The 72,089-nt window shown below is 32.3% G+C and overlaps 5 protein-coding genes and 1 non-coding gene across 10 annotated transcripts; 2 read left to right on the top strand and 4 right to left on the bottom strand.

The window, feature by feature from the left end:
• Window positions 1-1,548: 1,548 nt before the first annotated feature.
• LOC120087719 (serine/threonine-protein kinase BSK5) lies at window positions 1,549-5,960 on the bottom strand. 2 transcript variants are annotated; one of them, XM_039044593.1, is made up of 10 exons: window positions 5,471-5,960; window positions 5,156-5,361; window positions 4,877-5,012; window positions 4,334-4,467; window positions 4,127-4,232; window positions 3,797-3,882; window positions 3,333-3,521; window positions 2,972-3,133; window positions 2,474-2,587; window positions 1,549-2,071 (listed from the first exon to the last, which is right to left on the bottom strand). In XM_039044593.1, exons 1-10 carry the CDS (start codon window positions 5,550-5,552, stop codon window positions 1,829-1,831), a joined length of 1,458 nt encoding a protein of 485 aa, XP_038900521.1. In that variant the 5' UTR covers window positions 5,553-5,960; the 3' UTR covers window positions 1,549-1,828. The 2 variants fall into 2 exon arrangements, with proteins under 2 accessions (XP_038900521.1, XP_038900522.1); XM_039044594.1 differs by having other exon boundaries at window positions 5,596-5,959.
• Window positions 5,961-12,011: 6,051 nt separating this feature from the next.
• On the bottom strand, window positions 12,012-17,776 carry LOC120088364. 4 transcript variants are annotated; one of them, XM_039045594.1, is made up of 5 exons: window positions 17,189-17,776; window positions 16,999-17,086; window positions 16,745-16,803; window positions 12,889-15,384; window positions 12,012-12,801 (listed from the first exon to the last, which is right to left on the bottom strand). In XM_039045594.1, exons 4-5 carry the CDS (start codon window positions 15,247-15,249, stop codon window positions 12,505-12,507), a joined length of 2,658 nt encoding a protein of 885 aa, XP_038901522.1. In that variant the 5' UTR covers window positions 15,250-15,384; window positions 16,745-16,803; window positions 16,999-17,086; window positions 17,189-17,776; the 3' UTR covers window positions 12,012-12,504. The 4 variants fall into 4 exon arrangements, with proteins under 4 accessions (XP_038901522.1, XP_038901523.1, XP_038901519.1 ...); XM_039045591.1 differs by lacking the exon at window positions 16,745-16,803 and having other exon boundaries at window positions 12,013-12,801; XM_039045595.1 differs by lacking the exons at window positions 16,745-16,803; window positions 16,999-17,086; window positions 17,189-17,776 and adding an exon at window positions 16,126-16,737.
• Window positions 17,777-52,246: 34,470 nt separating this feature from the next.
• LOC120088237 (ras-related protein Rab11C) lies at window positions 52,247-54,664 on the top strand. Its single transcript, XM_039045390.1, has 3 exons — window positions 52,247-52,493; window positions 52,630-52,825; window positions 53,865-54,664. The coding sequence occupies exons 2-3, from the start codon at window positions 52,661-52,663 to the stop codon at window positions 54,351-54,353; spliced, it is 654 nt and encodes a 217-aa protein (XP_038901318.1). The 5' UTR covers window positions 52,247-52,493; window positions 52,630-52,660; the 3' UTR covers window positions 54,354-54,664.
• Window positions 54,665-57,657: 2,993 nt separating this feature from the next.
• TRNAV-CAC lies at window positions 57,658-57,731 on the bottom strand. Its single transcript has one exon. It is a non-coding gene; the product is annotated as a tRNA-Val (tRNA).
• A 47-nt stretch (window positions 57,732-57,778) lies between these two features.
• LOC120088236 (tropomyosin, muscle) lies at window positions 57,779-61,787 on the top strand. The gene is made up of 15 exons (XM_039045389.1): window positions 57,779-57,884; window positions 57,985-58,072; window positions 58,149-58,195; window positions 58,511-58,600; window positions 58,702-58,755; window positions 59,166-59,243; window positions 59,338-59,406; window positions 59,474-59,629; window positions 59,721-59,847; window positions 59,979-60,016; window positions 60,175-60,264; window positions 60,357-60,461; window positions 60,805-60,954; window positions 61,217-61,326; window positions 61,414-61,787. Exons 1-15 carry the CDS (start codon window positions 57,849-57,851, stop codon window positions 61,487-61,489), a joined length of 1,314 nt encoding a protein of 437 aa, XP_038901317.1. The 5' UTR covers window positions 57,779-57,848; the 3' UTR covers window positions 61,490-61,787.
• A 1,881-nt stretch (window positions 61,788-63,668) lies between these two features.
• Window positions 63,669-67,251, bottom strand: LOC120088235 (protein PLASTID TRANSCRIPTIONALLY ACTIVE 16, chloroplastic). The gene is made up of 5 exons (XM_039045388.1): window positions 66,662-67,251; window positions 65,874-66,326; window positions 65,682-65,750; window positions 65,488-65,546; window positions 63,669-64,588 (listed from the first exon to the last, which is right to left on the bottom strand). The coding sequence occupies exons 1-5, from the start codon at window positions 67,109-67,111 to the stop codon at window positions 63,892-63,894; spliced, it is 1,728 nt and encodes a 575-aa protein (XP_038901316.1). The 5' UTR covers window positions 67,112-67,251; the 3' UTR covers window positions 63,669-63,891.
• Between the last annotated feature and the right edge of the window lie 4,838 nt (window positions 67,252-72,089).

Below are 72,089 nucleotides of genomic sequence, written 5' to 3'. Positions count from 1 at the left end.
TATAATTCTAGTCAATCTCACGTGAAATAACTTAACTAGCATAAAATATGTATATCCGACTAATAAGTTGGAGGTTTTAATTTCTCATTATGCATGTTGTTGAATTAAAAACAAGACATGTTTTTTAGTTTAATTACTGTGGTATGGAAGATCGAACCATCAACTTTTAGAATGGTAGTTGGTTATTTATCCGAACTTAATTGACAAAAATTCAAATAATATTAAAAAAATGTATCAATGTTAATTAACTGATGAGATAATATAATTTAGGTTGAAACTACTTGAGAATTATATATATTCCCTCTTAAAAAACCCTTCATTTTCTTAATTAATTGAATTATGCTTAGATTGACATTTTCTTTAAAACTTTTAGGCTAATTTTTATATACATAATATTAAACTTGAGCAACAAATTAAAGCATAGTGATGTCACATCGTTAAACCTTTCAACTTTTGGAGTGAATGGGTCAAATATATGAGTTGTGTAGTCTTTCTTTTTTGTCCGAGTTCGACAATAGACTATTGATCTCGAGATTTGAGGTTCGATTCTCCCACCCCACACTTTAATTATAATATAAATAAAAAAAATAAGATTGTGAAGTCATGGACATTGTTTTGTATAGGACTCCATCTCAAAACCAATTGACAATGAGATGAGTAACTCATCTATCCTATAAAGAGTATGAATCCCTTTGGTTTTTCCAATGTAGGATTCTCAACGATCTTTTTTTTCAAAACTAGCATATATTTGTCATTTCTTCTTAAAAATACATTATTCTTGAAGTTACCCCACCATGCTCTCATTTATCAATTTTCACACGAAAAAGATTTGAGTACATCAACCATTTTTATGGGGGCCATCTAAGTGTCCAATCACAGGTTGTCATGTGGCACAGACAAACTTTTTTTTTTCAAAAATTATATATATTTTTTGGGTAATGCAATGAATAGCACTTTTAAGCTAAAAATTAGGTGTATAACAATATTTTAAAAAAAATTGTAAATATAACAAAATCTATCAATGATAGACTCTATCATCGATAGTCTCCATAAGTGACAAACTGTATCACTAATAGAAGTCTATTGGTGATATACTCTATTGTTGATAGATTTCTATTAGCGATATAGTCTATCATCGATACAAATTGTTTTGGACTGTGTTATATCTACTAATACTTTAGACTTGATTACTATATTTGCAACTACCCCTATTGTTTTTATAGTTTTTTCTCCTTTGTGATTGGAGGGAATGCATGGTGGATAATATGGTATCAAGGTAGGTTGGTTCAGGAGGTCATGTGTTCAAACTCATACAATGTTATTTCCTCCCCAATCAAATATTAATTTCCACTTGTTTGGTTCTACATATTTCAGGCTTACAAGTGAAGGGAGAGTGTTAGATGATATAACTAAATTTACATTCACCCATTAGCTTAAGTTTTTTATCTAATCAATGGTTTAATATGATATCAGAGGCTATAAAACCCAAACAAATATTTGGTTTAATAAAAAGAAATGGTGACCAACAGTATTTTTTTAAGACTAGAATGGTGGCAAAATAAGTTTTCCTTTGCAGCCAATCTCAGACTAATTTTATCATTCAACTCGTAGCAAAGAATACAAGAGATTTGACATCTAGAGCAGAACAGAATCAACAAGATAGCTTTGTTGGGCAAGGAAAATATAAATTTGCACCAACACAAACTCACAAGAAGTTCAGTAATCAAGCCCTTTCGTTGTTGCAGAAACTTAACAGAAAAGGGCTCAAGGCAGAGACAAATAAATATATAAGAATAATGTTAATTAAAAGAGAAGTACCTATACAGATTCAAGTTCTTTCTTTTTTGAATTCCAGGGATGTTCCATCTCTCAGAGTTTCTTGTGCATCATTTTCCATTCCAAGGATGAAAAGAGCCGCAGCTTGAAGATACAAGGCAGTTGGCCAATCTGGTGATACCACTTGGGCTTGCATAGCATCTCCTAGAGCTTCCTGAGGCATATCACTCATCAAGTAACACAAGCTACGTCTAGCAAATACTGTTGGTGATACCATGGTTCCTCCATCTATGAACTGCGAACCCGAAAAAAAAAGAAAAAAGAAAAAAAAAGATTGTTTCAACTGACGTCAATACCGAAATCCAAGCATCAAGACATGCCGGTTCGCCTATTTTATGATATCAGAATCAATTTTCTCCACTGCAGACTGAAAGGGCCAGTAAAAATCAGAGACATCCAAATAATTGTTAACCAAACTGCATCTTGAAGGTATTCTTCAGTTGCTATTTGATTTAGAATTATGAGCAATGTATCCATTGATATGCCGCCTTTTACTGGCCTTCTGCTTGTTCTTATGAGGCCATTATGTCATGATTGAATTTTACGTCGTAATATAAGCTTTTACTGGCATTTATGTGAAGATTTTGGAGGATAAAAATTGGATTGAAGTATTTCGTCTTTATAGTTAATGACATACTTGTGTGTAGCAATCGATGGCAGTTACAAAGTCTTTAGCTCGAAATGCCGAGTCCCCACGCTTCTTAGAATTGAGCGTCTCCTGTATTTGGCTTGTCCACATTTGGAAAGAAAGCTGCAAGACAAACCAAATTCTCTACTTGATGAGCAACGAAGCAGACCAACTTTTAAATTGTATTTTCAGTTAGATAAACTAAGGGGACTTGTGCCACTAAAAATGTAATGTATCTAGTTAATAAGCAGATGGTGCACCCAGTTAACAACATAACATCAAAATCTTCATCTTTAGGATGTAAAACAACGAGTTACAATTTTTGTCGAATGAGATACATGAACAAATAGCTAGTTGCATTTTACTGGCATGGAAAAATAAATTGGTAAAGAGGTTCACTCTAATTTGACGTCCCTTAAAATGAACAAAGAGTTTCTAATGGGAACAGAGAGTAGCCTCCATAATCTCTGATCTTAGAAAATTAAATTTATAGATGAATTTGCCAACCTCATTTGCAACTCCCTCATCGTCCTTGTATCCAGCCTTCTCCAGAATTTCATGTATCGCAGTAAGATCTGTTCTTGAGCAAGCGTCCCCAAAAGGTGATAATGACATTTGCTTGGAGGAAGCATTCCCATGAGAAATTCCCATAAGAACGTAAGAAGGAACCTGACATAGACCAGTAGGTAGAACTGTATGAATTTGACGATTCTCTTTTTTCTGCATTATTGCCAACCGGCTTTATAGAATAATAATGGGCTATGTCCTTAGCTGGCAACCATATCAAACATAGCATCTTTTACAGACTATACTAACGAGCCCAACTATTATGGATAGTTAATACCAGGACATTATGGTTGTACTGTACCTCGGTTTCTTTCTGAAGAGCAGTGAGAGCAATAACAAGAGACTTCACATTTGGCCTCTCACGAAGTTCATATTGTAAACATCTTGAAGCCAACCTCACTAGTTCGGTTCCATCATCATTAGAGAAATGACCTTCTAAACATGAGTCCATCAGCATCAGGAAATTTTTTCCACGTATCAGATCCAGTGCCTGAGAGAAGTGAACTTGGTTAAAAGTCAACAAGAAGTTTCCAAATCTCCGAATGCAAAAGCTGTTATGATAACCAAGGAAAGCCCAGTGCAATGTTCTTTAAAATGCTGATAATTGATCAAGCCAGAGCCAATTACTGAAGCTAGACTTCTAGAGAAACACAAGTTTTTTGCATGACAAAATTTTCTGGAGTAAATTGTTCCGGTTGTATTTTGGGATAAAGTCGAATCAAACTTCCACATGTAGAGAAACTTCTAAAGGAGGAAACAGTTTACATGGCTTGGGGGAATATGTTTGCCACTGAGAAGATCAAGCAATAGAGTGCCAAAGCTGTACACAACACTTTCTGGCGATATTCTCCCTGTCAAATGTAAAATCTACAGTTAGCATACTGCATAATTGACGGATGTTGTAACGCTACCTATATATATAAACTTGTGTATAATTTTAACAAAGCCGTTGCATGTCATTTTTCTGGACCAGTCGTTTTTACCATATCTAGAGTCAACAGGTAATGTCACAGAAACCAATAATCTTCAGAATTTCACCAATGAATCTCTACTATGACTTAAACACGCCACATCTAATCTGCAGATGTTCAATACCTGTCCTCATATATTCTGGAGGGGTGAAAGCCAGGTTAGTACTATAGCTCTTTCCATCTCTGCTATTCTTCATGAGGCCAAAACAGGAGAGCCTGGGATTACCATCCTGTTGAGTAGGGCTATTTATTAAGAGTACATGAAATATATCCAAACATCGAAAAGAGAAAAATATAGAACTATGGAAGCATGGTGGATACGATTTCGTACCTGATCGAAGAGAACTCTATAAGCATTAAGGTCATGGTATAATGCCCTTCCCTTACTACTGCAGTACTCCAAAGCTTGTGCTAGATATAATGCCACTCGAAGCCTCATTGCCCACTTCATAGGCTGCGTTTCCCCTACACAAAAAACAACCCTATAAGTATTCAAATTAAATGGCTAGGCACGTGAACTTAGTACTAATGGAGCTTAAAATGTACTCCCCCTCATTTTCGACAATGAGGACCCCGGAACCAAATTGATTATCATATATACAAAATGTTTGTAATCAAAATGTAAATTTAATTTCATCTCTTAGATTCTAGAAGAAAGGGAGGGGGAGATTTAATTTCTAAAAGGTCACTATATAGAAAATTAACTAAAAGCGTAGTCTTGCATGCTTGCTTTCCAACCACCATTAAATATACTATTAATTATATATTCTACTTCGAGATATATAAAGTATAAGAGACCAACCAAAAAGAAAAAGCGAAATCCATGTAAAGAAATTTCAGCATCATAAACACTAATATTAGCTAGAAAATTTACAATGAAAAAGGTGCCTGGAAAGGGTTTCATTGGGCATGAACTCAGCCACTAGCAATCTCTCGTTGCCCTCGCAGCAGCATCCGATCAAATTCGCCAACCTCTGATTCCTTAGCTGCCCCACGGCTCTAGCTTCATCCTGAAAATGCCAAAACACAACTAACAATCACCTTAAACGTTCCTGCTTACACATTAAATCAACATACTCACACATCTCATTAACATTGAGGCAATGCATAACAAAAGTAAGCACAAAACTCAAATTAGAGGAAGATCACAGACTAGGAATTGGCGAGAATCGGGCCAGGCCGACTTGTTGAAGCGCTTCACAGCAATTACTCGATCATCTTCAAGTTTTCCCCTATAAACAACATTAGGCGCTTTCTCTCCATGCTCAGAAACAATATTCTCCGAAGAAAATCCCGACGTAGCAGCTCTTAACTGATCAAAGCTGTACTCGCAGAATCCAGGCAATGCATCCTCGTTCTCTGCATTCACAACACAACCAACAGCAACGCTCAAATTCCAACCGAAAATTATATATATTAAAAAAAAAAAAAAAAAAAAAAAACCACAAAACCACAAATTAGCACTCACCGGCACAGGACAAGTCATTGAGATTGGACTCGATCTGAGAAGGCCAAAAACAGAGTCCAAATCTGGAGCAACGAGCTCCCATTGCCAAAAAAAAAAAAAAAAAAAATCAGATACAAGAGAACAACCTGAAGATGAATCTTCTTCCACCACCAAAACCACAACAGAACTTCCTCTGGCAATCAATCAAATGCAGTCTGCTGAAAAGGAAGTGATGGAGAAAAGGGGAAGAAGTAGAAGTAGAGTTGCTTAGGGAATGGAGAAAGTAGAGAGTAAGAAGAAGAAGGAAGAGGGATTGTTTGAAGCTTTTGATTCTCCGATCCAAAGGCTCTGTTTGTTAGCTTGTTTCTTCAATTTCTTAGAACCTCATCATCATTTTTGCTTGCTTTTTTTTTCTCTCTCTCAATCTTCAGCTTGAAATTCTCTCTCTTGTTTGTTCTTCAGTGTTTTCGGTAAGTGGAAACAGCGAGAGTTGAGTCGCGTAAAACGCACCTCAAAGCGCGAAATTATAATAATACGAAATGAAGAGTGGAGAAACCGTCACAATCTTCATGTCCGCGCGTGGGGTAATGTTTTTTGTTTTTTAACATAATTCTTTTTTCTTTTTCTTTTTTTTCTTTTCATTTTGAATGTGGTATGGTATTATTATTAATGAGTTTTTTTTCCCACTAAAAAGAGAGGTTTTTTTTTCCCTTATGGATGACTTAATTTTGGAGAGTTAACCTTGTTTCTCCCAATTTTTAAAATAATGAAAGATAACTCTCTACCATTATCAAATGCATTAAGTATTTGTTCATCATCAATAATTTCTCGTACTATTATAAAGAGTTAGTGATAAGTATGAGTGAGAGAGTAAGGAGAAACACGAATGAGAGTCAAGAGAGAAAAAACCTTAGCGTATGAGAGGACTATATATTCAACTAGTTGCGTGCAAATACAAAGGAGAAAAGAGGAGTGTGAGGTAGGGAGTAAGAGCCCTAGCATGTATGACTTTAATTTCACACGTTCACTAAAATCATGAGGGGTAGTATGAATAGTTAACATGCTTTTAGTATGTTGCAAGAATGACAGACGATTATCTTTCATTATTTTAAAAAGGGTAATTGTAATGGCTATCATTTTTTGTGATGATAATTAAGTGTATAGTAACATTTTAAAAAAATTACAAATATACCAAAGCTTATCAATCATACGGTCTATCACTGATAGACTCCTACCAGTGCTATAGTCTATTACTTATAGACTATTTAAATTTTGTTGTATCTTTTCCTTTGTATTGTACTATACCTACTAATATTTTAGACTTAATTATTATATTTGGAACTTTTTCTTTAAAAAATTAGAGTAAATGACATTAAGGCCACGAAATTAAGATCATCAGTCAAAAAAAAAAACTCCCTTAAATAATGGGTTAAATTATACAAAATATCATAAAGTTTGAGGTGAGATTCTATCAATACCTAAGATTTTAAATTTCCATCCACATTTGTAAACCAAATATTAATAATGAGAAACATCAACTTATTTTAAAAGGAGAATGCTTATTTATTCAATTAAATATAGTTTTTATAATTTTGAAGGATATCAATATTTGCATAAAATTGAGACCGTGAAAACATCGACATTTCAAACTTTAATCATATCTCTATATTTTGAAAGTTTTATTTTTATATTTAAACGTTGAATTTTCTTTTTTTTTTCTTCAATAATTTATTTTTTTTAAATAAAAAACTGAAATTTAAGTTGTTCCAAAAAATCTACATTATTTTCGTTAAAATAATGGTAGAAATTAGAATGACCGTTGTTGTAAAAAATTTTTTAAAGATGTGTGATATTATTTAGAACCATATAATAGATCAAGACAGTTCTCTATTGTTTCAAATAAAAAAAAAAAAATCGTTAATATTATTTATGTAATCAATTTTCCACATCAAAGGTTCCCTTGATTTATATGAATGATATTATAAATAATATTACACATATCTTTCCATTTATACACACCAATCAAATTTTTATCTTATTTTAACTAATAAAACTTTCCAAGAAAATCTTCTGAAACAAACCTCAAAATTTAAAATTGTAACTTTTCAAAGTCTAAGTACATAATTAAAACTCATTAGTGCGATCATAACTCAACGATAATTGACATGTACTTTACAATAGAAAGTCCAAATTTTCATACTCCATATTTATTAAGAAAACAAAATGCATAATTAAACTTACTCCAAATTTTAGAATTATTTTTGGAATTATTTTTAAATATACCAAAATGAACCAAAATATTTACAAATATAGCAAAACATCACTATTCATCAGTGATAGACATTAATGGGCTACTGTCATTAATCTCTAATAGACATTGATAGATGTTATATATCACTGATAGACAATGTTATGATATTTTGTTATATTTAAAAATATTTCCAACAATTTTACCGTTTAAAACATTTTTTTCTTATTTTTGTATAATCTTATTTTAAATTAAATACTAATTATTGCTTATATTTAGGAAGGTTTTCAAAAATAGAAAAATAAGGAAAATTATTTATACAAAATAGCAAAATCTAACATTCTTTGATAGATGTTATAAAAGTTTATCAACATCTATCAGTGATAGATGTCTGTGACAGACGCGGATAGAAGTCTATTAGTATCAATTACTCTTCTTTCTTACTATTTTTGTGAATAGTTAAAACTTTTTTTAAAAAACAAAAAAAAAAAATTATTATATTTATTGTTGGATTGTGCGGTCTGTCTATTCGAAAAAAGTGGAAATATTTACAAATTGTCATTGTAATTTGTTATGTGTTATAAGAGACCCATGTGGTGATTTATGTCGAGGAATCCTCTCCCATCACTCACCATTCCCCACCAATTTATTTTAATGGAAAAATGTTAGTCAAAACTCAAAAGTTGAATTTTGGTAAATTATTTTGTCACGAAATTTGATGCTTATTTTATTTCATTTGGGTCCTTTTTTTTCCCATTTTCAAAAAGTTTATTTTCTATTTAATAAACTTTGCGTAAAGGGAGCTGGTTTTTTTCTCATATTTGACTTATTATATATAGCTTTAAAGTTAAAACGTCTTAACTTATATGAAAAAAAAATATATCTATTTTAAGATTATGTTAAGTATTTTATATATAGATTTACAATGATTAAAGTATCTTTTCTATAAAGTTCATACATTAAAATAGTCTTAAAAGTCTATAGTGAAAAATATAACATCCTTGTTTTTCTTTTTTCATTCAATAAAATTCAATGATCTTGAATTAAAAACAAAGCTAATATTTTCACTGATATTTTCAAAAACAATGGTCCATTTAGTAATCATTTAATTTTTAAAAATTATGTTTGTTTTTTCACAATTTCTTACGTATAATTTTCATATTTTCTAGGTAAATATTTGAATTCTTAGCCAATTTCTAAAAACAAAAACAAGTTTTGTAAGACTACTTTTTTTGTAGTTTTCAAATTTTAAGTTTGATTTTGAAAATTCCTAAAATGCAAACAATAAAACATATAAATCAATAGATAGAAGTAGTATTTAGGGGCTTAATTTTCGAAAATAATTTATTACCAAATGGGGCCAAAAAAAACAAATTTTAAAATCCTGTTTTTCTTTTTGAAAGAATTCACATGTTTTTAAAAGAATTCGTAAAAACCAAACCAAGAAAATTTAGAGAATAAACATAAATTTTAAAAATTAAATTAGGATCAAAATCGCTAACAAAGGAGACCATATATATTTTAAACAAACCAACAGCACCATGATATTGGCAAACATACCTCCACCTCATTACAAAAATAAAAGATTCAATTTGTTTAGAGAATCAAGCCAGATTCAGTTCTGATCCAAAGCCAACAGTAATCTTTCCATCTGTATAAAATTGAAAAAATAAAAAAGGAAAAAAACCATTGAATCCCTACAAAAGAAAGAACATCTGTAAATTAATCATTATCCCAAAGAAAAAGACCCATAATATTTGACTGATTTTATTGAAGGCTCATGCACTAGCATTTGGCCTCTTTCTCTTTGCTATCATTGAGTGCAACACACACAAGCAGAAAGGGGAAAAATGATGAAACTCACATGGGAAAATAGGTAAAAAGAAAGGCAAAGGCAAGCTACAACTTTACAAGGCAAAACCATTAAATTAAAACATTACTCTGCAAAGCTCACAGCAGAAGATGAGAAAATGGGGATACTCTGTTTGCCCACTTACCAACATTATACACAGCCAAAAAGGTTTCTGAATTCCTCAACTGGGGAACACTGAGAGCTAATATTAGCTACTTACTTGTTTTTCACCATCAATGTACCACGTTTTCTGTCTCCTTTTTTGCAATGCAAAGCTGCAAAAAAATTATCTGCAAAGGGAACAGCCTATCAAAAGTGTTAAAGAAATCGACAATCATGGTTCACTAGGGAGAGGAGAGAGGCGGTTTATTATTGGAGATAAAATATCAGATTATAGATTTAGAGGGATGTCTCTAAAGTGGGAGAGTTTATATAGTGCACTGCTCTAAATCTTAGGATTAAAATTGTAAATAATGTTAATAACATAAACATGAATACAACTTAGGTTTTGACGAGACCTCGTGCTTTGTCATTCGAAATGTCGGATAATAGATTTAATGCATTCCAACAAAAAGTACTATAAATTCACAAATTACAGAGCAGATGAATACTTATGTGCCCTTTTTCCTTTCTTTTCCTCTCTTTTTCTTGCTCATGATGCATTTTAGAGAAACCAACCAGGCTTTTAGGCTTTCTGCGAGTACCAAACAACAAGGGAAAAAAAATTTGCAGGAGTAAACATTTAAGAGAAGAGAGGGAGACAATTTTGATGTGAGTTCGAGATATTTGCCTTGTTTGGTGGAGAAATTATTTGATGAGACTACTACAGTGTTTTGTCAGTTTTTTTTACCGTTGGAGGTATGAGAGAAGGAAGGTCATTCTAAATGGTCGTCAGAGATAAAACAAAATTTTAGACCCACATTCAATAGTTACTATGAGGGAATAGTTTTTTTTGTTTGTGAAGTTTGTTTGACCTAAGCTTTTAAAACTAAACTGAATCATGGGCTACATGAAGCTATAAATTATCAAACTCACAAACTAAATACATGTTACGACTCACTCACGAGGAAGAACCTCAAAGTTATACCAAGCATGGCTGTCAAATTTTTACCATTAGATGTATTGGAGGGCCTCAAAGTTATACCAAATGGTTGATAGAGAGAGAGCAAAATTTTGAATCCACATCCAACGGTTACTGTGAGACCACCACATGATGGCAGCCTCATTGAATAGTTTTTTTTTTTTTTTTTTTTGCGCGACTGAGTTTGTATAACCAAAGCTTTTAAACCAAAATACATGTTATTGTAAACCAACTAAACAAATTCAGCATCTTCAATTCGACATTACACAAATACAGATATATGAAAACTGTAAGTCAAACTATGTCCTGAACCCTTAAGAGCATGACAGAAGAAAGATATGAAGGTAGTACTAGAAGGAAACCCAATAATAGTAATGTGATGGAACTGATGAGTTAATACAAAATTTCACCTACAAAATGCAATGAAAAAGGAATATGCCTAAAAAAGAAGCTAAAAGGCAGGATGATCAGAGGGTAAAACTGAAGTGGGGGCAATCTCAGACCAGAAAGGCCATTAAACAGAGCATCGTGGGCCTATGCCAGACCTAGTAGGCTAAAGGAGGCAACATGACACATGCAGCCTCCTTCATTTGCTATTTAAAATACAAGGAAAAAAATTGACGACTCCATTCAAAGATTAGGGACGAAAAAGATAAATATCAAAAGTTCTGTTGTTCTCTATTTGATAACATAATACATATATCACACTCTCAGTCTCATCCACATATTTTCATTTGATTTTGTTTGAGATAAGGATGGAACGTGGTGTGTGGTAATGATGAACATGATGAAGAGAACATTGGGTGGTGATAGTAACATATTTTGAAAGGAAGCTTGTTATAACTTGAAAAAGAAATGAGCATAAAATAATTGAGAACTTGTCATGTATAAAGATAGCTAAATGGTAAGATCTTCCATCATCCAATGAAACTTGGGTTCAAGTTATCAAACCCTAGAGTCATTGTCATCGTCGAATTAAGTCAGCTGGCTTAAAGAAATTCGACTGGCTTAAAGGACATTTTGGAAAGGTTTGTCCAACAAAACAGTTGAGAACAAGTTTGTCATGTAAAACATGGAATGACATTTAGCCAAAATGTTATCCTACATGAAAATGTGTTGCACCAACGACATATTGGGCAAAATAACATTCAATAATCTTGGTTACAACTTTATATCTCTCTCTATATATATATATAAATAACTTCCATATCAAAGAGAATAATACAAAAGGAGGGGGAGATGAACTATCCCCACACAACAAATTACAAAAAAAAGAAACCCAACTAGTATAAATTTAGGTTAGAGATTATAATTACAAAAGAATTAAGAAATGGACCAAGTCGAAGCCAAAAGAGTAACCAAAGCTCCGAAAAAAAGTCGCTAATAGTTTCATGATCACAAAGAACAATAATTTTGGTTTCTTTAATCATTATATGCCCCGAAAGATAGATTATTATGAACCATACTTGACATTTGAGTATCCACCTCATAAGAAAAACCTGTCTGAAACTACCTATAGGCGAGGCAGTAGAGGTACAGTTATTGATGTGAGATGGATCTAGAAAAAGAGGGTCGAAGAAATTTACAGTCTACTCATGAATATACACACTTAGATGGATATTGATTGCTTCCCTCAAAAGTACATACTATATTTTCTCTCTATTGTTATAAAAAATATATTAAAAGCTACAAAGACCTTCGGCTCTGTGTATAGACTGACCACTAATGAACAGAGCGTTCTAAAAACAAAAGGTCCTTTCAGGTTCTGGATCTATCTGTGAAAAGTCCCGATCAACAAGAGTAAAATGTGATTGCCGGGCCTGGAAATATATACCTGAAATCATTTACACATCTAACGAAGTCCAGGTTTCCAGCTAGACCCTTCCAAAAGGAGAAAGTGGCGGACAAGCTACGTGTTCTGCAGGATCCTCTCTTTCAGCAAGATTAGGAGTCCACAATCTATCATTATGCATTAACTTTGATTCTCCAGGAGTCTTTGCTTCAAATAAGATACTTGATTCTGAAAGTTCGCATGAGTTCTTACCGTCTATCATTGCCAGACAAATGGAGAACGCTTGCAGAAGTGACAAAGAAGAATCGAACTCAATTGAGTATATCATATCTTTGAAAGCAGCCAGGCTCAGGATGCAATCGTTTTCTGGTACTCCTTCCTGAGAGTGAGCAAAGGATCAAAAAGATTGAACCAAATAAAATGCAATGACCAAAATAACTAGCTTGAAGAAATCAAACATTCATACCTGAGGGAAAAGCTTAAACTGATTTGTTATTGGAAAAGATTGAGATGAACTTGATTTCTCGATTTTTTGGTTCTGATTGGCAAAAACCCTGAGTTTACAACCTAAATCCCAGCCCCCACAGTCGCATGATCCACCAGAAGTCCAACGCTCTATTAGTGATGACGGTCCACCTTTACTGGGGAGGCTATGGATACCACTTGGGAGTAAAACTGTTGTACTAATAAAGGACTCACCACCACCAGGACGCTGAACCTGCTCACTACCCTTGGAAAGAGGAGAACATTCTCTAGATCCTTGCTTGATTTTTGGGGGAATTTTGACAATTATAGCAGCTAGCTCTTCGTTTGGTAGGAAATCTGAGGTCTGCCGATCTGCCTGTTTCAAATCCACAGAAAATAAGACAAATTCTCTGGTAGTAGAAGGCTCATATGGTCTGATCACCTGGGAAATCTCTGAATCAGAAACATTCATTTGTGCAATGACATTGGAGACGTAATCACAACCTTTCCCCTTGCTACCTTGATTTATCCAACTTCCAGTCTTTCTTTTAACCTCCTGAACAATGAAGAAGGTATAGATATGGCTAACTGCCCCTTTTCTGGAGCTGGTTAACTTCACTGTAGCTGCAAGAATGTTGGAGACATTGTCGACTGCAAAAGTGAACAAAGGCAAACCATTCTTAAATGCAACTTGCAGAAGGGCATGAACTACAGAAGATCCTTGCTTCTTGTCAAGAGCTGTATCACTGACACTGATTTTCCTGCATCTGCTCATGTCTAGCATAAGCTTCCTTGATTGTAAGGTTGATGAATTTGACTGTCGATCATATATTTTATCAGGCGTGTCATGTAAGTCTTTCTCTATAGGCTCTACGGCATGATGATATACCACAGCCTTTGGCTTTAGTAGAGGATCCAGCAACCTTCTAAGAGGGCTGGAACTAGCTCTGCTTGTATTGTTGGGTCTATCATTTCTCAACTCATTCACACAAGCTGAAGGCATAGCATTCTCGGATCCAGATTGGACAGGTATGTGTGTTGAACCTTGAACACTTGCACATGAATTCCCCATGGAACTGGAACTTTTACGTCTCCTACCCATGCTAATGCTTAATCGACTAAAGGGCGAAGGGCTTCTTGCTTTGTCAACAGAAACTGTGCTTGCTTTCAGATTCAATCCAATAGATGCCTCCTTGACCCTTGAATTTAAAGGTGCAACAACTGATGTTTCTGCTTCAGATATTCTAGCTTTGCATGGACTATATCCTGCTCTAGCTAACCTGGATACAGAGCGAGAATTACTGGATGCATTTGTGGAGCAATTGTGCTTCAACGGAAACTGATTTCCATTGACTTCACAAGGTGTTTTGCTTGAGTTTGGGATGTTGCAGTTGAGCTCTGGAGAGAAACTCGCTGCAGACCTCTTCATTGAGCTCTGCTGACCTGCTTCATTGGACCATAGATTTAATAAGAGTGTAGAATCCGAACGCTCAGGGACTTGTGTATCATTCATTGTCACTAAGCTGCTGGGCAAAAGGACAATTGCTTCAGGCTTTTCCAACACATCATGCTCATCTGCAAAATCTTTTTGTGCACGAGACTTATCTACTCCAAGAAGCTCCCCACGTCGAGAAGATGCAACCTCATAATTTAGCACATCTGGCAAAGTTTTACATTCTCGGAGAACTTCCGTCTCTAGACCTGTTCTCTCTGTCTGTTTTATCTTTACTTCTCGATCAGTTTTACATGACTGCTGGTTGCTTTTTATGGACTTGCCTTGGCCTTTTAAGGTGTTACTATGGACAAATTTAAGATCTTGGCATTTTTCACTTTCTCCGAAGGATTTAACGAACTGAGAGTGAGGAGAAGCTAACAGGTGAGAATAGAGTGAAGGACGATGTAATCTTTGACGAGAGATGTGATCTTTGCCAAAATGGGGAGACAAGCTATCAGATGAAGAGGATGAAGATCCATTACTTCTGACTGTTGGATTCCAGCTACTTCTGCTTGATAATTGTTTGTGGCCATGCTGCCATTTTTCTAGTCGCCCCCAGTCGAGCACCCCCACACTAAGAACTTTCTCCTGGAGGTGTTCACCACGTTCTAGATAGCAAGGTAAATTTGACATGTATCTCACAATTTCATCCTTCTTGGTTATCTTTCCTGAAATTTCATCCTTCTGATGATTTCTTGAAGTCCTATAAGGGCTATCATGGACCTCACCATATGTAAAGCTATGCCTTTCTTTTTTGAACTTCTCGTGCAGCTTTAAATTTTGGTTAGTATGGCACAATGAAACTCGCCCGGAGGTACCCAAGGATTGTTGATAATCTGAATATCCTTCAATTTCAAACTGTTCCATGTAACCATATAGGTTCAGTAAGGTCCAGCTGTTTTTGCAGTGTTCCTACTTGCTTTGGCTATAGCTCATTTCAAGGAAAGATTTCAAGCCTTCAGTATTAGATGAAAATAGAAGATCAGCAACAGGGCTGGCCGTCTGTAATAAGAATGGTGCATATAATTATTTATAATTCATAATTCTATAAACAAATAAAAAATTAGAAGTAGTTTTTGAATGGAACTTGTATAGATACACCCAATGTGTTATAGAAAATCACAATCTACCTTCACTTTTTGAATGACATAGTGTTAGCTTCCATTAAACAGACAATAAACTCTAAGATGATCGTGGAAGAAATTCCTCTCCGAATTTGTATCATGGATTAAATCGACGAGGAAGTTTATAATTTTACATCTAAGATATTTTAACTAAAAAAGATGCAGTACAAAGGAACTTCAACAATGCAGCACTACAAGAATGCTACAGTATGATCATTCTGAGCCTATAGTGTGAGAAGACACAGCAACCTATAATCTAAATGGGAGAAGTGTGCGAATAATGTTCTCCAACACAGTTGACCAACTTCAGTTGCTACTGTTTTTCAAAATCTTACATGAGCTATTAGGAAGGAGGAAAAAGTGCAGAGCAAGAGTTGACAATGCATTGTAGCAAGAATCAATGAATGCAAAGTGACTTCAAGGCCGATATAATCAACTGCAGACTTATGGAAAAATCAAAATTATCAGATCACAGTTTGGCATAAACTATTTCCAACAACTAGCTTGGATTGACTATAGAATATTCATATGAAAATCCAACCACGTCAGTTTGTCCACTTAGTCTTGAATCTCCCAAGTCATTCATCACAGTAGATAATACAACTTCAAAGAAAAATACCTCCTTGAAATAAATAATGTGATCGTTGGCATATATTTTCTCAATATACTCTTCCTCAATGACTCTATCAATAGCATCATTATGCATATAAACCAATAGAGACTGCTTTTAAATCTAACAAGTCCACATGGACTGCAAGAGAACTTGGGCAAAATGACAGAGGACAGCTTTGAATCTCAAATCGTCCAAATTACGGGGAAAAGAACGAATCATAATTCACGAACAGACCTTTTTTCTTTTTTCTTTTGTTACAGAAGGAATTGATAGGATCTGAAATTGACTTGTCACTTGTGTAAACAATATCCTCAAGCAATATAAGGGATAGTGGTCACATTGTTTCTTGCCCTTTTCTTTTTGTTATGTCTTTGAGATTCCAATTCGAAATTTGCTTTATGTTTTATCCAAGAAGCCAATTTCCTAAAACCAAGGTATGGTCTGGACTAGAGTAAAACCTAAAGAAACTTCCTATCCTTCCAGAGCGCAAAAACGAAATTCGAACGCAAGAGAACAACTGACAGTACATGGACAAAGACAGACTAGTAAACCAAAATTAAAGCGAACAATTCTGTGGTCCATTCAAACACATTTTTAGACGCTAAAGATAAGAAGATAAGCTGACCAGTCTCAATCGCGTACGACGACGTTGCCATAACTAACAGAAGGGACAAAGTTACTCAGCTACCAAAAAAGGCAGAGCAGATACTCAGTTGATCAATACCTCCCCGCATGAATGATTGGAAAGAAAAAGAAAATTTTCTGAAAATAACAAATTTCAAGCATATTTTTCCCTTTTTCTTTTCCCTCATCTTCCTCAAGCTCCAAAAACTATACAGAATGTAAACCATTTCAAACATTACAAATCAAACTCCAAACCTCTCTCTAAATGCAATTAGAACAAATAGCAAATCCAAGAGGTATTTCTCCCTTTTTCGTTTGCTCCACCTTCCTCGAGCTCCAAAAACTATGCAGAATGTAAATCATTTCAAACATTTCAAATCAAACTCCAAACCTGTTTCTAAATGCAATTAAAACAAATAGCAAATGCAAAAGGTAAAAGCCAAACCTTCAACTCGCAGCAGAATAAAGGAAAAAAAATCTCTCCAAGCTGAAACGAAACAACTTCATGCAGCAGAACTACACACCAAAATCAAATCCAAAAACCTCAAAACGGCATTAGAGAAACAAAAACCAAGTCGTAAGCAAAGTAAAAGCGTGTCGGTGATGAAAGCCAAAAGCAGTAGTAGCTCTGAGAATCTGCTGAGGATCCCAATGAATGCCTTTGGTTTTGGTTTTCAGGAAGAAATGTGAGGAAAGAGCAGAGAGAATAATGGCGGAAAAGATTCTGAAGGCGCAAGAATCCAGAAAGCAGAAGATTGAATTGACGGATAGAAGGTATTTATTTGGGTTTTGGAGTTCTGTGGAAAATGGTGAAGGAGGGGTAGTGAGGTAATTATGAATAGAGGGTGCGTGTGTGTGTGTGTGTGTGTGTGTGAGTGAGAGCGAAATGAAAGAAGAGGTTGCATCGCTTTCATCTGACGGTTGCAAAGAAAATTAGATCATTTTGCGGTCACATCTCTAAGGCTAAAGCTATACGGCTAAGACCTGCTGCATACTCCAGAGGGTTATGGTTATGGGTCCTACTTTCTTCAGTTTTTTTCATTTCCTCTCTTTCCCATAAATTCTCTTCTGTTTTGTAGCTCGACAATTGCAATGGGAATATATACAAGAGGGCTTTAGATTTAAATCTCTCCAGATAATCATTTCCGGAACAAGAGTTGTTATTATAGTGTTTATAATAATTTGTATTTATTTTAATTTAGGTTCTAATAATATATATTTGAGATTTAAACTATTTTAATTTGAGAATAAAATAATAAACATGGTAGCAAAGAATAAAAAAATTGATGAATATAAAATAGTAAATATGGTAGCAATTAGTACATACTGTAACACATTAGAGTTAAGAGATGGTTATTATAGTTTCAGGATAGTCGTTATCCCAAACGCCCTACCACTTTTTAAAATACAAGTTATAGATATTATTCTTGTTTTGTTGTTGTTATTATTATTATTATTATTACAAATCGGATAATTTGAACCTCTAATTTCGAGGTTAATAAGACAAATACTATGTCAATTGAGCTATGCTCATTTTGCCTCTATCGATTTCTTTGTTTTGTTATAATGTTTTAAAAAATCTAGTCAAATTTTGAAAACAAAAAGAAATAATTTTAAAAAACTTGTTTCTCTTTTTAATATTTGGATAATAATTCAAGTGTTTAGTAAGAAATATGAAATTCAGGATAAACAATTTATAATAAAACCAAGTTCATTTTCCAATAACAAAATTCAAATGATTATCAAATAGAGCCTTAATATTTAAAATTAATATATATAATTTTTTTTGTTGTAGTAGGAACAAAATTAAAAATTTTGACCTTTTTTTAGTACAGCAACCGTAGAGATGATGATTGAACTTTCAACCTCTAGAAATGACAATTATATCAATTAATGTTGAGTTAAACTCGTTTTGGGGAAGGTTTTAAATTTTGGTAGATGTAAAATTTGAATTCATATTTAATAGATCAAATAACATTTTAATTTTTTTTAATTTATTAAGAGATTATTAATTATACCTTTTAAAAATTTAGAGATGAAATAGATACAAACTTCACACGTTAAATTTACAATTCAATCTTGTAACACTCAAATATTTTATAGTTGTAAGTTTAAAAGTGATTTTTTAAATATAAAAAATTATTTAAATATATTTATATTTTATAGTAAAAAGTTCAAAAAATACAAATACTTTTGAACCTTTTTATTATAAAGTTTAAATATTTTAAATTTTTTTCTATTTATAAGAATTTCCCAATTTAAATAAAATGTTCCTCAATGTTTCAAGTTTAAGAATTATCTATATTAAAAATAACTATAAGCATTATTCTTCTTAATTCTCTCTAAAAAGAAAAACCATTGAACCTGACTTGAAAATTAAAAATATCTAACAATTAAACTACATACTCCTCTCTCTCTCTCTTTCTCGGGAAGGAAAAAAAATCATACTCATTGTTGGTGGATTATTTCCTATATAACGTAGTTAAAAAAAGGAAATTACAGTTTAAGCTATATTTATCAAGTTTAAAGTTTTTTTTTTTCTGTTTAAATTAATACTAACATTAATTAAGAAAGTTCTTTCACCCCAGGGTAGGAATTCGAGTTATATAACTCTTTGTATACTTACTCTGGCCAAAAAATAAAAAATAAAAAATGTTGTTGCACCATATTTACTATTTTTTTTTATTTATATATATTTACGTTTTTTCGTCCACTCTCATCTTTCTATATAAATAAAATATAACAAGATGCACTTTTTATGATTTTGTTAAAACTCAAATCTCCCTATCCCAGTAAAAAATTAGAGAAATTATTTCAAATAACAAAATTATTGAAAATATTTATAAAATATAGTAAAATTTTAGAATTTATCCATGATAAACATCGATAGAAAATATATATTACAAAATATCCATCAATGTCTATCATTGATAGATGGTTATATTTCGTAAATATTTTGATTCATTTTTCTATATTTGAAAATAGTTAAAAAGAATATTATCTAAAAAAAAAATTGTTTTTAAAAAAATATATATGTATAATCTAAACCTGGGTTGGCAAAAAGCAAAGCAATATATAGATCCAACTTCAAGAAAACATGGAAGTCCCTTTTTCTTTTGCTTTATTCTTTTCCTTTTCCTTTATCTTTTTTGGCAAAAATGAAAACATTACAATTCCACATTATTATTATTATTATAACATAAGAATGGAAATTTTAATGAGTGTCACACTAAAGAAAATCATTAATAAATGACGATCGAATTTGATGTATTGACTATAATCATTCATCTAACTTTACAACTGCTTTTAATTCGTTGGGGCCCACCGGAAGGGGGCAGTTTCTCTCTGCAGTCATGTGTTTCGTCTGCTTCTTAGTAAACCGTTTTGTGATCCTCTAATTTCGTGACAAGTAAGCTTGATTATGACGTGGCATCCATCAGGAGGCTGACGTGGGTTATCTTTAACGGATACTATTTTGAGGAGTTACACACCTTATAATTTTCCCTTTCTGGAACATGCCGTTTTAATATATATATAAACAAAGTCACTTTCAAATTCTTTTAAAAAGATATAATGTCACCGTGTATTATTATTTTTCAAAAGTCACCGTTGTAATTTGAAAAGGCAGATTAAAATCGCATTTTTTTCAATCTCTTTTTCCGTTCTTTTTTTTCTTTATATAGTTAACCGTTACCAAATTTGCTAACATGAATACAAGTGAATTGATATAAAATATTTAATTTTAATTAAGTTGACAAAAATTATAATCATTCTTAAAAATAATAAACATACCTTTTAACTGACATATATTAAAGAAGAAGAAATAAACTATCACGAAAATTGACCGACCTAAATATAGTTACAACATTATAATCTTGACAAAAGAAATGAAAAGTTCATATCCATCCATACATATTATAAAACTAAAAATATTATAAATAAGATAAATCGAAGTATCAGATATTAATTAATATTGTTTCTATCAAATTATATTTAATTTATCAAATTTTTATAATCTTGAATGTTATGAACGTATTGCGAGCAGTGAAATCATATATTTTAAAAAATATTAGAGGTTGAAGATTCCCATTAAAATACAGATAGTATTTTTAAAAAGTTAAATTTAAAATCTCGATTATGTGTTCGAATTATGATATTTTAATAGAAGACTAAGTGACAAGAAAATGAAAACAGGAAAATCATAGCACCGTTATTTGCTGAAATTTAATTAAACATGTTATTTATAGTAATTTTGAATAAAGAAAAAAGGGGCATCATCTTTTTATTGTGTCAGTGTTTGAAAAGTAGTTTTGTTTTCATTTGTTTTTGCACATGACTCGTATTTTGAAATAATTAAAGTTTTTTTTTAATGTTTTAAATTGTTATGATTATTATTCTTTTTTTTTTTTTTTTTTTTAGCTACTTGTTATGATGAACTATTCCATTTGTATCACAGTTTTGTATTATATACATGCAAAGCCAATAACTCAAAAATAATTTTGGTAACATAAACAAGAAAATTAATTCTTGTATGATGAATATGTTCAAGGAAGGAAGTAGGGACCAGCCACCCATTGAGTTGTCTAATATATCTTTAAAAATTATATATGTGACGGTATTTTTTTCTTCAAATATAGAAAAATTAACAAAAACATTTATAAATATAACGAAGTGATAATGACATTTTACTATATTTTAAAATATTTTAAGCAGATTCTCATTTAAAATAATTTCTCAAAAAACTTTTAAAAAATAGAATAAAACAAATTAACCAATTAAGGAACAAAAGAAAAATAAGATTTTTTTAATACAATTGAGAATCGGGAATTCAAATTACAGAGTACAGATATTGCGGTTTCTAACACACTCGTATATCAGTTGATGTTCGATTTTAGGAGAAAGATGACATTAAATTTTTATTAATTATAGTATGAACATCATGTCAGTTGAGCTACACTCTTGTTGGCTCTATAATATTTTTTTTATAAAACCTAATAAATAGTCTTTATAGTAGAAATTATTTATGAAAATTTTATCAAATTATAATAGTCCTACGATAGAAACTAAATTATAACTAGCAAAATTTATAATATAACCAAAAAAATCTGAGAGTTCTTATCAATTAATCAAAAAAAAAAAAAAAAAAAAAAGGAAGGAATATACACCTTTTTGAGACTAAACTTTTGGATCAAAGTTGCAACTTTTTTTAGCTCTTGAATAAAAAGTGATGGGTCTAAATTAAAGTGGATTGTTTTGTAGCACATCATTTTCTTTTACTTTTACTTTTATTTCCCAATTAACTTAGGTTATTCTTTAACCCAAAAAGAAAAGTTTAATTAAATCAATGCAAGAATATTCTTACTCTTCTCTAAGTTTTCTCTCTTTAATCTTTCATAATATTGGTAACTCACAAACACTAGTCATTTCCACACACTTCTTTTTAAAAGAAGTCTCATAGTCCAACCTTCCTTCTTTTAAGAGATAAAAAAAATGTTAATTTGTTGCAAATTAATTAATGTAGCATTTAGAAGCATTAAACACTACAAGTTTATAAGTAAAAACAATATTTTAAATAATAGTGAGAAGTTTGAATACAACCTATAGTCTAGGCTGAGGAATTCAAGGCAAACAACCCCTTTATGTTGACCACTAATATATCTCAATATGGTCCTAATATTATTTAAGAATTAATGTTGGGTGGACTCGCATTATTTAATAATTTGACACCATTATTTTTTTTATATAAGATTTTGCTCATATTATTGTTATACTTTAAGCATTGAGAACTCTTGTAATAAAACACCATCTTCAACAGGGAAAAGAGAAATCTTTTGCAAAAAGTTGTAAAAGTTTGCTTTTTTAAAGATCAAAAGTAATATGGTATAGTAAATATGTAACAAATTGTAAAAGTAAGTATAACTAACTTATTTATAAGATGTATGGATGACAATGAGATATATGATTTGAATCCTCATATTCTTTATTATATTAAAAAATGTAACAAATTTATGAATAAAAACAATATTACGTTGAATCATATAAATGTCTGAACCTAAAGTATTCTATGTATAAGTTGAAAAATTCAAACAACAATTAATTATTCTTCATTTTGTATTGACCACTAGCATAGCTTAGGCCTCATGAATCTAGCTAATCTATTAAAACTTTTAATTACTCATTCATTTGAGAAACCATGTTCACATATTTCTCCCAAAAAAAAAAAAAAAACTTAAATAATAAGTGAAAGGAAGCCAGCTTTGCAATCAAATGGACTTTTGATCAAACACACACTCCATTACAATTGTTTGAAGTCCTTCCTATTCTTCATTCTATAAAGGACTCTAAATGCCCAAAATTTAGAACCTAGATTCTCAATGCTAAAAAGTGGAGTTTGTCAATATGGATATAATTGAATGACCATTAGTATGTACTCTAAAATTCGTTCTCTCGAGGTTCAACCTTTAATCTCCATATTTCATATTAGTTGTGTTTGCTAATATGACTTGTTAAAATGTCTTGAATATATCATCTAATGTTTTGAACGATCAAGCACGAGAGACATGCCCTGGTGAGGTCTCAAGGGCAACACCCCCAAAACTTAATTTATATTCATATTTATGTTATTTACAATTTTGATCACATATTTTAGATGAATGCACTATATAAACTCTCTAATTCTACAACCGTTTTTTAAATCTGTAATCTAATATTTTTTTCTCTAATAATAAATTACCCTCTCCTTCGGATTGTGGACATAATTGATGTACTGTTAGTGAACCATGTCAATTTTTCTACCTTTTACGTTCACTATGTTTCTTTCATTGTCAATTTCTTAACCCTAATTGATATGTATTTTTTATTTTGAAATTGAACGTTTAAACCCTCATACTCCATATTTGTTGTACTAAACAATATTTGAGTTTGACTGACCGCCAAAAATATATTTTGAAAATTTTGAATGTTTTCAATAATACTTTTTTAAGTAATAGTTATAAATTTAATGAATATTTTCTATCATAATTGAGTTCATATTTAATCTTAATATCATTTATTTTAAAAATAAAATATTTGAACCACCATTATATCTATTAACTATAAAAAGTGTTTAACCAAAAATTATATTTTAAAGGTAATCTAAAATAGTTACAAATAATAGAAAAGAAAAAAGGGAAAATAGGTGTGAGTTGGAATAAAGCTGAAACAGCATGATAACCTTGTAGATCCCAGGCGCCAAGCAATCCCATAATTGCCATATCTTTTATTTTCCTAGATTTCATTATTATTATATAATATGAAATGATTTCCAATAACCTCCCTTTTCTTTTTCTTTTTCTTAATTATATTTTGTCATTTATCAACTCCAAAAAGTTTTTCGAAAAAATTATATATATATATATATTAATCCTTAAATTTTGAGTCCATTTAATTTTACCTTTCAAAATATTATACTTTTTATTCCATTAGTTCCAAGTTTAAAATGTTATAATTTTATTTTTGATATTTAAGTTTTGCTTCAATTGAGTCCCTAAAATTCAAGAGTTACATTTTTAATCTCTAATTTTCAGTAAATCTTACATTTCATTTCTAGTGTCAATGTCTATCAATTAATTTAAAATTTTTATAATTAATTAATTGTCACTATTTTTCTTCATTATTAAAATTTCCTCTTCATAATTATTTCAAGTTAATTAATAAACATTAATGTCAAATATTGAAAGTGAGTAGTGAATAATCAATGTTAAAAGTGTAAAATTTGAAGCTTAGGGACCGAATTGAAATAAAACTCAAATATTTGAAGGCAAAATTGTAAAGTTTGGAAATATATAGACAAAATTAAAATTAAACTCAAAACTTAAGAATTAACCATGTAACATTTTGAAACAAATTGACCAAATGAAAACTAAATTCAAAACTTAACGACTAAAAAGTTATTTTTTTTAAAAAAAAAAAAAAAAAAAAACAAAGAACTACAAAATGTTTTTATCACAATATTGGGTTTTATCTAGGGCTCACATTATTAACATAATCAACAAAATAAAATCTAATATATTACGGAAATACATCAAATAATACTTGGATGGGACAGTGAACTTCTTTGGACGAATTACAGTTTATGATGAAATTACTTATCACAAATTGTAATTTATATGCCAATTCAAGTATTAGAGTCGAGTAGTTCCATGACCATTTGTATCAATTATAAATTTTAAATCTAATTATATATATCAGTTAAGCCCCTTGACTTGAAAAAAAAAATATTTAAAAAAAAATCATTTTTATCTAAATATTTGTGATAAAAATTTATTAAAATATACCTGAAAAACTATTTTGGGTGGTTGTTAAATATTTCAATTTCTTTTAAAATAATTTATTTTTTAAATTCAATACTAACTACTCCAAACACACCCTAAGTCTAAAACTTGATTCCTATCATTTTGAAAATTTTAAGAATTAGGTCATGTTTGATAGAATTTTTTTTTTTTTTTAATTGTTGTTTTTTTCTCTCTCTCTTTTACCAAACACAACTTAAATTAGTGAATAAGAGATTTTTACACAAAAAGATTATCTTTAGACCATATTCATAAATGTCTTTAAATTTGAGAAAACCCTTAGTGTTAATTTTGGACAATTTTATCCCTTTTCTATTTTTTATATCCGTTTTTTTTTATATATATTTTCTATATTTATGAAACTCCCCTAATGTTTGATTAGAGAAGACTCATTTATTATGAAGAGATGGTGAATTTAATATGATTTTTTCTCATTTTCAATTGGAAAGAGAAATGTGTTTAATATGATTTTCCCATTTTTTATTAGAGAAAGAAAATGCATTTAATATGATTTTTTCTCTTTTTTGATTGAAGAAAGAAATTAGGATTGATATGATTTTTATTTTTCATTTTGTTTTTCATGTTTGATTTTTTATAATATGTGATATTTCATTGTTTATTTTGAGTATTATTTGTTTTCATGTAGCATATTCTATTGTTTATTTGGTGTATATATCCTAAGTATTTTGATATATATGCACTTCTAATTAGGTATCACTTATGCCTGTAATATATTACTCATATGTTATGATATGTATGTCAATATGTTCCATTGTTTGTTTGGTGTATATATCCCAAAGTATTCAAATATGTATGCATTTCTAACTAGGTATTGTTTGTGCTTGTAATATATTTCGTTGTTTATTTGGTATATATATCCAATGTATTCTGATACGTATGCATTTCTATATACCCTAAGTGAAAAGACATCTATTTCGCAATGATGCCCCAGCGAAGCAGGACAAAAGTCATCGGTGGGGTGATCAAATGCCCCTGCACTAGGATGAGACATTCTCAACCATTAGGCAGAAACAACTCTTGTAACTGACACTAACAGTCATCATTTTTCGGTCAAGAATTTTTAACCTTTAACAATTCTGCGTAAGTGCAATCCCTCATTTTCGGCCCTAGATTCCCACCCTAATGCGCCCACCATAGGGAAAAAGTATATTAGGACAAGAGACTAAAGCAACCTTTTTCTATACAGGAGATCATATAAAGAGTCGTGCAAAACTACCATCCTTTAGGGGGACACTCCCAGGGTGCCTTGAGGCGATGCACATAAACGTTATCCAACCTAATGAGAGAGGTCGTGGGATATGTCGTCACACGTCCCGGCCCCACTTACTATGAACATTCTCTCCATACACCTTGGTATTGACCTACCCAAACACCATCATTTAGGGGGACACTCCTAGGGTGCCTCGAGGCCATAGATAGATCTCACGATATGAACATAAAGGGAGAAACGTGAAGAGGTTTAAGTGAAGTATCATATACTCCAAGTACCTCCCACTGAATGTTCTAACTAGGGGTTCATTAACTTAGATCATCCGACTACTGATTTTATCTAAGTGTGTTTAATTTGCTAAAAAACAACTCTTGTCTTTAATATTAAACAAGTTCAAGTCAAGTCCCATTAAATTCTTTAACGAACTATCCTCAAATTTGCATGCATGCATAAAATCTATATAATTCACCTTTCTAGGTAGGGGTGTTCCATTTCCGTCAGCTTAAGTACCCTAGCCTAGACAGAACCTGCCTTAGACAAACGGTCCTTTATAGATAGATTTACTACATATTTAATCTTTTATTAGTCAATTTAATCCTATTAAACTGATTAAAAGATTAAACCTTAGGTTTCTAATCTCATTAGAATCGTGATCTTAGGTCTACTCCATCAAGTTTTTAAATTCTTTTAAAAAACATGATTCAAGCCTAAGTTTGCATGTATGTCTTTCTTATTGATTTTAGTTCTAATTTCCCTTATAACTCTTATAAAAGAAACAACCAAAACCGTTCACATTGCTATGCATAACTAGGTATTTATAACTCTTATAAATTTAACCTATGTGTCATGCTTCATGCAATGTCCAATCATTACTATATATAACTCTTATATACTTGGTAATGAACTAAGCATACATGCTTCCATACACCCTTATACTATAACACTTATAATATAAAGATGATGCATAAATATGCTTCCATACATGCATAAATATAACTCTTATATTTATAATGCATGAGCATGTTCTTGAAGTAATTTAATCATTATCATAACTTTTACAATATAGAGATGATGCATGACCAATGTCCAATGCATAACCTAAGGTGGGATTTCAACTATATGGCATACTATAGACATATAATAAATCATACATCTTATGTACATAAATTAATAGATCGGGATGGTTAGCCTAAAAAACCAGAATTTAAATTCTATCTCTTACATAAAACCATCGAGCAAACTGGTTCACAAGTGAACCGGGTCTTGAACCATCCAGATAAAGACTTCTTACTGATCATTTAGTAAATTGGGCGAGTAACCACGATCGCTTAGCTACAATCGAGTACCTTTGACTATGTGATGAAGCATGAAGGATAATCAATCGTTTAGTGCACTAAATTTAAACAACACAAGTCTAAACGGTCGTCTAGATGACTACTATACTATGAGGCATGATCTTCTAGTCAATAGAATAACAAGCGTTCAGTTACATTTACCCCGCGATCGTGTAGTCATGACTAAGCGATGAATCTTGCTAAGCTACACGATCATTTAGTGTGTACGCGTCTGTTGGGATTGGTGTCCTAATTCTCTTGGAGTCTCGTTGTTTGTAATTATACACATTGTTTTATGAGAAAAAAAATAATTGTTATTTCATTCTGGCATTTATTCATATCCAATAAACCAAGCTCCATGGTTATCTTATGTGAACTTAAGCATGTATACGAGATATACGAGTGGATCATGCCTTAAGTGATAACCTAAATCGGTCTGTAGTATAAGGATTAAGGTGGATACCTGATCCTTGTGACATTACGGATATGGCCCACTTTGTAGAGATTTGCAAATGTTGTAAACTACTACAGATGGTAGATCCTAACCATTCATGTGAAGACATACGAGCAAAAGTGTCCTATACAAAGAGTTTGTATAAGACCGAACCATGAGATGACTAGACTCTGTATATATCATCGTTGATACTGGAGACTTACATCTCACCTAAACGACCATAGGTGATAAGACCTCAATTCTGAGTGTTTTGGGAACTCCTACCTTTGAGGGCGGTCCTTTGATTAGTATAAGTGAGAGTGACCAGATTGCCAACTTAACATGCCTACCTTTTTGGGGACTTGTCTGATTTGGGAGCTGGGAACTCAATTACACAATATGGAATTCACTCCTTCCCCGAAGTAGGGGTAAGTAGATAGATTGCTCCCTTAAGGGTTGATTCTGTGGCTTGAACATAATGGTCACAGCTTCTCTTTGGAAGAGAGGACTCAGTCTTAGTAAGACTATGACTTATGTTCATTAGAGGGATCAGTGGTACTTAAGGAGTTAAATATAACTATAGGGGCATAACAATTACTGGCCGAGCTGTACTTACGAGCGATCTGTGAAGGGTTGTCGCATTGTTGATTGATTAAGATGGATACATAATATATCTGTGGTAAGGTGAGTTCAGCTATCGGTCTTTAGTTGAGTGCCTGGTAGTTAACGGATGGTGGATCCCATGACTAAAGAGTTTAGTCAGTTATTCATGTACCGTTGGAGCTTCGAGCTACAGATCCATAAGGTCCCCTTGATAGCTCAATGGATTCAAGTTGAGGATCAGTTATTGGTGTTGATTTGAAATATTCAAATTGACAAGTGGTAATTAGATTATATATGATATGATCGGTATGGTGTATGAGATACACCAAGTAGAGGATTAATGTAAATGAGATTTACATTAAGTGTTATGGAATAGAAAAAAAGCTATGGTTTGTATGTTTCATGAGATAAGATATTAAAACTATAGGTTATAAATATATTATTGTAAGTTAGTTATCATTTATATTTATAATAATATTAATTATTGGATAATTATCTCTTTTTATTTAATAACCAATTGAGTGGGAGGTTATTGGTGGTTTCATGGTAACCGTGAGATAAAAGAAAAAATGTTTTCCTAATTTTAGGAAAAATTTGCAAAGTTGATTTGAGATTTCCAATCTCGAAAATTACTCATGGATAGTTGTCAAGTAAATCAGATTTACTAAATAACAGCTTGGAGTTAGCTAACCGATCATGGAGTGTTCTTACAAGATAGACACTCGGTTAGACGATGAGCTAAACGATTGCATAACTTTTGCTAGATGATCACATAGCTTTTATTAAATGATTGGACATCGACCCATGCGATAGGTTGTTTCATCTCCCACTTGCTTAATCGTTTACACAATTGTTCTTCCTCCGGTTTTCTGCCTCAAACCAAGTCCACACAGAGTCCACCCTCTAGATTATCACACCGAGAATACCGAGGTAACCTTCTTGGTGGTGTCTTATTCAACTCGACAAAGTCGAGGTTCTGTGGAGGTCGTTCGCGGTGTTCAGGGTGTTCGTGACCTTGGCGATCGCTTAGTTCAAGTACGTGGTGCTCGTGCAGTGTAGCGGTCGTGTTGGACGAATGTTCCTGGGTTGTTATGTTGCTGTGATCGAGCGTTCGTGATCAAGGAACTTGAAGATGAGTCTACAAAGGTTTGTTAATTATTATCCTTGATCTATAGTAAAGCATGCTGTAATTTCTGTATTACGCATAACCATATGTTTCCGTTTGTGATTGTAATTGTAATGTTCATATACGATTGAAATTTGGAAAGATCCTTCCGCTGCTCATGGAAATCCTCGTGTCTGATTTCCTTCAAACTGGCATTGCAATGAGTATCCCATACTCAACGACCGCTTACCCCATTGTTTACACGATCTGACCAAGGCTTGGTCTTCTTCATCCTCAAAGTAATGCGCAACTTCTTGCTTTGAAGCTTCATCATGAGCGACTCACACTAACTCAGACACTTTGAATTACAGACTCAATAGAAAGTTAATATGCCCAAAAACATAGGGGCCCTTATAATTAACTTTGAAAATGTAAAAAAATTCAACGACCAGAGGCAACCATCCCAGAAACTCCATTAATCCACATCCACATACACATTTAACACTTAAACAAAATGCAAATATGCTTACACCCACCAATAATGTAAATGTTATTCTATACATCAATGGATTTGAAATATCAAAACCTGACTCTGATACCAATTGAAAGAACTCTTATCAAAGAGAACCCATGAGTGGAAGCACAATCGATCCAAATTCATTGTAACAGAATTACAAGCATTCACAAACATACAGAGCAGTTATGCATTTTCTAATTACGGCATGCTTTAGAAAATAAATATAAAGGGAACGAGAGTCATACCTTTGAAGAACTTTTCTTCTATAGATCTCTCGCTCTCGTGAAGAACGTGAACAACAGAATCTTGCTCTTGCCTAGATCGCCTACCCAATCGTCCAGTAATCACGAACAAACTTCTCCACGAACAAGCACCCTCTCGAACACCACCACTCGGAAATCTCAGTATTCTTAGAGTGAGAATCCAGGAGGTGTAGGCTCTGTTGGATTTGGTAGAGGGTTGGAGGAAATAACGATCGAACTGTACGACCAAGCAAGTAGGAGAGTGAACTGTCTATCATATAGACTTTGTGTTTGATCGTTTGCACGATCGTTTAGTGAATCTCGCTTGCCACGCGATTGTTTAGTAAAACTTTACATGATTGTTTAGAGAAAGACGTGTGTACACGATCGTTTAGAAAAACACTTGAATGCTATCGTGTAGTCTCTCGTGAGCTAAACGATTATAAGTGTACTTAATGAAACGATCCTTTAAAAAATGAAAACATTTTTCATTTTATCCTTCAGTTATGAAAACTGAACATAATCTCCCACTTCACGCACGGTTAAAGGAGAAACCGCCTACAATTATCATATAATTGTTTTAATTATAAATAAATAAAATAACTAACTTATCATATTATATTTATAACTTATAGTGTTAATATCACGTCATATATAACATTTAAATCATAGTCTTTTCCTCCTTTATTCAATATAAATAATATTTATATCAAATTCCTCCAATTAGTGTATCTCATACATCATATCAATTATATCACATATAACTAAACCAGTTTAATTATATCTCATATAATCAAACTTCTTTTTGTCAATTTGAACACTTCAAACTGACCCAAAAACTGATTCTCAACTTGAATCCATTGAGCCTCCAAGGAGACCTTATGGACTTGTAGCTTGAAGCTCCAACGGTACATGAATAGTTGACTAAACTCTTTAGTCAGGAGATCTACCATCCGTTAACTGTCGGGCATTCCACTAAAAATCGACAGTTGCAGTTTTCTTACTACAAATATATTTATGTGTCCATCAGATTTAACTAATCAACGATACGATAACCCTTCACAAATCGCTCGTAAGTACAGTTGGGCCAATTTACCATTTTGCCCTTGTAGTTACATCTAACTCTTTAAGTACCATTGATCATTCTAATGAACAACACATCGTAGTCCTACTATGAATGGACACCTCTCGGGCTATGAGAAGGTGTGTGACGACACATCATTCAAGCTCCAGACTTGTGTTTCTTGGCCAACACATCACTAAGATTGGCCAGAATATAGGCTCAGGCCTTCTCGTTTGCCTGTGTCCAATAGTCGTGCGTCGTTCGAACATTTCGAGTAGCGTCCTGAGGTGGAATAGGAGGACATTTCTCCGTTAGCACAAATTTGAGATCCTCGATGATGAGTATCGTCATGAGCATATGTTTCCAACTTGAATAGTTTTGGCCATTCAATTTTTCGGCACCAAGCAAATTGATAGTGGCTGAAGCCATTAGAAACTTTGCTGAAAAAAGAAATAATCTTTTATAAGACTTTGCAAAAACCATATTTTAATTAACCAATTAATTTTTAGCAAAACAGATTCCAAGTACCCTAAGTGAAAAGACTTCTATTTTGCAATGATGCCCCAGTAAGGCAGGACAAATGTCACGGTGGGGTGATTGGATGGCCCTTCACTGGGATGAGACAATCTCAACCATTAGGAAGAATCAACTCTTGGAACTAAACCTAATAGTCACCATTTGTTCGGTCCAAAATAGTTAACCCTTAACAATCCTGCGTAGTATAACCCCTCGTTTTCGGCCCCAAAGTCCCGCCTTTAATGCGCTTACTGTAGGGTAAAGAAATTTTAGGACAAGAGACTAAGTAACCTTATCCTCTTACAGGAGATCAAATAAAGAAACGCGCAAAACAGTCATCCTATAGGGGGACACTCCGAGGGTGCCAAGAGGCGATGTGCAGAAACTTTATTCAATCCAACGAGGGAGACCGAGGGATATGTTGTCGCACTTCCCGCTCCCACTTAGTATGAACACTCTCTCGATCCACCTTTATATTGACCTACCCAAACACTATCCGTTGGGGGGACACGCCAAAGGTGCCTTGAGGCCGAGGGTAGATCTCACGGTGTGGACTATGAGGGAGAAACGCGAGAGGTGAAAATGAAGCATCAAATTCCCAAGAACCTTCCATTGAATGTTCTACTTAGGGATTTATTAACCTAGACAATCCGGCTACTGATTATGATCTAAGTCATTTATAAAGTTTGCTAAAAAAACAACTTTTGTCTTTGAAATTAAAATAATAATAATAATAATAATAAATCCAAGTAGTCACATTAAACTCTTTAATGGACTGACCTTAGTTTGCATGCATCAAATCTATCTAAGTTATCTTTCCAGGTAGGGGTGTTCCGTTGCCGTAATCTTAAATACCCCAGCCTAGACAGAACTCGCCTTCGACAAAAGATTTACTATAGATAGACTTGCTACATATGGATCTTTTACTAATTATTTTAGTTCTAATTTCATTTTATAACCATTTATAAAATAAACAAGTAAAACACGCATCCCACATAACGAAGTATTTATAACGCTTATAAATTAAATTAAATAAAGTATACATAAATATAATCCTTATATTATATAATGCATGAGCATGTAAATTAAAACATGCTTCTCTAAATTATAACACTTATAATAAAGAAAATATACATGACATAAGGTGGGATTTATCTATATGTGCATACCATATGACATATTAAAAACCAACATCGCATGTAAAAAAATGAAGGATTTATGGACCAGAATGAGCCTTTACAAAACCGGAATGAAATAGCCCTATCTATTACATTTTTATCAAACAAACTGGTTCACAGGCGAACCGGGTCTTGAACCACCAGGAGGACTGCATCGTGTAGTAAATGTCGTAGGTAGACGATCGTTTAGCGCGCACTAGAAGATAAGAGCATAATTAAACGATCACATAGACGACGAGGAGGTTGTGAAGTCTGATCGTCTATACGATCGCATAGCGCGACGACAGATAAACGATTTACCTTATGTTACTAAGCGATCGTTTAGTCATTTACTGAGCGATGAAGCTTGCTGACCTAAACGATCGTCCGGTGTGCGCGCACGTTAAATGATACGTGAGCATCTAATCGTTTAACTGATGTGTGCAACCAGGTAAACAAATTACCTTACGTTACTAAGCGATCGTTTAGTAAGTTACTAAGCGATGAAGCTTGCTGACCTAAACGATCGACCAGCCGTGCGCGTTAAGCAATACGTGAGCATTATCTTATCTACACGACCCGATACTCAGTGATAACGTAACCGATCTTCAACATGATGCGATCAACCCTTGATCGCTTACCCGATCGTCTACACAATGCGATCATCAACGATCGCGTACTCCATCATCTAATCGATGCGATCAACAGTGATCGCGTACTCCATTGACTGCACGATGCGATCAACACTTGATCGCATACCCCATCGTTTAACCGATGCGATCAACAGCAATCGTGTATTCCATCATCTAACCGATGTGATCAACAGCGATCGCGTACCCTATCGACTGTACGATGCGATCAACACTTGATCGTCTTCTTCCTTAAAGAATCGCAATGCTTACTCCGATCTTCTTCACAAACGACTCAAAACTCAAATAGACTTTGAATACAGACTCAATAACGATTATTAATGCCCAAAAACGCAGGGGCCTTTACAAACAACCACAAATGTAAAAGAATTTAAAAAAAACCGAGGCAAACATCCACGAAAACATCCATAAATCTGCACATCCACAATAATTTAACGATTAAACAGTGTAGAAATGCACCCACCAAGAACGTATTTACAATTCTTTTGCAACAATGAATTAGAATATCAGAAAACTGAGTGCTCTAATACCAATTGAAGGAACTCTTATTCAAGAGTACCTACGAGCAGAAGCGGATCTTTCCAATTCATTGGGACAGAATTTTCGCATATACATTCAAACATACTGCTAAAGGGATCAAGAAATCATACAAATGAAGATTTCTCGAGTCTGAAGCCCAACCATCTACCTCAAACAGTCACCACTCGAACAGAAGGAATCGGAGAAGACACCACCACTTAGAGCCCTCAGTATTCTTAGTAGGGGCGAGCATGGTAGGCCGATAAACCGATACGACCGACCGAAATAGGGTCGGCCGATCGAAAATCCAACAAAAATCGGACGGGTCGGTTTGGAAGGGAACCGCCGATTATAGGTATCGGTCGGACACCCAACGGGTCGGGTCTCAACCCGACCCAATCGATTTTTGAAAAAAAAAATATAATTATTATTTAATATATAACGAAATTCCTTCACCCTCGTCGTGTGCCTAGGGTTTCTTTTTTAGTTTTTTGTCCGCTTCACTCTTCAGCGCTTCCTTTACACTCGCCATTCGAATCACAAGCCAGGCACGCCGTCCACGACTCCACAGGTCTTCCTTCACGCTTTCGTTCTTCTTCGTTGCTCCGGACCACTCGTCTTCTTCCTTGCTTTTCGTCCACAGGTCCGCAACGCATTCGCAACCTTCTTTCTTGCTCGTTTCAATACACACTGTTTTCAAAACAGTGTTTTGTGTTAGCTTTTGCAATGAATACAAAATTTTATCTTAATTTAATTTCACTAAGCTTCGTCTCTTTGTATTTCCCTCTCATTTCTTGTGCCTTTTTAAGAAAAAAAATATACATGCATTTTGTTACTCCACAGGTCCACAGGTCCGCAATTTTCAATTCTCTTCCTTGCTTCTCTTCTTCCTTCCTTGCTCGTTTTCGATTTTCAGCCCGTGGTCCGTTTTCGATTTGCAACTGCAGGTCCGTTTTCATTATTGATTTGCAATACATTATGTAATGTATTTTAGTTTTATAGAGATTGAACTAAGAATTGGAAGATTTACCTAATAAATATGAAAATGATGATAATATATATATATCATTGATGTTGTGAATTGTGTGATACTGAAATCCTTTGAATTTTTGTGAATTGTGTGATACTGACGAGTGACAACGTTTGTCATGTTGTGGTTCAGCTACATGGCTTCTACAGATATAGAGTTTGATGGAACTACAACTGATGCATCAAAAAATGAATGAGATGCAGAAGGAACGGATACCAATACAAATATCATTGATGTTGATTCAGCAAATGAGACATCAAACGTTCCAAATCCATCGAAAATAAGGAAGGTGGTGAAAAGATCCATGATTTAGGATCATTTTGATAAGCTAAAAGGTGATCCTAATGACCCTCATGCTCAATGTAAGTACTGTGGAGTTATCTATGCATGTCATTCCAAACGTAATGGTACTGGGACTATAAAGAATCATTTAGAAAATTGTAAAAAATACCCTTACCAGAAAAAGAGAGATCCAACCCAAATGACATTATCTTTCAAAACTAAAGCCAAAGATAATGTTGGGGATAATACGTCACAACTTGTATGTGAGTCATATAGTTTAGAGAGTTGTCGGGAAGCGTTGGTGGAAATGGTAATTGTTGATGAATTGCCATTCAAGTTTGTGGAGGGTAAAAGATTTAAGAAATTTTTCGATAGATTAACATGTGCAAATCAACCTAGATTTTTTGTTCCGTCTCGGTTTACTGTGGCTAGAGATGTGCTTAAGTTGTATGTTAATGAGAAAAAGTGTTTAAATGACGTGTTTGTGAATAGAAAGTATAGAGTTTCTCTCACTATGGATTGTTAGACATCGGGACAAAATATAAATTACATGGTCCTAACTGCCCATTTCATAGATTCTGATTGAAGATTACATAAAAGAATACTTAGTTTTGTCCAATTGAGAATCATAAAGGCGATACTATTGGTAAAACCATCGAAAAAAATTTGAAGGATTGGGGCATTGAAAGGTAAACGTATGATAACCCTTCACATATGCTTGTAATTACAGACATTCACCATTCGTTAACTGCCAGGCATTCCACTAAAGACCGCCAGTTGAAATCTTCTTGTCATAGATATATTTCCATGTCCATTGGATATAACCAATCATCAGAATGATGACCCTTCACATATGCTCGTAATTACAGCAGGCCAATTTACCATTTTGCCCTTATAATTACATATTCCTCCTTAAGTACCACTGATCCCTCTAATAAACAATACAACATAGTCCTACTATGTGTGAACACCTCTCGGGCCATGAGAAGGTGTGTTGCGCCATATCGTTCAAGCCCTGAAATCAGCCCTTAAAGGAGCTATCTATCTACTTGCCCCTGCCTCAGGGAAGCAGTGAATTCCAACTTGTATAGCTGAGTTCCTAGCTCCAAAGATGTTTACAAACGACTGGACACGAGACTTTAGGGCACAAACCTCAACATAATACACCCTTATACTATAACTTTTATAATATAAAGATGATGCATGAATATGCTTAACGCATGCATAAATATAACTCTTGTATTTCATGATGCATGCACACGCTTTCGTGTAATTTCATCATGCCAAAAACTATATTATAACACTTATAATATATGATGCATGAATAACTGCATAACCTAAGGTGGGTTTTAAATCTATATGTCATACACTATGGCATATAAACCAACATACATCTCATGTATATTAAATAAAAATTGATGAACCGGGATAATTAGCCTCAACTCCTAAAAAAAAAAAACAAAGCTAACTATTACAAAGCACAATGAGTCTACGGTTCAAACAGGCAAACCATATCTTGAAACGTCCGAACGAAGAAACGCGTCTCCTTGATCGTGTACCAAATCCTTGTGATCACCTACACAATAGAGTAAACTCTTTACTCAATCGTTTATCAACGTTGTGTGAGCATAAACGATTGTTTAGCAACGATCATGTACCTTTGACTATGCGATGAAGCATGAAGGCACGCGATCATGCAGCGTGTAACATGCAACACAAGCCTTAAACGATCAACTAAATGACAATGATGCGGTGAAGCATGATCGTCCAAACGATCGCTGAGCAAGCGTCAAGGTATCGTATACCGCGTGATCGTGTAGTCAATGACTATGCGATGAGGCATGCTAAGCTACACGATCATTTAGTGCGCACATCTTTTTATTAAACGATGAGTGTTAAATCTCTATGCGATCGTTTACCTCCAGCGTCCACGGGATCGAGCAACCAACGCTACATGATAAAGTAAACGCTTTACCCCATCGCGTAGCATTAGCTAAATGATCATTTAGTAAATACTACACGATCACGTAGAACTTTTCTACACGATCGTTTAACCAAATCTCAATGATCGTTTACCTTAGGCTACACAATACGAACAACCTTTGATCTTCTTCCTCGATGAGAACCGCATCTCCATGCTTTAAAACTTCATCACGAACGACTCAACAACTTTAAACACTTTGAATTACAAACTCGATTACTTATTAATTATGCCCAAAAAATGCAAGGACCCTTACAAATTAACACTTTGTAATCATAAAGAAAGCTTTACACAGAGGCAACCATCCCATAAACATTCATCAGCACATCCACAAATGCAGCTAACTCTTAAACGCAATGCAGAAAACTGTAAAAGAAGTTCAAAACAAAAATGGTATTTGGAATATCATAACAATCTGGCTCTGATACCAATTGAAGGAAATCAAACACGAGGATTTCCATGAGCAGCAGAAGGGATCGTTCTAAATTCCATTCGAATTGAACACAAAACAATCACAGTCTAAACGAAAACTGACAGGTCATGCACACCTAGAAATTACAACATGCTAAACAATGATACAAGGGATAGAGGATGCATACCTTTGAAGAACCATTCTTCAAGAATCCCTCGATCAGTCTACAAAGCATCCATAACACATGAATGCAATGACCAGAAATACCAACAACACGAACACAACGAACAGCTCCTCGAACCCAATTGAGTCTCACTCGATTCACGAACTGAGTGAGGACGCCACCACAATGGTTACCTTGGTATTCTCAATGTGAGAATCCAGGAGTTGTGGCCTCTGTATGATATTGGCTTGAGGAAGAGATTGGAGGTCTACGATCGAACAAGTGGGAGATAAAACACCGTCTATCGTATATACGATGTGCTCGATCGCTTAGTAAACGGCAGCCTATCGTATAGACTTAGCCACTCGATCTTGTAGCAATGATCAGCTGAATGACTATCGTATAATCAATTCTATACGATCGTTTAGTCTCTCAACAACTATCGCTTAGTGAAACTTTTTCACTTGATAGCTTATTTCCATGAGAACTTTTCGAATGAAGTAACTTCTAAATTTAGGAAAATAATTTTTCTTTTATCTCACGATTACCATAAACTTCCAATAACCTCCCACTTAATCGGTTATTAGAAGAAATGAATTAATTATCATATCATTAATAAATTATAAACAAATATGATAACCAACTTATCATATTATATTTATAACCTATAGTTTAAATATTTCATCTCATGAAACATACAAACCATAGTTCTTTTTCTATTTTATGGTACTTTATGTAAATCATATTTACATTAATTCCTCTAAGTAATGTATCTCATACATCACACCAATTATATCACATATAATTGAATTTCCTCTTGTTAATTTAAACACTTCAAATAAACCCAAAATCTGATTCTCAACTTGAACCCATTGAGCTACCAAGGGGACCTTATGGACCTGTAGCTTAAAGTTCCAATGGTATGTGAATAACTGACTAAACTTTTTAGTTGCGGTATCCACTATCTGTTAACTGTCGGACACTCCACTAAAGATCAACAACTGCACTCTTCTCACTACTAATATATTTTTTTGTCCATATCAACCAATCAAAAGTGCGATAACCCTTCACAGATCACTCGTAAGTACAGTTGGGCCAATTTTCCGTTTTACCCTTGTAGTTACATCTAACTCCTTAAGTACCATTGACTTCTCTAATGAACAATAAGTCATAGTTCACTATGATTTGGTCCTCTCTTCCAAAAAGAGAATGTGGCCACTATGTTCAAGACCCGGAATCAGCCCTTAAGGGAGCAATCTATTTACTTACCCCTGCTTCGGGGAAGGAATGAATTTCGTCTTGTGTAACTGAGTTCCCAACTCCCCAATCAAATAAATCCCCATGTTGGGTTGGCAATCTGGCCACTCTCACTTATACTAATCAAAGGACCACCCTCATAGGCAGAAGTTCTCAAAACACTCAGGATTTTAAGATCATGTCACCTATGGTCGTTTAAATGAGATGTGAGTCTCAATTATCAATGATGTTATATAAAGAGACAAATCATCTCGTGGTCCGGTCTTATACAAACTCTTTGTATAGGACACCCCTGCTCACATGTCTCCACATGAATAGTCAGGATCAGACCATCTGTAGTAGTTCACAACACTTGTAAACCTCTACAAAGCGGACCATATCCATAGTGTCACCAGGATAAGGTATCTCTCCTTTATCCTTATACTACAAACTTTTTAGGTTATTACTTAAAGTATGATCCACTTGTATATCTCATATACATGCTTAAGTTTACATAAAATAACCACGGATCTTTGTTTATTAGATATGAGGAAATGCAAATAAAATAACTATTTTATTAATAACAACGTGTACAAAGTTTACAAATTACGAGACTCTGGGAGAATTAGAACACCAACCCCAACAGTTCAGAATATTGTTTAAAACTCTTCTCTCGATATTGCTGTTGCAGGAGCATATTTGAGACATGAAATGTAGAAATTGTCTTATCTAACATATCAACATCAATGATATTTTCTCCGCATAACAAAAATTTTGAACTGATTTTAATAATGCGGAATTGTAATCACTTACTGGTTTAAAATCCTGGAGCCTTAAATGCATCCATTCATAACGAGCTTTTAGAAGAATAACTGTCTTTTTATGATCATATCTCTCTTTCAAATTTTTTCACAAGACACGAAGATCTTTTATTATAAGACACTCAATTTTCAATCCCTCTTGAAGAAAATGACAAAGAAAAATCATAGCTTTTGCTTTGCCCTTATTGGATGTTGTATTTCCTTCTTCAATTGTTTCTCCAAGGTTCATAGCATCCAGGTGGATTTCGGCATCGAGCACTCGTGACAAATAATTATTGCCATTAATGTCAAGATTTGTAAATTATAATTTTGTAAGATTTGTCATGACAACATTATCACAAAACATTATATTTATATTAGAAATTTAATATGTACTAAATATACAAAATAAAATTTAATTTATTAATTATAATGAAGAGGGAAAGACGACATAACTTTAGGACCTACCTTTATCGAGGGAAATGAAAGAAGTTTGTGTTGATAACGTGTTGTAAAATTGGGGAGCACAACAGAACATAGATTGGAGAAAATATAATATAATAATAATATATAAAATAAATAAATAACAAAAGTAAAATTATGAAAATTTCTCCAAATTTCTCCATTGATTTTTCAATCTTTTTGGATTGCTCACCAATCTTCGTCATCCTACAAAATCCATAAAATGACCAATATTTATAAGAGAATTGGCAAGTAGGAGGTGGAATTAGTTGGACACTAAAGTTGTGTGTTCATAAGACGCATGACTACATGTTTAAAGAAACATGAGGTAGTAAGAGAATGTCATTTGGTCTTCTAGGCTGCCAAACTTTGTCACTAAGGGTCGTTTGGATTGAGATTTTCCCAATGCCTAGGAATTAAGAATGTCTGGGAATAAAATTACTGGGAATCAAGGATGACTATGTTTGGTTGTGCATGGGAAAACAATGTCTGGGAATAGTATGTGTGGGAATAGTATGTGGGAATTAAAAAACAATTGAGATTGTGAAAACAAGTCCAGGAGGGTTTATGCCCAAAGTGGACAATATCATACCATTGTGGAGATAGTTTGAGGGTCTTGTCCCTATCAAGCATTTGTTGAAATGCCTTTAATTTGTTTGTTGGTGCTCCGAACAACCAAGTACACCCCCTTTGCTTGTGGACGTAACTAACACACTGTTAGTGAACCACGTATATCTGTGTGTCGATCTTCTCTATCTCTACGTTCTTTTTTTTTGTGTGTGTTCTTTAATTGTCGATTTCGTAACAATACGATCACTTAAATTATCTACACGATCGCTGAGCTCCACTACACGATCATTTACAAAATACTATACGATCGCTGAGCTCCGCTACACAATCGCTGAGTAACAAAACGTTATACGATCGCCTACCAAATGCTATACGATCGCTTACCAAATGCTACACGATCGTTGAGCTCGGCTACACGATCGCTTAGATCTGCTACATGATCGCTGAGTAACAAAATGCTATATGATCGCCTACCCAATGCTATACGATTGCCTACCAAATGCTATACGACCGCTTACCAAATGCTACATGATCGTTGAGCTCGGCTATACAGTCGTTGAGCTTTGCTAGACGATCGTCGAGTAACAAAATGCTATACGATCGCCTACCCAATGCTATACGATCACATACCAGATGCTACGCGATCGCTTACCAAATGCTACACGATCGGAGAGTAACAAAATTCTATACGATCATCTACCCAATGTTATACNGATCACATACCAGATGCTACGCGATCGCTTACCAAATGCTACACGATCGGAGAGTAACAAAATTCTATACGATCATCTACCCAATGTTATACGATTGCCTACCAAATGCTATAAGATTGCTTACCAAATGTTACATGATCGCTTACCAAATGCTATACGATCGCTGAAAAACAAAATGCTATACGATCGCCTACCAAATGCTACACGATTTTACGGCTGGAAGGAAGGAAAATCGTGGTAGGAAGCGGAAGAAGAAATGAAAACCACACTTCTTAATGGGTATGCAATTCCTTCATTTGTGTGGATAAAAGATACCTAAGAATTACCTTTTCCAAGATAAATCAATAAATCCCACCAACCAAACATGGGCTTTGTAAATCTATTCCCATTCTCATTCTCTTTTCCCTCCAACCAAATGACTCCTAGTGGACATCTATTATTATTATAATATTTATAATAACTATCACTTTATTACCTTTTACTAAATTCGGGTTTAGTCCATAAAAGTTGTAGTGATGGAATGATGTAACGATGGTAGCATTTGTACATTAAACTTGGGGATCCACGTGGTGCAAAATCATTCGTTAATTGACCAGCAATCTCTTCACTCGTTGCAAATCCTATAATCATTATAAATAGATAGGATGGAAACTATATTTATATATATTTCTTCCTAAAAATGAAAAAAGAAAAATGGGTTTTCTTTTAGCTACCCGACAGGACAACCCACCCCTCACTTCCTTGTTTAACGCTCCTCCTTTTAAATTTGAATTTTATTATTATTATTATTTCAAGCAAAGCATATTATTTTTAATTCTTAAAAATATATTAAAATCTTAGGACAAATTGGAGTGAAGAATTAGTTATTATAGTCTTGGAATTATGTTTTTCATAAAGTTGTTTTCATTTAAATATTTTTTTATAAAACCTCCTTAAAATAAAAACACTCATGTGTTTAGTTACGTTTTTATAAAATTGTTTTATACACAATTGTTTAGTTTACTATATAGCCAAAAGATTTATATTAATATCAAATTATTGTAAAATAAGACAAACACTATGAACTAATAACTTCAAATTTGTACATAAAAATATTTTCATCTACCTAGTTTTTTTCTCTGGCTTTTTTACAGTATATGAAGGTCTCATTTGTCGTAAGAGTTAGTTGTTGGAAATGATCGGCGAAGTTGTTTACCATAAGTGGTTGCTAGGGTTGGGCATGCACAAGTGGTTGTCATAATTGGTCACTATAGCATGTCATCAAATGATTGTGATCAAGTGAGGTGACGTAGTAGCTAATGTTAGTTGTTGTTGGAGTTGGTTACTAATGGATGGAGTCACTAAAAACATTTGAAGGAGAGATAGTTGATTTTTTAACCATAGAAATGTAAATAATATTGCTATAGCAAAACAGTGAGTTAAAATAACTCTTACCCCCTATTATCTTAATACATGCTCTAAATATTCAATCCATCTCAAATTGGAAGCTCAAACAACCCCTTAAAGGTTAAAACAACATTTAGGTTCTTTCACTTCGGATTTTATTTGATTTTGTTTTGGTTAATGTACTTCTATCAGATTTTAGTCTTCATATTTTAAATAAATTTAAATTAGTATCTACAATTAGTTTCTCATTGATTTTTTTCAAACATTTTAGACTATACAAGCATCCTCTTTATAACACACGGTATCTTTTCTTACATGAAAATTATGATTGAACAAATATCAATATAGAAATCAACTTTGTAGAACTAAAATTAAAAAAATAATGAAAATATAGGTCCCATTTGATAACTTTTTTTTTTTTTTTTAAATTAAGTCTATAGACATTGCTTCCACCTCCAAATTTCTTCATCTGTTATTTACTTTTTACCCATGGTTTAAAGAACCAAACCAAAATTTGAAAATTAAAAAATAAAAATAGCTTTTAAAAATGTACTTTCGTTTTTTGAATTTGGCAAAAAATTCAACTATTATATCTAAGAAATATGTAAATCAGTATAAAAAATAGGAATGAAATATGCTTAATTTTTAAAAAATAAAATGCTTACTAAATAGAGTCATAGTAATTAAATTTAAGATTTATTAAAAGATGAATAATTAGAATTTTACATTGACCAAAATTATGCAAAACTCAAGCAAAATGCCTTAGTACGTTTGGCTCCTGATACTGCGAAGGGAGGTTAAAAATTAAAATATACGTTTTGGGCTCGTGCAATATTGGACCCATGGTGTTTGTGGGCCGGCCCATTAAATGATCTCCTTGCCAAAGTCACACCATATATTTTCAAAACACTTTAACAAAGACTATCCTATCACGCCAACTTCTATGAGTTTATTGATCATATGGCCTTCTATTAACAACAAAATCTTGAATAGATCAGCATGACTCAATATTTACAATTTTTTCAGCCAACGTCTGAGGTGTTATTGTAGAAAACTATAATACCGACTATTCTAAAAATTTCTTGTCGTATCTATCGTATGATTTAAATGTATAAATTAGACATCTCTAGACTTATTTTAAAAGATGTAAATTAATATATCAAAAGAAAAAATCAAAAAATATCCTAGACTTTCTTAAACTCTAGAGAATAATTTGAGAATTCATTTAGATAACGATAGCTCGTGAAAATATCTAGGAAATTTTAGAATCCAAGAAGGGCTTAGAAATAAAATAACCCATCTTTTTTCAATTTCGAAAAAAATGTGGCTATTCTATTGGTTTATGAATTCGAATATGAATTCTATCTTTATGAATAGGAAGATAGGAAAGAAATGCATATAGAAATGGAGATAAGAAATAATAAAAGTGTTTTTTTTTTTGTTCATGAGAAAAGAAGACTTGATAAATAAGGGATTATTACGTTTCCAAAGTTAGAAAGATTAAAAAAAAAATTAGAAAGAAGGAGGAAAAGTGAGTGAGTATCGAGAGAATGAAAAGGTCTTTTATCAAAAGTGGACATATATACTTCTATATAAGTGTATTTCTTCTAAGTGATTATCTCTCTTCTTTATGTACTTATTGGGGGACGAAGAAAGCAAACTTGGAGTTTGCTGATCAATTTGCAATGGATGGACTTCGATCAAGGAAAAATCTCAACCTATTCATATTATAGATATATTTCTTTTATGTTTTATTGTCGGTCCTAGATGATATAGAGTTGAGTAACACTATTTTTAAAGAAGAGTTTGAGCAATGTTAAAGTACAATTTATGAAATCATTCCATCATAGTTTAATTGATTTAAATATACGATCTCGATCAATAGATTTGAAGTTTGAATTCTCGCTTCGACATATTAAAAAAATTGACAAAAAAGAATGATAATCCATAAATTTATTAGACAACTTTAAAGTTTAGAAATTTATTAGACATTGAAAGTTTATAGGACTATTAGATACTTTTTGAAACTAAAGTTGAAATTTGACCAATTATTTATTAATTGCAAAGAAAATATTTAAAAATATACCACGAACAAATATTAACTACCAATTAAATAATTAGATATAGCATTTATTTTTTAATATGATCAATAAATACAAATTTTGTCAAAGTTCTTAGTTCACAAATCAAACACATCAAGAGTTATATATAATAGTCATAATCCAAGTTATAAATCTATAATAAATTAGTGAGTAAATTCGTTAATTATCATTTCAAAAATATTGATAGTTCAATCTCCATTTGTGAAAATATTATATTAGAAAAAAAAGAGACTATTTTTAAAATAAATAAATAAATAAAATCACAAATGTAGCCAAAATCTACTTGGATTTTTGCACTTGTGTTATTTGTAACTTACATATAAACAAAATGTTAAGTATATGTTTAAGTTATAATATTTGAGTTTTATATAAATCTAGTCTTGTTTGTTTATAGAGTTTCAATTTCTTTATTTCTATTAAAAGATTTTCAATTGCATGATTCCTGACTGAATGTTAAGGTTGACTAATAATAAGTTGATATGAAATGATATTTAGGAGTAGAAATAAATTAGACTACACTAAAGAATAAAGATCCAATTATTTTTCCAAAATTTTAAAATTTTGGAGTCAAATTTCAACCTTCACCTTATCCTAGCTCAATTCCTCTTATAAATTCAACTCAACCATGGCTCAATTGTTCCTCTGATAAACTCAATTCACCAATTATGATCGTGTCAAATAAGTTTCATTACCAATCAATTAAGAGTTTGTTTGAATTGATTAAAGAAAAAAAAAAGTTTTTTAAAAAAAGTATTTTTTATTTAAACTTTTTTATATAAAAATTATTTAAAATACACTATGTAAATATTTCAAAAACTTGAGTAGTTATCAAATACTTCATTTTTTAAAATTTAACACTTGAAAATTAAACCAAAATACACTCTAAATATTCAACTATAAGAGTTTTTAAAATATAGCTAACTAAATTGCAAAAATAGTCATAACCATTGAAACTAAATTGGAAAAGAAAAGTTCCAACAACCAGGAAAAAAAACATTTATTTAGCCCAAACGTCTATATAACTACCTGATTGATATACATCTCTCCTAAAATTTGTTGAAAAATGACATATCAGCTTCGATAACACTAAGTATTGAATAATACGTAAAATCCACTTATTTTTTTTTATACAACAAATGAAGAGGAATCAAATTTTCGAACTCGAACAAAGTAATACATATCAATTGATAAAACTACAAAAGTCTAATTAAATTAAACTTCTTTTAGGAAAAATTGCAAAAACAACCCTTAAAATATAGTAGTAAATATAAATACATCCTCAAAATTTCAATTATAAAATTGAGCCCTCAAATGTATAAAAATGTCAGAATTGGACTTCTAACCTTGCAATAGTTATAGAAATTGGACCCCAAATGATAAAAATAGAACACTCAAACTACTATAATTTCTATAGTTTCTAAGTAAGTATGACTTGTGAGCGTCCAATTTTAATATTTATATGATTTTGAGGGTGTAATTTTAACGATTGAAAGCTCGAGGGTAAAATTATAACAAACAACAACCCTATTTTAAGGATTATTTTCGCAATTTGTTAGTTTTTTAAAAGAAAAAAGTTAACGTGGTAATGCCAACTGCCAAGCCATGATTCGACACTGTCGTCGTGGGCTGGCAATGAAGAAGTGTTTCGTTGAAAAGGTCTACCGGACCCGAACGACCTGTCGTTTTCTCCTACTTTTCTAATAATATTCTCCTTTCAATTTCAACTCAGCATGCGAATTATATATAAATATATTGCCTAATGAAACCAAACGCAGCAAAAACCCCATATTACCCATTTCTCTCTTCCCAGTGACCAGCGACGTGGGGATTTATTAAATGTAAATATCAATTTTATGTTTAATAAATTTCTCAAAATGATTTTTTTAAAAAATAAAAAATAAAATAAAAGCTCAAAGATTAAACCTGTTAATTTTGAAAGTCCAGAAAACAAATTTGGAATTTTATCCATGGTATTTTACTTAAAACAACAACAATGATTAAATACTTATATCAAAACCTTTTTTGATGAACTTATATACAAAATTTACACATAATTACTTTATTCAAATGCACAATTAAAATTGTCATAATTAGATTAGCTCAATAATAATTCACATGACCTAAAAGAAAATTAACCAATTTATTTACAATAATAGCAAAATATCACTGTCTATCGTAGTCTATACTATCTATCATTAATAGATAATAATATTTTGTTATATTTGAAAATATTTTCAACGATTTTATCATTTAAAACAATTATCCAATATAGGACTATGGTTTAGTTTCAAATTATTTAAGGAATAGATCTGAAACCTAATTAGTTTTTTCTTGTATAAAGTTAATTATCTAGATTTGGGCTGATTACATTCATTTATAAGGGAATTCATAAACTATATTTTGATAATAACTACCAATTTTTGTGTATTTGTGCTCACTTAAAATTACATTGCAGATAATTTGTTCGGTTGGTAAAATTATATTGCAGATAATTTGTTCGGTTGGGTTTTCATAATTAATTTCTATCCCATAAAAATCAAATATACATAATAATAAATCTGCGTGAAATACATTTTCAATTTTCACGTGTTTAATTTAAAAAGTTAGTCATTTTAGGAAAAAAAAAATGGAGTATTCATCAATCAAAGATCTATTTTTAACGGTTTTTATCAAAATATTTTAAATAAAAATGGATTTTTTTTAAAAAATATTTTTTTCTTAAGTCAATTCAAACGGACCCTAGATATATAGGGATGAATTTGAAACTCAAATAATAGTTTTTTTCAATTGTCTTTTTTGAAGTAAACTCAAATAATAGTTTAGGGATAAAAAAATAATTATAAACTTTTATATATCTGTATATATAATTTTGTGGTCTCAAATTCAATTAATCGAGACATAATTTTTTGTTGTATAAAGTTAATTATTTAAATTTAAACTAAATTACATTCATTTACAAGTTGTATGTCAATTAAGTTATGTTCATTTTGATATTCATATCCTATCTTTTGTTAATAACTAGCAATTTTTCTATATATTTGTGTTCTTTCAATCGAAATTATAATGTAAATAACTTGTCGTATTAGATTTTTATATAGCAATTGACATAGTCTTTCTCTCTAAAATTTGAAGGTTCACTAAATAGAATAACAAAAATTTAAATGTATATGGATGAAATTGAAACTCAAATTATAGTTTAGGGATAAAAAAATCAATGTATAATTATGAACTTGTAAAATATATATATATATATAATTTTCTGTGGTCTTAAATTCAATGGAATTATTAGTAAACGGACAGCTCGTGGATTGAATATGAAATTCGAAACGTCGTCGTTTCAATGTCGACGCCCACGATCCACAGAAGCAGTGGCAGCCGAGCCAGCCCAGATGCGCTGGCTGCCCCAAGCGCAAAATCTCAACTCCCCTCCACTCACGACAAACAAAGATTCCGCCAGCCCCGCAGCACGTCGTCGTTTCCAATCTAATTTTTAATCTCCAACAACAACAATATAAATTAAATAAATGACACAACAACAATATAAATTAAATAAATGACAAAAATTAATATTTCCACTTTTTTTCTTTTAAGGAAGTTTGTCAGATTAAAATTAAATTCTCGTTTGATAACTTTTTAGACCTCCATTTAGCAACCATTTCGTTCTTTTTATTTTTTATTTATGAATTTTTTTTTTATTTACAATGATGTGCATATTTCTTGAGTACAATTGTTGAATCATTAGTCAAAATCAAAAAACAAAAACATGTTTTTAAAAGCTATTTATTTAAGTATTCAAAATTTGGCTTGATTTTTTCCAAGAATTGATAAAAAAATATATAACAAACGAATAAATTTAGAGGTGAAAGTAATGTTTGTAGATTTATTTTCAAAGACAACAAATAAAAAACCAAATGGTTACTAAATAAGGTCATAAATTTTTGTTTTTTTTTTTTTTTTAAAGTCAAACTTATAAACATATTTTTCATCTATTAGTTTTTATGACTTGTTGTCTACATTTTAGGAGTGTTTTCAATATCAAAACTAAAATTTGAAAACTAAAAAAAAAAAAATTAAATATTTTTAATTGGATAATAGCTCAAATGTTTATAAAATAAATATGAAGACAAAGAGTAAGAAATTGTGAGATAATAAGCACATTTTTCAAAAACAAAAAACGAAAATGAAATGGTTAGCAAATGAAATCTGACATCTTCCTTTTCTATTTGTTTTACTAAAAAAAAAGTATTTTATTTGACAAAAATTTGACTCCTTATAGTGTTTTTCGGGTCTCGAATTTTATTTGAGATTCTAAATAAATTATATTTTGACAAAAATAATCTTACTGGTTTGAGAAGAATAAAGTATTTTTAAAAAAAGATAAAATCTTAGAAATGTTTTATATAAGTTTACAAATTTTAATGTAATAATTGTGGGGTATGAAAATTTAAATTTCCAACCTAAAGAAAATAAGTTTTGTTGAGATATGGAAGTGTTTGTTTTAAATATGTTGTTAAACTTAGAAATTAACAATAAATTTCTAAATTTTAATTCTCGTGCCTTATAGATTTATTGCCTAAAAAAATATGTCACTAGTTATTGAAATTTTAATTTAACGACGCAATGTAAAAAATATCTCAATTTTTGTTAGTAGTTTTCATCATTCATATTAAAATATTTGGATTTTATACAAAGGTCAAAAATAAAATAGAAACTTGAATACATTTCCAACATTTATTGAAGAATGACTAAAAGAGAATGTTATTTTTAAAAATTCAACTACAATTATTATTATTATTTTTTACTGTTAAAAATAGAGAATAGTTAAGCTAGGTTCATGTTGATAATTTTCTACAAATTACATGACAATATATAAACTACTTTTATACATTTGTGAAGTATAAAAATGATCAAATTCATGTTTTAACCAATATTATATAGTACGTTCATAATTTCTAACTTTAAGTTCAAGAAAGACAGTACAAACTTTATGCACATTGAATTATATTTACGTGGGTTAATTCCATCAACTTACTCAACTGTACTTAAATTGGTTCGATTAGATATTTTTAAACTTAACAAATTTAGGGCAAATATCAATTTACACTATTAAACTATAGGGTTGTATCAACTAAAACTTTGAACCACTAATTGTATCAATTTAAATCCTGAAATTTTAGTAGTGTATCAATTTACACCTTCTTCAAAATTTCATTCGATCAATATCACGTGAAACTTATAATTTAAGTTAATCGAACTCCTGAATTTTTATAAGTCAATCAATTAGACCATTCATTATGACCACCTTTGAAAATCATCAATGCATTAATTCTCAAACATGCGTAAACTTATTCAAATGTCGATTTTACAAAATGGGCGACTAGAGTATGTATATAGATCATATTCAAATAAATTTTTGTATAAGAGCCTAAACTGATTCATTTATGAAAGTTTGTAAGTTCAATCAATACAATTAAAATTTTCACACGAGGTTTTTCCAAACGAAACCTAATGAAAGATATCAATTGATACAATTACAAAACTTCACGGTTTAAATTGATACAAACCCCTATATCGATAAATTTCCAAAAAATTATTAAAACATCATTTAAAAGCTTACTTAAAAAATGCTAAATTGTAAAAAATGCTTTTGAACTTTGTATTTCGTGTAAAAATTACACATGAACTTTGAAAAGTTTCAAAAATACCCTTAAACCTTGCAAAAAAAAAAAGTTCAATAATACCATTATTGTTAGTTATGGATGAAAAAAGTATTTTTTTTATACCCCTAAACTTTCAAAAGTTTAAAAAATACCCTTAACTTAGAAAAAGTTTGAAACTATCACAACCGTTAATATATGAATAGAAAACGTCAATGTCTATTTGTAAAAGCAACTCTAAATTTAAAAATAAAATAAAATAAGTTAATGTTGCTAGTATGGTGATAAATTTGTTTGAAGTTCTTTTTAAGTTCGAAAATAACCAACTTTAAAATAAATTATATCTATATTCTCAGTTTTCATATAGACCTTATTTTTATTTTGTTTTTTCAATTCTTACCTAGAAATTTCCAACCACCAAAATAAAAATCAAATTGTAAGTTAAAACATAAAATTAATAAAATCACACAAAATTTCAAAATTAAAATTTCTCCTGAAATAATAATGTATAACTTTGTTTAAATAGTTAAGTCATAAAATTCCAGGGTGCTTACTTTATTTTTTATTTTTTTTTGTTCTTATTATAATTCATATATACTTAACTGAAGTGTGTTGGTTTATTTTTGTTTTTATTTTTTTTTGAGATAAACAAATATCAAACCGTTAACAAAAAAAAAAAAAAAAAAAAAATAAGAAGGCATCGGAGAAGAGAAGAAAAAATAGAGAAATAAACTATTTCTGTTAATAACAGTAAAAATATTTTTTGAATTTTTTTCTAAGTTTTAAAGATATTTTTGAAACTTTCAAAATTTAGGATATATATATATATATATATTTAAAAAAACCTACCAATAAGAGTATTTTTAATAAGAACGTAAACCGTTAATTTTGTATAATTTAGACTTTAAAAAAATCTAAAAAACGTAGGGATTAACCTGTAATTTCACAAAAATAAAAAGAATCTCCGTATTTATTAAAATTTCAATTTTTTTCTCCACCACCTTTTTCGCTCGCACTTTCCATTCAGCCGTGTAAACAAGCAACGTCAAACTCGCCTCAGACGACAAACTCCATCAATCTTCTCTCTGTTCTGTCTATAACTTCCCTCATTAATTCTCTCTGCCTAATTCATTCTTCTTTCTTCCTTCTTCCTTCGATTCTTCCGCCGCCGCCGCCGCCGTCATCGTCGTCTCCGTAGTCAACCTTCTTTCCCACCAATCCAATCTCAAAATCATCCTCCATTTCTTCGCCAACAGGTCTCGATTCTCCCTTACCATTTTTCATTTTGGGGCTTCTCTTGCTTCTTCAAGTTTCTCGTTTCAACTACTGTAGATGATTCCGATTTTCTCGATTTTGCTTTGTGAATTGCTGAATTTGTTGTTATTGGATCAGGTTTGTTCGAAAATCTGCGGCGGAGACTGCCATGGCTCATAAAGTGGACCACGAGTATGACTATTTGTTCAAGATTGTTCTGATTGGGGATTCTGGCGTCGGAAAGTCCAACATTCTTTCTAGATTTACCAGAAATGAGTTCTGCCTGGAGTCCAAATCCACCATTGGTGTTGAGTTCTCAACCAGGACTCTCCAGGTAGAAAGCTTAATCGTTTGAACTCTCCGCGATTAAATTAGCATTTTCCAATATATTGACTGATCGTGTTAGCTGCCGTCTGTGATTATGAAGTTCATAAATCTAGGTTCCGATGATTTCGAAATTGTGGATTGCGCCTTGGTTTTTACTTTCGATCGTTAAAGTACAGTGGATTTATTGCATGTAGGGTTTGAGTAAAGCTTTGAAGTAGTTGCTGTATTGCTTGAGGCTACAGACGTTTAGGATTGAATGAATAGGGACAGGATTTATGGAAAATAAATAATTTGTTGCTGATCTAACAAGCAAACGATCTGGCTTTTTTAGGCATGTCTAACGAAAGACGCTCAATTATTCTAAAATATGGTTGTGAGTAGTTAAAGCAGTAGGAAATTGGCAGAGTCCTTTTCCCATATTTCTAGATTACACTTATTTCTTACCAAATTATAAAGCAACCTTGTATATTTATACTTTTGTAGTATTCCACTAGTTTTGCAAGTCAAATTTTGAGTGTTTTCACTAATGAAAAGTATTATAAAGGGTTGTCCTCTTTTAACTGATTTAAATGTTGTTAAAACCAAAAGTTTCTTATGAAAAGTTATGGTAGGCCACCAACATGAGATTGACGCTTTGAAGTCAGATGTTCAAATCCATGTACACAGAAAGAAAAAAGAAGAAAAGTTAGGGTATGCCAATCCTATTATGCCCAAACCAATAGATATTAGCCGTGGGATGGCTATTTTTCTTGTGAAAAGCTATTAATCAATGGAGCAAAGATTCTGAAATTTTTGAAGGAACGGGAGAAGAGAGATAGAGGTCTATAACTAAAATTATTCGATATTCCTATGTGTGGAATCATATACAAGAGATTATACACGGAAGACCAACGAGTTCACGGGTTGCCCTCATTGACGATATCACTGAATTGGGCAAAATATTATTCAGTCTGGAATCATTTTCCATTTCAGAGTTCTGTACTCTTAGTAGTTTAAGAACTTGAAGTGTTAGCCATCTCATTTTAATTAATATTATTGACATACAGGTAGAAGGAAAGACAGTCAAGGCACAGATCTGGGACACAGCAGGTCAGGAGCGATATCGTGCGATTACTAGTGCTTATTATAGAGGAGCTGTTGGTGCTCTCCTCGTCTATGATCTGACAAAGAGACAGACTTTTGAGAATGTTCAAAGGTGGCTTCGGGAGCTGAGAGATCATGCAGACTCTAACATTGTGATTGTGATGATTGGAAACAAATCTGACCTAAGTCATCTTAGATCTGTCTCAGAGGATGATGGGCAGACCATGGCAGAGAAAGAGGGTCTTTCATTTATCGAGACGTCAGCCTTGGATGCCACCAATATCGACAAGGCATTCCAAACCATCTTGACAGAGATCTACCATATCATCAGCAAAAAGGCATTGGCAGCCCAGGAAGCAGCTGCTAGCGTTGCCCATCCCGGTCAAGGAACGACCATCAACGTTTCCGATACTTCTGGTGACTCAAACAGACGGGGTTGCTGTTCTTCGTGAGCAGATACAGAGATAGAACTGATAGTTCGCATCAAAGGTTTCTCTTGTGCCTCTCTCTCCTTTCTTTTCATAATTGATCTGTTGTTTTTGATCTTCCTGGATTTGGAGAAACTAGGAAACCGTAGCATATTCATACTGGGCATGTAGAATGATTATCTTACTCGACCCCTCTTGATCCCCTGGTTTATCTCATTAGCAAGTGTTAGTTATTTTCAGCAACTTCCAAATTTCTTCCTTGATTCCTTTACTTACCCATTCATATAACAACAATTACTTAAGGAATTTGATTTGTATTTGTTCTCTATTTGCAACTCTGATTCAGAAATTCTTACACTTTTCAGCTAGCAATTAAACAGATATGATACAGTTGGAATTGGTAGTTGTGTTTGTCACTGACTGGCTTATTTTGTACTAAATAGAAATGAATTCTCTCTTTGACTCTGGATTCGTTTTAAAAAGTGGTGAATGGTGAACAATAAGAATCCCTCAATTTAGGGGGATCCTTATATCAAGAAGGAAACAGAACAGCCAAACATTGTCCTCCAAAATTTAGTTTAATTTAATTTATTATTTCTTACTTTGAACTTTGTATGTCTAATGAATTCATTAATTTTCTTAGACACAAACTTGAAATTAGAGAATTTGTTGCCAACAAGAATGCAACTCAACTGACATAATGTTCATACTATTAATCTCGTGGTTTGACGTTCGAATCCCTCACTCTACACTTTAATATAGAAACCTTTAAGAAGCCGTTTGTAGAGTTTTTTTTGTCCTTCTAAAACATAGGATTCTAGATTTTTGAGTTGAGGACATCTCCAGTTTACTTTTTTATCATTTTTTTCTTTATATATATTACTTTTTTTTTTTTTTTTTTTTTTTTTTTTTTTTTTTTTTTTTTTTTTTTTTTTGTTATATTGTAGTTCTTATAATTTTTAGGCAAAATATTCCATTTTAAATTAATATTTATTTTATAAAAAAATTTAAATTATGTTATATTATTTTGTTGAGAAAAATAACATATATGATTAATATAAATTGTATTAATTTAAAAAGAAATTTAAATAGATAAAAGTAATTATATTCTTATATTATATAAATTTATAACATCCTGAGTAAAAATCCTATCAAATAAATGTAGTTATCAAAATATTACTAGATATATACAAAAATATTCATATAAAATAAATATGGTAATATAAAAATGTTAGGCATCTATGATCTAATACATCTATAATTTCGAACATCTAAATATTTAAGTTATCTACCCTAAAAACAAACCGACCAAAATAACTATAAATATGACAATGTTTCAAAATTAGTAAATTATTAATTTAGTTAAAGACATCACAATCAATCATATTTTTCTTTTAATAATCTTCGTAGTAATTATTCAGGGCAACTACTTTTATAATAGTTTACATATATTATAATATAGTTTTAAATTAGAAAAAAAAAAAAACTTGCAAATTTTAAGATTAAATTAAAATTTTGATCTATGTGTGGTCTTGGAAAGAGTTAGATATTAAAAATCGAGAACAGATTGATGGAATCGAAATCGCAACCTCAAGTATTCAACGGAACTTACCAATTGAACCAAACAAACGTTATGAACGCTCAATATATATAGTTCCTCATCCTGCTTGGTTTTCAATTGGCATAGCCCGAAACCAACCAAAAATATTCAGTTTTTTTTTTAAAATTATATTTTTCAACCTGAAGCCGCTAAACCGACAGCCTTCAGCCCAAAACTAATGACTAATGAGTGATTTCGGTCAGTTCAAGCCATTTTTATTCGGTTTTTCGGGTTTCTCCTTACATTGCACCCATAAAACTTTCGTAAATAGATTTTATCAAATCATATGAACTATTTATGAGGTTTCATTAAATCGTATGGATTAAATTCTAATTTTTTCAAAATCAGATGGACTAGTTTATAAATTTTCAAAATTGTAGTAACTAAACTTTTAATTTTAGCGTGCATCAATTTAAACACTAAAGTTTAATAATTATAGCAATTTGAACCATGAACTTTCATAAGTGTATCTAAATAAAACATGATAGGGACTTTAAATTGATACAATTATGAAAATTCAGGGTTTAATTGATAGACTTATAAAAGTTTATGATTTAAATTGATACAATTATTAGATTGAGGTTTAAATCGATACAACCTCAAAGTTTAGGGGTATAAATTGATATTTGTCCTTCTATATCTTGTCAATTCAATTTTATTTCACATACTTTTAGATGTCCAACTTCAATGTCTATATTTTCAGTAAATCTTAAATTTAATCCATCATTTAAAAAAAAAAAAATTGGAGTACAAAGAGAGCAAGAAAATAAAAGTATGTGAATATGTTTATAAAGCTTATGATGAAAATGCTAATAGATAACCAAAAGTTTTTGAAAATATCAACATAAACTAGTAGTAACGATTAAATTTAAATTAATTGAAAGTAAATGAACTATAATTAGACATTTAAAAATATGGGTGAAGTCGATTTAGTTTTGTCAGTTTTGGGGCCAACCAAAAACCAAATCAAACCAATGATTTTACAAAGAAAGAGACCTAAACCAATGTCTAATAAAGAACAAAACCAATGGATTGATTTTTATTTGATTTGATTTTCGATTTTGGTATTTATTTTTTCCTTCCAAAATTTTATTTTATTTTGAATTGGTTATTTTTACTAATTTTAAATTAAAATTGGGTTCTATTTATTTTATATAGATTGAAATTTGATTGCTTTTTATGGGCACTTCTTTAAATAAAAAAATATATAAGCACAATAATAATCATTATTATTTTTTTTAAACAACAAATATATACGCACCATAATAATTATGATGTTAAAAGATAAGTAATGTTAGAGTTTAATTTTAAGGGTATATATATACTCTCAATTTGGTTCAATTTTGATTGGTTTTTTAAAATAAACAATCGATCTCAACTAATATTTTTTTGTTTTCTCCAAATACAAACTAAGAGGTCCAATCTTATACTAAAAAATCGAACCCCATTGGACCGGTTTGGATTGTTTTTTTTTTCTTTTCAAATTTTCGTTGCACTCATACTGAGACTAGAATTGAACAACTCTAAAAGTATAGGACTAAAATAATATTTTAACCTAATTACTTCCGACAACTATTTTTATAATATTCTAGCTACATGATATAATTTAATTAGGAACCAAAAAGACAAAAAATTGCAAATTTATAAAGAATAAAGATTTTTTAAAAAAAGAATGGCCATCAGAATTTAGCAGGCAGAAAGTAAGAAAATGAAGGGAAGGATAAAAATTGTCTGAGCCCGGGTTCGAACCGGGGACCTCTAGTGTGTGAGACTAGCGTGATAACCAACTACACCACCCAGACCTTCTTGAGTAGCACCTTTCTCATTTATAACATTACAAATAATTTACAATTTTAAAGAATTGAATCTAGACTTGAGAATCAAGAGAACATTTTCTTCTTCATTTCTCGCAATTTGCCATGGACGCTCACCACGCATCTTTAGGTCGACGAACGGTAAGAACTTTTTGCCCGTTCGCATTCTTCCACACCATAGTGCCCTCAATGTATTTGTGAATTAACACATATACGTTTAATTTCGTATTTATTTCGGTAGCTGGAAGAGATTCGGCAAAAGAGAGCGGCGGAGAGATTGAGCAAAGTTTCTTCCGGACCGGATCTGAGTACAGCCTCCAAATCAAATGGTTTGTTATTGTTTATTCGTGTGAAATTACTATTGAGATTATTGGTTGTGGATGTAACTTGGTTTTATTGGAACAGAAGCTTCTGGTATTAGAAAATCAGAGAGCGGAAGTCGATTCTCAGAGGTAGGTTTATTAACTTTTGTAATATTAACTTTCTCTGCCATGTTCTTGTATCCTGAAATTTGATATTAATTCTTAAGTTTCGTTTTGAATAGTTTCTTATATCTTTTTACTAGGGCCCATGTTTTGATAAAATTCAAATATAGTTAGGAAAATGTGGCATGAATGTAATGGAACTTACTGGACTAATAGCCAATTGTTGTAATTGCCAATTTGCTAAACAATTTCATTCAATAGCGAATTTATTTAATAAACGGGACCTTGTAGAATTCCTTTTTTCCCCCCTTTTAATTGAGATCGGTCGGTTCCTATATGCAGATCGATGTGGGTAGTTTAGTATCTCAGATACAGGATTTGCAGAAGAAGAATGCGGAATTAGAAGAAGAAAAGAATGTCATAAGCTCGAAGGTTTTTTCTGTTTAATATTTTCCCAATTATGCAGAATATGCCATTGAAAGCATCGTGCATTGATAATTTATTTGAATTTTGTAATTATTACTTTGTTTCAGCTTCAGTCCAAGGAGGCTGAGAATGGCATGCTTCAAAAGCAATTGAATGAATTGGTAATTAATGTTCTTCCTGACTGAATTTTCTCTGTTCCTTTGGGTAGGTCGTAAGAGTTGTTCATTTTCAATACTATATCTTCTGGCTAGATATATCTCCCTTGTATGACTCGTCTTGTAATATATTTGATGCATTTCTAGTGTAAAACAAGTAATTACATGACTCCAATTTCTGTGTTGAAATGAAATTTATTATTTGGAAGTACGTAAGGTTTTGCTATTTATTAACCTGCACTTAAATCCCATTTCCCTCCTAATTTGATGGTAGAAGAGATTTTCTCAACTTATGCATCATTTTACTGAAATTTCTCAACATGCAATCTTTGCTTGTTCAATTAATCTTTGAGTAGGTGTTCTGTAAATTTAATTGAATATTTCAATCTGATTACAACATTACCTAAAATTTGTAGGAAACGAACACTGTACCTTCTTTAAGGAAAGCTCTCAAAGATGTAGCCATGGAGAAAGACGCAGCAGTTGTTGCCCGGGTATATGCAGTCTAGATATTATTTAATTTTTTTTCCCATTTCCCTTTATTTTGTTCCTCCTAACCATTACTGATGGTGCGATATATAAATATAGGAGGATCTGTTGGCTCAGCTCCGCACTTTAAGGAAACAATTGAAGGAAGCAGAGGAGGAACAATATCGAGTATGTTTAGTTTCAAACCACTCAGTAAAGTAATTTTTTGGTATTAAAAATATTTTTTCTGCATTAGGCGGAGGAAGATGCTGCAGCCTTGAGAGCCGAATTAAACTCAATACAACAACAAGCAATGAATGGCTCTTTCGCCGGAACCACACCAACTGCTAATCCATTTGATCAGATGCACAATTTAGAAAAGGAAATATCTAAACTAAATTCTGAGTTGCAGGTATGGCTGTTGTGGACAAACTTCTGTCGTTTTCTTGTCAGCGTGTTGGTTATTACTTGTTAGTGCCTTACGTTAGTTGGTGGTGTAACAGAACATGTCAATCTTGAGGCAGCAGGATCTACAAAAATTATCAGAGGAGCAATCCCGTATTTCATCCCTCATTTCTGAAAAGCAGGAACTTGAAGAAAAGCTTGCAAGTACATCCAGAAAGGCCTCAGGTACAGAGATTGTCATGCCAATACCTTTGAAGCCTGATAAATTCTTCCAGCTTCAAGAGTGCATCTGCTTAACATCTGGCAATAATTTCAGATCTATAAAAGTACCCCTTTTTGTGTGTGTTTTTCTACAGAAATCTCAGAGAAGGCAGTGGAGAAGGCATTTTCAGCTGTAAGTGATTTTTTGTTGGAACTTTTTTTATAAAGAAAATTGCAAAAGATTTTTTTTCGATAACTGCATTGTTGAGATATCTCATTGTTGTTTCTTGAAGTTCTAATGTTGATTATTCATTATTTCCCCTCATTATGACATTACTATGCTATTTGCAGGAAGATAAGAACAAGCTTGAGAAGCAGTTGCATGACATGGCTGTTGTGATCGAGAGGTTGGAGAATAGTAGACAGAAGCTTCTGATGGAAGTAAAGTCTTTTCCCTTTTCTCCTCATTTTATCACTCCAAAGGATTTATGAAATTTGCCCCTAAATGAGAGCCTTTTCTCATGTTTTGGCAGATTGATTCACAATCTTCTGAAATAGAGAGGCTTTTTGAGGAAAACTCTACTCTATCCAACTCTTACCATGAGGCTGTGGGCATAGGAGCACACTGGGAGAATCAGGTATTTATAATTGTCAACTCTACATGATTGTTTGCGGCCTTTACAAAGTCTACAAAGAGCTTTGGAAAGATTTTCCCCAACTTCCCCCCCCCACCCCCAAATTTCATTGCTATAATAGAATTTCTCTGTTTTTCAAAATGAATGGTACCTGGTGCTTGGGTTTGGAGACTAGAACCGGTTGGAACTTTGGCATATGTAACTTGTTTTCCAGAACACTTCTTATCTTTGCCCCTTTTTTAAATTGCTTATACTTGAGGTGCAGTATGTTTGCTTTAGTTAGTGATCTAATCAGTGTTGCTCTGTAGACGCCATTTTAAATTACTGCTGATTGGAGTTTTTGTAGGTGAAAGATTGTCTAAAGCAAAATGAAGCACTTCGCAGAGTTCTAGACGAGTTGAGAACAGAACAAGCGAACAGTCTGCCATTGTCATATAGAGATGGGGCAGTTGAGACCCAGACTCCTCCATTAACAGCTGAACTTCTCTCCCTCAAGGTTAGTCTCTTGCTGAGGGTGCATTTCTCTGCCTTTTGCACTTATATGATGATGTCTCAACGAAGTCGGAAGTCCTTTCAGGAAGTTGAATATTTAGCCGTATGTTAGTTAAGTTATTACTGACCATGTCGGACTTGTTATTTCTTCTATAGAAACTTTCAGCTGTAATCAGTTACCTTGGTTTCTTTGTTCATACTTTAGGATGGTCATCTAAGTATTCATTATACTAACAATTTGATCTTCCTATTATTTCTTTGTGAAGGGCCAACTTGCAAAAGAACAGAGCAGAGCAGAGTCACTATCAGCAGAAGTATTGGAGCTGTCAAGGCGACTCCAGCAGGCTACACAAGCATATAATGGGCTCACACGCCAGTAAGATCTTCTCTCTTTCATACAGATAACAGTTGATTAATTTTATTTCGAGGACTTTTTCCTGAATTCTTGCTTGTTATGTTGTAGCTATAAGCCGGTGCTGCGGAACATCGAAAGCAACCTTATTAAAGTGAAGCAAGATGGATCTGTTGTAGTACGCTGAATACAACATATGTCCTAGGAAATTTGCATGGAAACGCTTTGGTTAAAAAACGTGTCTGAAGTTGAACATGCATAGCGTGGAAGAGGTTCGATGTAAGATTTATCATATGTCACATAGTTGCATTTTGTGAGAAAAATTATACGTACACCAACAGGCCCCTTTTGGGAGTGTTTTCTGTAGCTTTTTGGTAGATTCCAAACCAAAGCTATAGTACAATCATATTCATTTTGTTATTGAATTGAACAGATCATTCTTTTAATGTTTTACACGTTCTATTCCATGGAATTTGTTCCTTTTATCTAATTGAATCTTTAAGATCAAGTAAATGAATCATAGATTGATTGGATAGAGGAAATCAACTTTACCATTCGATCAGTTGTGGATCGAATTATTGTAGAAAATGACAAGCCCAATTGAATGCTTTACATGTCGTTTTCGTTAATCTAATCTTATCGGTAGACAAATCTATTGCTTATTCATTAATTTCTCTTTTAAAACTACATTGTCTAAGTTTTAACCATGGATTAGAAACTGTTGGAGAAAATTCAATCAGAGTGTAAACTCATCCTGTTTTGGACAAATCATCAAACTTCGTCTCTAGTTCTCAATCATCAAAATATTTGGACAAGTCAGAAAAGTTATTCTCAGCTATTATTTTGTCTTTTGAGCTTAGCTGGATTGCACCAATTGGGAAAATTTCCCCTACAATCAGCTTTTGAGTAAAAGAGGGGGAAAGAAAAGGGAGAAGACAGCAACAGAAAAAAGTTGATAGTATGGTTTGAAATCTCTCCCTGTTTTGATATTTATTGATACTTGCTAACAAAGCTATCTACAGGTTGGCAAAAGAAACTCTTATTATAATTATAGATTTAATGAGGAAGACATAAGCAGGGAAGAAAGCTCAACAATGGAGTCCTCAAAGATTTGTTTCTGTATTCCTCGCCATAAAAGTGGCCACAAAGCTGATGGAGGATCGGAGAAATCTTCCAAATCTAAGCCTTCTCGCCGCAAATCTCGCCGAGGCACAAAAGGAGGTAAGCATTCCTCTAGTAGTGATAGTAGTGGAAATGGAAACACAGGTGATGCAAATGCTGACAGCACCATGGCTGTGGCTGCCGTTGCTGTCACAGCAGCGGCCACAGCAGTGGCCATGGATGCCTTTGACGATGACGATGGTAGCACCCATGCCCACGGTGGTGAGGGGGGTGGTGGAGATTAGAAAATTGGATGATCGGACCGTTTATCTATTTTTTTCCTTTTCTCATTGCATCTGTTTGGTGGTCCCTTCTGCTGGTTCTTTGCTGAATTTTGGTTGATGTGTGGGAGTTCTATCTTTGTTTGAATTAAATTATATGATTATAATCATCTGGGTCTTAGTTCCTTCTGCAATATATATATAGAGAGAGAGAACTTTGTAACATCTTGTAATGGTGGCTGTTTTCAACCGTCTTGTTCTTAAACTTTGGTTTGAACTTTCTTTTTAGCTCATTGGTTCACAAGGAATTCAAGTTTAAAGACACGTTCTTAAGTTGATTTTTGTTTGAGTTAATAAGAAGGAATGCCAAGGATATTTGGATTTATGCTCTACGTTGAAATTGAAAATCTCCTTTTCAATTAAAGAGCTCGAACCTTGAGGTGATTTTAAGACCAGAAATTCTTGATATCTCTCGGATCCTGATCTTGGAGCGAGGGTGAGTGCCCCTGGGTATAAGGGAGCAAAGTTCCGACTCCTAGGTTATGAAAAAATTCTAAGAGATCTGGTTTTATTATTGGTTCAATTTTTCCATTAGACTGGACGACTATCATCGTACTATTTTTTAGGTAGAGCAAGCTAAGTACTTTTTAAACAAAAGAAAACCGATAAGTTAGAGATGAATTGTGCAATTTCAAACCGTAATGGTAACGGTAATACTAAATGTGACCAATTTCATAATTCCAAGTAAACGCGATTTGATTGCATTTAATGATTTAGGCTCATTACAATTAATTCATTAATGAAATTTCATTACGATTACACTGGTTTTCTTGATCTTTGGTAAATGTACCCTTAATCTAAATTAAAAGTAATCCTACAATCATTTAATCTAAAGCATTTGAGAATCAATTCTTTAATGCAAAAAGCCACAAATATTAACCAAAGAAATCTCACATCAAAAGATGCCATAAAGCAAAAACAATATTTAATTCATTTTTGAATAATTTGCTTCTCAATTGCCAAAAACAATTGTGAACGTCACAATCACACAAGAAGCTCACATATTCTTTGCAGGATCTTGTAAAACCAAGTAACCAACCCTCATAAAAACAGATACATATATAGATTACAATTTAAATACACAAAATAAAATAAGATCTTCAAAGAGTTCAATCAGCCATAGAAAGTCAGAGAAACAATATTCTTCCTAATCATCATCAACATATATGGTTTCTTGCTTAAAGAGACCACCAAAAACTTTCCTTACCTCTGCTTTTGTCTCCTCTTTGGCTGCTGCTTTAGGCTTTGAGTTTTCTTTCTGCTTCAGAGCAAAAGAAGGCTTTGAATTGGTCTTTTGTGTTTGTCTTACCGATGCTTTCTTCGGTGGCAATGCTCGAGCTTTGGCTTGTCCTCTCACTGTGGCTATTTGAGCATTTGATTCCTCAGATGCTTTTGGTAGTTGAAAAGCTAGTTTCTCCCATGGCTGTGCCGAGCCAAAGCCCTTCGCTTTGTTGAAAAAGTCGTTCACTAAATTGGCTCCATTGTCAGCCTTTTCTGGGGCCTCTTCTTTGGCTGGTCGAGGTTCCTTTTCTGAAAGCTTTTTGAGCTTTTGGGATTGTTCTGAACTGAAATCCTTGGCTTTGTTCAAGAAGGAATTAAAGAAAGCGATTTGATCTGATTCTTGCTTTTGGGATTCTTCTGTAAGAGAAGAAGAAGAAGAAGGAGAAGCTTGGGCGGCTACCTTTTCTGAGAGTCTTTTGGCTTTAGCAGCTTCCACTTCCTGTTTCTTTGCGGCTTCTGCTTCTTCACGAGCTTTTTCAGCTGTTCTTATGGCTTCTTCCTCTGCTTTTGCCTTGGCTTGTGCTTCTGCATAAGCTTGTCTTCTACCATCCGTGGGAATGGCACTGATATAAATTTATACCAAAGCAGTTAATCTTCCAATCATAATGCTTCATGAAACTATGCAAGAACCTTCAGTACGTTTTCGGTTTGAAAAGGAAGTAAATTCATTTTACTTAAACAATTTCAAATTTTCAGGTTCAAAATACCTTACCTTTCACACCTATGTACAATAGTGTTACAATCAGTATTGTTGAGCTTTAGAAATAATAAATTTGGTTAAATTATAATAAATACCCTCAATTTTTCCCTTTGTTTAAAAAATCTCTCATACTCTTTCTAAAGTTGACGTCAGACAACTTTTCAACATTACCTTGATCTAAAAATCTCTTAGATCTTGGATGAAAAATGAGACATAAAATGTATGTGTCAGTGATCAAATCCCTATTTCCATCCTAGATCACTATCATATCATTCCAAGCGTCAATTTTCATCTGACATTCTAATGGATTTTTTATCTAAAGGTAGTTTTTGAAATCATTGTGAAAGATGAAGGTGATATTACAACTTTTGAAATAGGTATTATTTGAAACAATCAGCAAAGTTTAGAAGTATTTTTTTGTGTAAGAGCAATATTTGGGTGCAATTTAATTTACATTAATTTTTGTGCATCCCATTTAATGGCAAAGAAAAAAAAAATATTTAAAAATATAATTTTTGAAAAAAAGAGAGAAAATTTCGTCATGCAGAAACTTGTAATTGCAAGGATGCACCAAATATCTTTCTTTTCGTAATTTAGCCAATAAATTAATAAACTTGAGACACACAAGGAAAGAGAAAATAAATAATAAAGATTCCAAACAAAGAAATAAAAATCTTATTAGATTTTAACTGTGTGATATATTTAATTTGGAAGATAGTAGGTGATCTGTATAAACAATTAAATCAAAGGGGGAAAACTTACCTGAAAAGTTGATCTACTGAGCTTGAGGGTGCAGATGGACTAGAATACACTTCCACAACCTTAAGAATTAAGTTGTGAAATGCCCGATCAATAGTTTGAATAATTGCAGAAAAATAGTCGAATAGCTAAAAGCTTAAGAGTTGTGAAAGTTTTTTGGGCATAATCGTCGGTGTAATAAAAAAAATGCAGGTCACCTTGTTCTCGGCCACCGCCGTGTTCGAGAAAACGCCGGCCACCAACGATGCTATCTGTGACTTTGCCACCTGATAACAACGTTGAGTCAAGATCAGCATACCGTCATAATAAACATGATTCTTCTCGAAGAAATTAGAGAAATGGAAAAAACTATCAACATTATTTGATAACTATGGCATACATTACATTACTTTGTAGTCGTTTGAACTAACGCTTCCTTCAGCTCCGACGACAACATTATAGGCCCGCTCAGGCGCAAAGTCTTCGACCAAATTCGTCTTGATGAAAGTATAACCGACGTCAGTTTCGGCTATTTTCTGCAAGAGCTCCACCACGGACAACGGCTGAGATCGGGAGAAAAGATTGTTGAAGAATGAAGAAAGGCCGTCAAGTACATTGTAGGTGGAGGAGCTTGATGCATTGCCGTCGTAGACAATTGCTACATGGCTTACTCCGGCGAGCTGCGCTGCCTGAATTACTTGCAAAGCGTCCGATGTGGTAACTTCGGAGGTTGGACCATTTTCTCCTGCGCCAATAGTGACAACCACTTTACTGGCGTTTCCGATCGCCTTGGCAATCGCTTCCGCGTCTTGAAAGGAGGATTCAACGGCGTTTAGCCGCTTTGATTCTTCATTCGATATGACCTTCAGTGTTCGACAGATAAAATGCACAATGTTATTCGTCAAAAACGAATTACCGAACCGGATGCGAGAGTAGAATCATCAATTCATGATAGAAAACAAGGAATCCTTATAACTTCAGATACAGAATTCGTTCTGACCTTGCAACAACTAGATTCAAGAGTAGAGTTGTTATCAATTCATAAAGCAACGGAATCCTCACACCTCCATTCTCAGATACAAAATTCATTCTGACCAAATACTTAACGACTAGATTCAAGAATAAAAGTATCAATACAGAAAACAACCAAATACTCATATCTTCCGTTCTCAGATGTAAAATCCATACTAAAACTAACCTTATACTTGGCAGCAAGACGAGCCAATTCTTGCGCAGCACCAAGCTCCGGCACACCAGCACGAACACTGAAACCTTCTCGCAACAGCGTCTGCGCTAACCGAATGCCAGCCTGACCAGTAGCACCAGCGACAAACACCGTGTTAGAATCCTTACGCCTCGCGTTCCCGAACGACAAACCCGACGAAGGCTCGCCAACGACTGGAATCAGAGACTTCACATCCGGTACCTTTCCAAAAGCGAAACGAAACGGATTCGAATTAGCGGAATCTTCAGCCGGAGCGTCATCGGACGACGGCGATTCATTGCTCGATTTCCCCAAGCGAAACGAAGAGAATGTTCCAGAACTTTTGGCGTAGACGGCGAACTGTCTCCGGTGGCTCTTGAAGCTTCGCCGGGCGTTTGGGGCGGTGGTTAAGATAAATGAATTGGAGTTTATGATCGCCGCCATTGGAACAAAGAATGTATAGAGAAGAAACGGCGTCGGTGGTCAGTTTCTGATCTCCGTTCGGGTTCAGGTTTTTCTGATATCCATGGCTCGGAATTTGATTGGACTCGTAAACAAACAGTCCCCACATCCTGAAAAATCCGCAGCCAAACGCCATCCAATTTTCTGAGATTATTTGGAAATATTATCCAAAGAAATAAAAACTAAGCAAATAAAATAATGCCACGTGTATTACTTTATCCACTGAATAAAACTGAAAGAACACCAGAAGCTGCAAGATTGACCTTGTTTATTGAGATTGGGAAATAAAAAACAAAATATTATTTTTGCTTATCCATTGCCATCCACTCCAATCCAACCCTCTTGTTATTTATCTCACCTAAATAAATGAATGAATCAAATAAAATGGAAAAAAAACAATTATGACCTTTAAGGGAAATTGCAAAAATGATCATGAAATATTGATGGCGATTGTAAATTATAAAAATTGCACCATTAAATTTTTACTGACATTCAAATTTGACCCTCAAACTTATAACAGTAGAAATTGGATCCTTAAATAGTGAAATTGGATCCTCAACTTATACAATCATTATAATTTCTGCAATTATGTAAATTCAATGATTCAGTTTTAACACTTGTATAAATTTGATAGTTCAATTTTTAGTTGGAAAGTTTGAGGGTATTCTTGGAACTATAACTATAATTTAGGGTAGTTTTTGTGTTGCAATTTGCCCTAACTTTTTTTCCTTCTTCTTTTAAACTAGATTGGGAGTCTTCTCATCTTTATAACGTGAGATATTGTGTTATATATATAGTGCAAGATCGATTTGTGGTCATTAGATAATTCTCATCGTCCAATGCTAGTTTTTTATCATTAGATTTTTTACATTATTCAAGGTCAAATTGGGTATCCATCGATAACAAAATCATCTGAAATCAAATGGCATAAGTGTATCATAAAATAGATAGAATATCTTCTGGTTAAGAAAATTTGTTATTCCTCTATTAAAAAAAATAGTAAGTTTGCGAGTCCTATTTTATATATTTGATTTCTTCTATCTTGCCAATGTTTTTAACCTTCATTTGTTTAGGATTTTTCATGGTGAACCAATATGATCATCTCCTTTTTTCTTCTTAGTCTATTTTAATTGTGAACTTACTCTAGTCAATCACAATTCTTCACAACATTCTCAACATGCATTCGAGATGATGCATCTTTAGGTTCACCATTGTTGAGTCGAACTGAATACTTATGTTGAGTTTTATGGATTCTGATACAATATTAGAAATACTTGAAAAGTTACCTCTAAAAAATAATTGAAAACGAGAGGAGAATTCATGTATCTTATAATGATCGTGAGATGTTTTCATCTTTACACATTGAGGATCTTCAACAACATATATGTTTTTTTTAGTATGGTACAGGTGAAAGGTAAGATTTGAACCTCCAATCTCTAAATAAACAAATACATGGCATTTATTATTGAGTTATATTCATTTGAAACTTTTTTTCAAGGTGACAAAAAAAAAAAGATAAAAATTAAGTTGACAATTTTATTTGTAAATATTTGATTTGATGACCATATTTATTAGTTAAATTACTGTTATTTAAAGATTTGGGACTACAGATATTATGTCTGTGGATTTTGATTTTAGGGCTATATTAGGATTTACAGAGGTTGAAATTGTCTTGGTGCTAGGTTTATAATTTCTTCAGCTACTTGACTATGGGGTTGGAGATTTTTTTTTTTTTTTTTTTTTGTCGTATTTGAACATTTTTTTTTTTGTAAGCCATTGATTTTATTTTATATTTATCATTTTTCAGGATATATGGACAGAGGGATCAAACCTCTAATATTAAGGTTGATAATACAAGTTTATGCTCAGTTAATTTATATTCATGTTGGGCGCTATTAATTTTGTTATTTGATTGGTTTCTTTTCTTAGTGATTTGTAAATATTTTTTTTAACATAATTTTCTTATTTAAATAAGGTTGAAATGCTACTTCGGTCCTTGCATTTTTAGATTTGGTTCATTTTAGTTTATATGTACTTTCAAAATGTTCATTTTGGTCCTACACTTTCAACTTTGATTCATTTGGTCCTTGTACTGTCAACTTTGAGCATGTTGGTCCTTGTTCTTGTCCTTTTAAAAAGTGATCATTTTGCGTCTTCACATTATTTTGATAAAGAAGAGAAGGGAGGCCCTTGCGGAAGCCTGCCCACCCTTCTCTATTTTGAGAGATCCGGATCTCTCATATTTAGGATTCATGGCTTCTCGAAATCACAACATATTACTAGGAACAAGAAGAGGATCAGTAGTCTCTATTGTTGCAGGTTCGTCTCCTTCCGCTGAGACAACTTTTTTTTTTTTAACCGCGACACAAAATTATATAGAAGCTGGAATAACTCAAAAAGATAGTGGAGCCTAGCCTTTGAGAGCATATATTGTCTTTGTAGAGTAACTATGCAAGCATAGCTCAATTGACATACAAGTATGCGTGATCATAAGGTCTATCTTTCGAATCTTCCTATCCACTATTGTACTAAAAAAAATGAATATTTTGAAAGTACAATGACCAAAATGAACTAAGATAAAATTAGTCTATATTAAATATATTATTAAATTTAAATTTTAAATATAATTCTATAAACAAAGTTTAAAAGTTAATTTGATGAAGATATAAACTAACTATTTTTTTATTATGGAAAAATATGTGGGAGAATGTTTCTAACTAATGAATTAATGATTGAATTGTGTTTTGGGTATACCTCGATTTAAACCTAATAGATTTGAATTTCCCTATTCCATATGTTATTCAACTTTAAAAAAGAAGAAAAAGAAAGTATTTCCAATTACCCACTCCCATTAAATGATATGATCTTATTTTAAGGATAGAATGCTAAAATCCAATTACCAAAATTTGAAAATATCACTCTATTTTTACTATATTAAGTTCAATTTTTTTTTCTTTTACCAATCTGATTAATACTGAGTGTAATTACAAATAATTTAGAAAAATAGAGATGAAGAAGTTCCTTATAAATAAAAATATCACTTAACTAAGGTGTCCTTCCAGTACTTAAGAAATTATTCGAGAGAATATTCAACAATAGATATATTAAAGATCATAGTATTAATGGATCATATATTTTGTTTAGTCTATTTTAAACATATTCTAATTGCTTAAAATAATATGATCCATCTCACATATACTGATTTACACATCAAAGTGTTTGATAGGGTACTATATCAAGTATCGATGGACTAAAATTTGACACTAGGTCTCTCGTAGATGAGAAACTTTATTTGTATTTGTGTGCATTCTTCTAGTTTTAGATATATAGTTTCATCCTCCCATTACATTCAACAACATAAATTGAGTTAGATTTCAATATATCAATATTGGAAAATGTGTTAAAAATAAATGTGATGAAATATTTTAATATGATAAGTGAAAAAATATTAAATTTATACATGAAATCCTTCCCCTTTTTTTGTTATTTTCATACAATAATAATGTCTTAAAAACATTTTAGAAAATAGTATATGAAAAGACAATGGTGCATGATAATGTTCTCTCTGTCTCATACCATCTTTAAAATCCTTATATACTTATTTGCTTAAATCAATATATATTAACATCCCAATTAATAATAGTTTTTTTTAGATTTCGAAATAAATTAAAAATTACCTTTTTTAAAAGAAAAAAGAAAATAAAATTATAGTGAATATATTGGTCGATCATTGAAAGAAAAATAAATAAATTAACAAGTGGAGTATTTTTTTTTATTAAGAGAAAAAATATAAACCATTTAGTCAATGTTCAAAAAATACTTTAACATATTACAAACGAAAAATAAGTTTGTCTATTAAAGTGGCAAGTTGCATTTCTATTTTAGAATTTAACTGCATATAGACATGACATTTGAAACTTTCACCTCTTAATTATTCAAATGAAGATAATTTTAAGATGAGTGGTTTTATATAAAAATGTACATAGAAGAGGTATAAAATTCTTTCTAGTATGTGTTATTTTTAATTTAATTAACTTTTTTTAAAAAATAATTTAATAAACTTAAATCACTACTATGGAAAAAGTTTAATTAAATAGTTAAATTTCTTACTATTTTTTTAATTATATGATTAGTTCCACATGGATAATTTAAATTTGAAGATAAATTATTCAAATTTTCTAATAGATGAAAATGATTACCTATCAAATTATTCATATATATAATCTAAATATAAATGTTCAATTCAAACATATTCATTATTTTTTTAATATTAATTCAAACATATACATTATTTTGACTCTTAAACAACAAAATTTGAAATTTTCAATATGATATTTATATAATAATTATAACATGACGTTAAATTATTATAATAAATTAAAGAAGAGACTAACAAGAAGGGAACAAGAGCTATGCAAAGGGAACAAGGAGGTATGCAAGGATGGAGATGGGTAATGCATTCCACATCCTTGTCCTTATTTAGTCTATAAAAAAAAATTTCTCCATTTCCTGCTTAAGCAAAGAATCCCGCCTGTTAGGACAGGTCCCATAGGAAAAAGAGATTTTACGCATAAATATGCCACAATTACTTTGACCCCGTTTTGTAATTATTTTGTTTTTTGTTTTTGTTTTTACAAATTAAGTCTATGCCTCTAAGTTTCTTATAATGGTTTGCATGTTTCTTAAGTATGGCGGTCGAATTCTTAGCTAAACTCCAAAAACAAAAACAACTTTTTAAAAGATATTTGTTTTAGTTTTCAAATTTTGGTTTGATTTTTTAAACCATGAAATAGTGTTTGTAGACTTAATTTTCAAAAAAAAAAATAAACAACTAAATTATTACCGAACGGGACTTGCTAATCTCTTTCTCTTTTTTTTTTTTTGCAGTAATCTTTCTGTTATTACTCAAGTGCACTTATAGCCGGGTGGTATACCTATAGCTAGATGTGTGTGCAATTTT

This window comes from Benincasa hispida, chromosome 10 (genome assembly GCF_009727055.1).
Source record: "Benincasa hispida cultivar B227 chromosome 10, ASM972705v1, whole genome shotgun sequence".
NCBI classification, from domain to species: Eukaryota; Viridiplantae; Streptophyta; class Magnoliopsida; order Cucurbitales; family Cucurbitaceae; genus Benincasa; species Benincasa hispida.
The sequence above is the reverse complement of the archived record's forward strand: the minus strand, read 5'-3'. Positions and strand labels throughout refer to the sequence as shown.

Excerpts from the sequence above, each read along its gene's own strand:
- LOC120088235 (XM_039045388.1), bottom strand. The coding sequence starts at position 67,111 with ATGGCGGCGATCATAAACTCCAATTCATTTATCTTAACCACCGCCCCA. Across the intron at positions 65,751-65,873 it reads TTAGTTCAAACGACTACAAA|GTGGCAAAGTCACAGATAGC; the intron begins GTAATGTAATGT and ends CGTTGTTATCAG. Across the intron at positions 65,547-65,681 it reads CGGCGGTGGCCGAGAACAAG|GTTGTGGAAGTGTATTCTAG; the intron begins GTGACCTGCATT and ends TTAATTCTTAAG.
- LOC120088364 (XM_039045594.1), bottom strand. The coding sequence starts at position 15,249 with ATGGAACAGTTTGAAATTGAAGGATATTCAGATTATCAACAATCCTTG. Across the intron at positions 12,802-12,888 it reads AGTTTAAGCTTTTCCCTCAG|GAAGGAGTACCAGAAAACGA; the intron begins GTATGAATGTTT and ends GCTCACTCTCAG.
- LOC120088236 (XM_039045389.1), top strand. The coding sequence starts at position 57,849 with ATGGACGCTCACCACGCATCTTTAGGTCGACGAACG. Across the intron at positions 58,196-58,510 it reads GCGGAAGTCGATTCTCAGAG|ATCGATGTGGGTAGTTTAGT; the intron begins GTAGGTTTATTA and ends TCCTATATGCAG. Across the intron at positions 58,756-59,165 it reads AAAAGCAATTGAATGAATTG|GAAACGAACACTGTACCTTC; the intron begins GTAATTAATGTT and ends TAAAATTTGTAG.
- LOC120088237 (XM_039045390.1), top strand. The coding sequence starts at position 52,661 with ATGGCTCATAAAGTGGACCACGAGTATGACTATTTGTTCAAGATTGTT. Across the intron at positions 52,826-53,864 it reads TCTCAACCAGGACTCTCCAG|GTAGAAGGAAAGACAGTCAA; the intron begins GTAGAAAGCTTA and ends ATTGACATACAG.
- LOC120087719 (XM_039044593.1), bottom strand. The coding sequence starts at position 5,552 with ATGGGAGCTCGTTGCTCCAGATTTGGACTCTGTTTTTGGCCTTCTCAG. Across the intron at positions 5,013-5,155 it reads CCGATTCTCGCCAATTCCTA|GATGAAGCTAGAGCCGTGGG; the intron begins GTCTGTGATCTT and ends TGGCATTTTCAG. Across the intron at positions 2,072-2,473 it reads CCATCGATTGCTACACACAA|TTCATAGATGGAGGAACCAT; the intron begins GTATGTCATTAA and ends TCGGGTTCGCAG.